Genomic DNA, 72,089 nt, shown 5'->3' on the forward strand with positions numbered 1-72,089 from the left:
ACCATGTGCTACATAACCCCTTAACCCCACATCTAATATTGGAATTTAAAAAAATTCTCCAATATTAAATAATTACATCAAATATTATCACAATGTTAAAATACAACTCATCAAGTATATCCCATGGGAACCTTTACATGTTGCACGTCTATCTAGGTATAACATTATATAATAAAATAAAATAAAATAATATAATATAACAATATTATGCAATGTGTGCAACACCAATTATCTCAACAATTAATGTAGTGGATCTTACTTTAAGAGCTACCTAAAGTAATCAAAGAGTTGAAACTACAAATCAGTCACAAGCACGGTGACAAAAGGAGAAACTGAAAAAGTTCATATGTGCATATTAAGATGACAAGTCTTTGGCATTGTTGTCAAAGAGGGAGATAGTAACTAATCAAAAGAGATATAGACATTGTTAACGAAACATAAATGAACTGAACAAAGAGGGAGAAACCTAACACAATGTATGAGGGAGAAATTTTGACTGCTAAGAAAGAAAGTGTATTTGTTGTCTACATCTACCTAGTAAGAGAAAGATAATGTAGAAGGAGATATAAGAAGTAATTCAGAGGGAGTCATAAGCATGAGTTGATTTTCTATTGAAAGTGGCTAATAGAGGGAGATATTTCAATACAAGGAATTATTTTCTTTTTGGTATTTTGTTGGTCTTACTGTTTAAACCGAGTCAGTTTGGTTGATCAGTTTAGTTTGCCATCAAAGCTAAAGAGGGAGATTGTTGAAAATAGATTGATACAAGTATGATAAATGTGTTTTAATAATTGTTTTTGTCACTAATGTCAAACTTGCTATTACTGGTAAGGCAAATACTTATATGATTTAAATATTATTAGTTATTTGATTGATGAAGAGGATTTGATCAAATGATGTAACAATAGCACCTAGAGTAAAGGTTGAGTTATGATATGAAAAGGAGTACAAGAATTAGCTAGGACAGTGATATCGTAGTGCATCAAGATAATCTACTTAAGGTTGTAAAGGTTGGTTACACTAAGAAATTTTAGAAGAACAAGTTAAACAAAGTTTGTCTGCCAAGCTTGACCAAGTGGACAGTAGGTGTCAAGAAAAGTTAGTGCAAGCCGAGAAAAAAATTAGTTGGAGCCAAGTAAATGTCTATTCTAGTGTAATTTGAGTAAAACAATTGATGCCAAGTAAATTTTAGTTGATTTCGAGCACCAGTAAACTTTAGTTCATGTCGAGTGTTTTTATAGTCAATGTTGAGCAATGCAATGTGTCGAGCATCAAAAGCTAGTTAATGTCAAGTGTTAGCATTATTAGAAAGATCATAAATTTGATGGATCTAAGCTGACAAGTTTGTTTTCTTGGATTGTGTGAACCATGTGGAAAATAAGATTGATGAGCTGGTGGCACATAATTCATGGTAAACCATTTTCAGGCAAATTCAAAGAGGATGAAAGGAGAAATTTCTAGAAGGGAATGAAATGAAATAAGGGGTAGATTCATTGAATCCTACGTAACCTGTCCTAAATTAGGCGATGGAGAATGAATGATAAAATATCTTAATTCTCTATTTATAGGGATAGCTAGTCAAAAGCAAAGGTTGCTATGTGTGAGAACCTAAGGAAGACAAGGAGTCTAGGGTATTGCTTCATTTAATGACCTAAGTGAAAAGTTTGCATGGCAAGTCAAGCAAGAAGGCTTAAGGGTATGGATGCTTGAAGAGTGAACAAGCTATCAAAGTTGAAGTGTGGGAAAGCCAAGTAGAATGGAGGACTGAAATAGAGATCTGTAATCTACAAATGGAGTTGTAATTTGTTATCATATCAAGCGTTACTGTTACTCTCTAATAATTGTATCAGTCTGGGGTAAATCCTTTGGATTAAGGTTGACCTAACAGTCATTTATAGATCTTTTAACTAGGTGACATTCCAAGTGAATGGTCTAAAGTCCTCTAACAAGGCTCACTCCTAACAAGGTGATTAAAATCCTTTAACCAGGTCATATTTAATAGTGTGCATTGTAACCTTTAATAAGGTTAGCCTTTCATAGGGCATCACTTCAGAAGAGTGAGAAAGAGTAGCATGTTTTTGGTAGTTTTTCCTAAATTGGGTTTCCACATAAATCATTGTGTCAATTGTGTTATTGAATCTATTATGTTTCATGTTTACATTTTTGCAAATTGGTTTGATAGTAACCTACACATTTTAAGTAATTGCATAATCTTATGGATGCATGCATAATGATAAATGTTTTATGGATTCACTAAGTTGTGAAAATTTTTATTTGTACTTCTGGACCTTGGATAACTAATTCACCCCCCCTGCTTAGTTATTTTAAAGAATTCCTACATTAATTTATAGGTTTCCATGATTACATATAATTTATTTAAAACTTTAGATGATTAAACATTAAATATATGTACACATGGTATGCATGTGATTAATGATTCTAGGCATTCAATTGTTTCAATTCTAGATTATATGTGTTCATTATAGTGCATAGTTAGTAATTAGATATGATTAGTTCAATTCTAGATAATCAAGCATTATATGTTCTATGACATTATATATATATAGTTTATGATTAGACATGATTGGTTCAATTTACATGATTCAACATATATAAGTCCTAAACAAGAAATAAACATACACATATAAGAGGAAAGTTAGAAATGAACATGTGTACATGTATGTGTATGAGTCCTAAATAGGGCATGATTTGTTCAATTTGTGTAATTCAACATATATAAGTCCCAAACATGAAATAAACATACATGTATAAGAGGAAACATGAAATAAATATGATGTATGTATATATAAGTCCCAAACATGAAATAAACATACACATGCAAGAGGAAAACATGAAATGAACATGTATACATATATAAGTCCTAAAAATGAAATGAACATGCACATATAAGAGGAAAATTAGAAATGAACATGTGTACATGCATGTGCATAAGTCCTAAACATGACATGGTTGGTTCAACTTACGTGATTCAACATATATAAGTCCTAAACATGAAATAAACATACACATAGAAGAGGAAACATGAAATGAACAAGTTGTATGTAAATATAAGTCCTAAATATGAAATAAACATACACATATAAGAGGAAAACATGAAATGAACATGTATATATATATATATAAGTCTTAAAAATGAAATGAACATACACATATACAATCAAAGTTAGAAATGAACATGACTACATGTATGTGTATAAGTCCAAAACATGGAATGGTTGGTTCAATTTATGTGATTCAACATGTTATAACTCACATGATTAATATAATTACATACTTGAATTAAATATAATATAAGACTAATTAATATCTAATGAAACCTTTTACGCCCTATTAAGAATCATTAGGACCAATTTGGTAAGTCATAACACACACAATGACCTAGTAGACTCCCTAGGTCCCCTTAATACAAACATGTATCCTAATTGCCTAGAATTGTACCAAAGAGGGTTATTTATGTAGAAAAGCCTAATATAAGACTCATTTTTACCTAATGAAACCTATTATGCCCTATTAAGACCAATTAGGACCTATTATGTAAGTTATGACATACATAATGACCTAGTAGACTCACTGAGTCCCTTTAAGTCAAACATGTATACTAATTACCTATATGTGTACCCCAAGGGGTCCCTATCTAGAAAAACCTAATAGATGACTCATTAATACCTACTAAAGTCTATTATGCCCTATTAAGACCCATTAGGACCCATTATGTAAGCTATCTCCATAAGTGCTTTGAGAGTTGCATTATAAGAATCCATATAAGACTCCCTACTACACCCTATTAATAACCATTAGGACCCATGATGCAACCTATCTCCATAAGGAGTCCAAATGAACACATTATCATTAAGGAGTTGCATTTCTATATTAGTGATGATAAGGTACATGATACGATCTATGTGGCTCATTGTTTTGGAATTTTTTTTATGATCTTGCACAATGTGGGACAAATGCTTCACAATATTGGATTTGGTCTAATGGTTGTGTAGGTAAGTTACATATGCATTAGATCTCTATCTTTCCAAATTTAATTTTAAATATTGTATGCCATTTAAATTTATAATTTATCTATCGGTTTATACATGTACATATACATGTTATTAACAATTTTTTTAATTGCAGGGAAATTTAAATATACAAAATGGGTCCTAATGGCTCTTAATGGGTCAAAAAGTGGTCATTATGTGTGTTATATCTTACATAATGGATCCTAATAGGGTGTAATAGGTTTTATTAGGTATTAATGATTCTTATATAATATTTTTCCACATAGGTACCCCTTATGGTACACATATAGGTAATTCAAATACATGTTTGACCCAAGGAGATCTAGTGAGTATACTAGATCATTATGTGTGTTATAGCTTACATGATGGGTATTAATAGAGATTAATAGTTATTATTAGGTAATAATGAGCCTTTTATTAAGTTTCACCACATAGGGACCCCTTTTGGTACACACAAAGGTAATTTGGATACATGTTTGTCTTAAGGGGGCCTAGTGAGTCTACTAGGTCATTATGTGTGTTATAGCTTACATAATGGGTCTTAATGGGTCTTAATTGGGAATAATATGTTTCATTAGGTAATAAGGAGTATTATATTAGGTTTCTCCACATAGGGACCCCTTTTGGTACACATATAGGTAATTAGGATACATGTTTAACTTAAGGGGACCTAGTTAGTCTACTAGGTCTTTATGTGTGTTATAGCTTACATAATGGGTCCTAGTAGATCTTAATAGGGTGTAATAGCTTTCATTAGGTACTAATGAGTCTTACATTAGGTTTCAATACATAGGGACCCCTTATGGTACACATATAGGTAATTAGGATACATGTTTGACTTAATGGGACCTAGTGAGGGTACTAGATCATTATGTGTGTTATAGTTGACATAATGGGTCCTGATGGGTCTTAATAGGGTTTAGTAGGTTTCATCAGGTAATAATGAGCTTTATATTAGGTTTTTCCACATAGAGACCCCTTATGATGCACTTCTAGGTACACATATAGGGTAATTAGGATACATGTTTGTCTTAAGGGGACCCAGGGAGTCATAATTAACATATTCACTCATTTACATGTATGTATAATATGTCTAGGTCTTAATATAACTTTCAAAACAATGTAAACTCCTTTCAAAACAAAAATATTTTGACAACAAATAATATACTTATTGAACCATCAAAGCCACATGCACTCACTCATGACATGTACATGTATATAATATATCTCTAGATATTAATATAGTTCAAAACAATGTAACTTTGTTTCAAAACAAATAACTCATCAAGAAATAATATAGTCATTGAACCATCAAAGCCACAATAATTCACTTTCAAATTTGAATGTAATATAGAGATCTACAAAAACAATTCTAGATAGTCTAAAGTTCTTCATACAAATAATTTGGATCCTCCCTATCTTTTATGATCTCCAAAATTCTTTCATGCTCCTCAATAGGCAACTTCCACTTTTTCTTTCCATGTCCTCTTCTTGGCATTGTATTAAATTTCAATTTTTTTGTTATGACCAAGTGAGTGCAATGTAATAGTTTTTTTCCACGCACGTATCAATAAATTGAACTCCATTTTTGTCAATCTTTTCTTGTTGATAATATGTGCCTTTGATAAGAACTAAATTGGTTGGATAAGATTGTTTGTCATCATCTATGGTTGGTTTTGGTAGCTTGTATTTTTCTTTAGTGCATCTAAGAATATAGTAGCCCACACCTTCTGTAATCTTAGGATCGACAACCACAACAAAAATCTCACATGTACATGCACACATGAATCTAGATTACATATAAATTAATTTAACTTCATTAATGTGCATGATAAATCACTTTATATTTTAATAGAAAAGTCTAATACATGTACAAATGCATGTATATATGTATATGTGTGTGTGTGTGTGTATATATACACATAGACATGTGCATGCACAAAAACACACACCTATAATAACTAAATTAGAGACACGTTAATCAGCTAAATATATATGATCATGAATATCTAGATTTTCATCATTTTCTCCAAAAATGAGTATTTATAACTAACTCTTTCAATTCCCATCCTGAAACATATCCATTTTCCATGGGGACTCGTTGGATTATTTTCAACATAGTCATTGCAAAGACATGATTCATCTCTTACTTGAATCAATGGAGGCTTATGTTGTGTTGTAGTCATTACTTGATGCATACTTCTTATTCCAACAATGGGTTGACAATTATATGGATTAGATCGATCAATACTTGTCAAGCATGAACATAAAAATATGATATTAAAATACATATCAACAATATAAAAGAAGAAATTTAAATATATACAAGTTAAAATTCATTAAAAAAATATAACTTTTAATTTAAATTATTTAAATGAATTCAACACTTTTTACCTCTCACTTTCCCAAAGTAATGTTTGTTGTATTTTGTGTCTTGACTAGCAAGATGAGATCAACACCATTCAACAATTTTATTTGAATTATCTATTACATTACCTACAAAAAAAAACACGCAAATGAGCTACATAGAACATTAAAAAATGAAAACAATGTTTTCTACCTTGAAGTTCATGTTGTCAGAGTGCATGCTTTACACATGCTCCTGCTCCATCGTGCTCTCCTTTTCCATGTCCACTTTAAAAAAGGTTCCAAATGAAATTACCATTGTGACTAGTACTATGTTGTATTGCTAACAAGTTAAATGCCTTTGTAGATTTAAATTGCGCTACAATTTACAAGTTTGTTAATATAATATGTACATGTACATATATAAATTGATAGATAAATTCCAAATTTAAATGACACACAATTTTTTAAATTATTTTTGAAAAGCTAGAGATCTAATACATATGTAACTTTCCCACACAACTGTCAGACCAAATCCAATGTTGTAAAGCATCTATCTTGTGTTGTGCAAGATTGTCAAAAAATTTCCAAAACAATGAGCCACATAGCTCCTATCATGTACCTTATCATCACTAATATAGAAATGCACCTCCTTGATGATAACACACTCATTTGGAGTACTTTCTACCCCATCCAAATCAAATTGTGGATGTCTATAAGTCACTTATACAAATATTACAACTTGGTCAAAATGAAGTTATTGTACTTGAAGTTGTAATTAAAGGGAAAATTTGTAGTTCTTAGAAAAATCTACAATTGAAAGAACGCAACTAGGTGGAAAAGAATTTTTAGATACATGAAATAGTTTGGCTTGCTATCGTGCACCATGACAATCTTGAATATGTGGATGAATCATAGTACGAAATCTGGTCATAAACTCAAGGTATGGCAATCCACTCTCCTTCAATACATTTTTTGAAAAGTTCCTCTCTAGTCTTTGTTTTGTATGTCTTGTATTCAAATATCTTCCACACAACTAACTTTGTAATATCAATATTCTCAATTTGAAATGGAATTTTTTATAAATGTCTAGAATGAATGCATTCACCTTTTATATATTACACATTGAACATGTCTGTATCATCTAATTTATCATATAGAATGGGCTTCACAACTTGTGTCATACTTGATCCAGCTCACAATAGGTGTATAATAATCATGCCCAAGGTCGTGATTAGGAATAGTATATTCAATCTAACAACTATTTTCCCCACCATGAGGTGCATTTAATTTGTCAATATAGGGATGTATACTTGAAATGGTTGGCACAATATGTGCACTAAGTTTCTTAATGAATCATTATGCTTATGTTGCAGGAAAGTAAAATGCAAGGAAAAAAACCTACACTAGTGCTGCAGGAAACTAACACACTTAAATCTTCACTAAAATGAATGGTGGAAATACAATTAAATACTAACTTATATTCCAACACAATTCATCTACTATAACTATTCTTACAAATGTTGTAGGAACACTCACAAAGTATGATGCTAAAGGAAGGAACTTATAACTTCTACCTGTAATACTAGAAATACTGAAAAAAAATCTATACTACTCTAATCTAATCCACCTCCCAAGTGGGCCCCCTTGGTCAACTTCTGCTAATCTACTAACACAGAGTGTAAACCAAGAGCTATTTCATTATGTTCCAAAAATTCCTTACATAAGAACAATACATAAAACTGTAAAAACAACTCACTATAAGAGTCAACAATTTCTTTTCATAAACTTTCTTCTAACCCCCTAACACCATTGATCTAATCCCTATAAATAGAGGATCGACACTTATTCAAAAATAGGAAAGCAAACTAACTAACTACAAATCCATCAGAGAAAAAGAAGGAAAGATAATAGTCACGATACAAGTAATAAAGTTTGGATAATTGATTTGACACAATAGTAAATGGAGAGAAAATATAGCAATTCTTCATAGCTCCTCCTTGATAGCAGCTATGTCTCTTGGTACCATTATGACTTCTTCCACTCCACCACGGTTGAACCTTAATGTTTTCTCCTTGAATGTCGTCGGCCATCTTCAACGTTCCTCTTGAATACTTCCAACCATCTTCAACTTCCTTTGCTAACAAGTTAGTTATAATGCAAAGATATTTGCAAATAAGCATAATCAAATTAAATCCAAATTTAGAACACACATTCTAATAGTTATATGAAATAATGCATTATATATATAATATTGGCAAAATACGACATACTATCTACCCATAGGTTAATGGTTCTATTCTGGACTTTAATCATCAGTTCAGATAAACATAAGTTCACAAATGTCTTGGTGGTATTAAAATAGAGTATTAAAATTATCATAAAATAGAGGCAATAATTAGCCTCATCATCTGGCCCCTTGTAAAACGATGCTTTTCCTCAAGCATTACATTTCCTAGTCAATAATCTTAATTCTCCAACATCAGTCCTCCCTTTCCTACTACTTTTGAAGGTATAGTAGAATCCTCGTGTTCTCTCCAAACTTCCCTTCTATTATCCTCCTACAGATTGCCAAGTCTATCAATATTAATATCATATAGGGGCCACATGAGCATTGGATGTTGCATTGTAAGTGGGCACCATAGTTCTAGCCTAGCTTATTTCCCCAATTGTATATGCTTTGGAACTTGGTGAAGGGCGGCCTCTAAATTGATTGGACTGTGTGGTTCTGATCTTTTGAGTGTCTTAGGTAATCTACCCCACTTGCCTTTAACACCAACCATGGCTCTCTAAAAGGTAAAGTAAGCTAGGTTATCATATTCTAAATAGACCTTGGTTCTAGCAATGAAGATTTTGTCCCTTATCTCCTTGTGCTTATCCCCATAAGTCAATCTAAACCAATCCCTAAGAATTTCCTCTAGTTTATTGCTCTCAGCTCTCAATAACAGGGGCTCTATTCTTTCCTCATCTCTGTAATTATTCAATTGTCTATCATAATTAGCTTCATTATGCATCTAGGACATTAAAGCCCTCATATGTATATCCATTATGTAGAGTAAAGGATTCCATTGAGTTTCTGTTGGGTTGATAAAATTGTGCACATATAACTCACAAAGCAAGTTTTGCTGCTAGGCAAGGTAAACTTTAAGAAAGCCACCTCCAAAAAAAGATATAAAATATTGGCGAATCCTTCATTATTTTGAAAAGAAAAATTATTTCTATTGGCGAATCTCTCAATTTTTTATTCTAAATATGAATAATATTGGCGATTATTTTTTAATCATAATTTTTTTGTATAAAATGTTGATGAATCTCAATAATAATAGGAAGTTCGTTAATCACCATGCAATATTACAAATCAAAATTGAACACTTTTTTACCTCGTGGAATATTATGAGGATCGTTACATATACTTTAAATCAATAGTGAAAACTAAATATTGGTGATATACCCTAAAGTAACTAATAATTATGATAGTTATTGGTTAGTTCAATTTAATATCTCCAATAATATATTATATTTAGGTGATTTAAATCTATTCATGAAATGAATATTGTGGCGAATATTTGAGTTTAAATTTTTCAATAAAATAAATTATTGGACGATTTTAAATATTCTAGAACTAAATTTTATAAAACTATGGCTATTTAGGTTGTATCAAATCTTAAATTATTAGCCAAATTACTAGCCAAAAAATTCTAAAATTAGCCAATTTACGAATATTAGCCACTAAATTATACCTTGCTGCTAGGATGGCAGAGTCTAGTATAAACCATAGAATTCTTGAGCTGATTTGAATTTTTCATTTATATTCTTGTGGGTTAACATAAGTTGGAATAAAAGGAATTATTCCTTTAAACACATAGCATAAATCTAAGGTGGTGGTCTGCAAGCAAGTGATTGATCAAACAATTTGAGGGCATGATCCATCCTTTGTTTTTGGTTTGCCAATTGCTCTTTCAAATCTATAATTTCCTCACCTTGGGACACTATGACTTTCTTCATCTTCTTCCTCTCCTCTTCCCATAGGACTGCAGCAAGCATATGTTTTCCATACAAGTGGAAAAGAGTTTTTGCAGGGTAATAGCACCACTGTCCTCTTCATAGTTATTTTTCTTTTTTCCTCTGTTCCATCCACGAATACTCTAAGAAATTTTTAAGCCATGTTATCTTGTAGGGAACTAGGTCAGTGTTTGAATAAACTACCATGTTGGCTTGTAGGGAACTAGGTTAGTGTTTGAATAAACTAACTCGTGCACTATGGGAACTGTTTCATCTTTACAACTTGGAATACCTTGTTTGCCTGTTGAGGAATCATTTTGATTTTCATTTACTTCAACCCTACATTCCTCATTAGGGTTTTTAGGAATGTTTGAAGTTTTAGGGTGAGGAGAAGAGTCATCCAGAACAATTTGTACTACGAATTTTTTAGTGGATGGTTTGGATGAAGTAGACTAAGCTTCTACTAACACTTTAGAATTTTTTCCCCTCATTCTAGGACTTCTTGTCACAAGCGTCTCCTTAGGTATCACATCCTTCTTCCTACTACTTCCTTTCGGTGTCTCTATTGTAGGAGTGACTATTGCAAGACCCATCCTAGTTTTCTTTTGCTTTGCGACTGCATGGTTTGGTTTTTCTACTACCGGAGCCAAGGTCCCTTCTTGTAATTTTTGTTTTCTCTTTGCTCAGGTAGAGATAGGTATTTTAGTCTCTTGAATAGGTAAGGGCATATTTTCTTGCACATTGCCAGCTTCAACATCTTGAGTGCTTTGCTCAGTAGGTTTATCAATGGGAGCTACATTTTCTTCACTAGGCTATTTATTAAGGACAACCTGGGGTTGTAGGGTTTTAACTTGGACAAATTATGCTCATGACATGGGAGAGGCATCCCTAAGTGATCTCTTTATGAGCAATTTGATTAAGACATAATGGGTAATAGAGTTGTCCTTCCCCTTTTGAGTTTCTTCAACACTAATGCATAACATGTTATACAGGAAATTGGGAACATTTACTGGATAATTGTGCCTTATGTAACTAAGAAATTTAAAATTATGTGCATGCAAATATGAAAATCTTCCTTCACAGGTGAGGTACCTAATAATATGCATAACCAACTCATTGTATGGCAATAGAAGAGACATCCTTTTGCAACCCTGCTTGGTTATATCTAGCTGAGGATTAGTTAGTGTGATAAATTGAGCCCTGGCTGATCTTGCATCATGCGTATGAGGTAATGTTCTCCTACTATTGGTAACCTAGTTACTTCTGTTATTCGCTCTTCTATAGCAATAACTGTTAATCCCTATACAATAGCTTCTCCCTCATTAAATATTCTTGTAAATTATGTGGTTGCTTCTTCATCAAATGTTGTTAGACTTAAGAAATACCCTAAGCAGCCACACACATTAAATCTTCTCACTGCCTCTACGTCCAAGAGTAAAACAATATGCTCCACCAGTTCTTGTCGCTACAATTGTCCACCCATTTCTACTTGACAATTTCACTCTCTACTCTGCTTGCACTATTTCCCTCTTCCCTCTTATGAATTCAGGCTTCTTCTTCTTCTTCTTTTTATAGACCTATTTTCACATTTCACACTCTTTTCAGCCAATTAATGTCATAACAATTCATTATGAGCAGTACTAATGTAGTTTAATAAGAGTAAATCATAGATATATGAAAATCATCCAAGAATTGAATTCAGATCACTTGAAAATTAAATTTAGGTCACATCATAGCCTAATAGTAAGGAATCATTCATGAATAAAGGTATGACACCTAGACACTTGCTTACTTATAGCAATTGAGTTTTAATCAATAAAGGAACTATAACAATTTGAAAAAATTTAATGAATAAATAGGAATGTCATTGGGTTTTAGTAACCTTCCCTGCCCCTTATGAAACATGGACAAGTGTCCACACTTGTCATACTTAACACAGGGTATGGAACTACCATAACACCACAATAATATAAATAATGTAGTATTAGATATAAGCAACAAAATCTATGTACTATAAATGAAAAAAGATTTGAAAAGTTTACACCTATTAGTTGATTGTTGCACGTACCAAAAGGTGGCAGAAAATACATCAGTAGTGACAACATATGTCAGCAAACTAGCTGTGTTTATTGAAAGCATTGTAAAATGATGACATGGAAGGTGGGTGGGTGGTAGGTAAAGAAATGAGATGAGTTGGAAAAGAAGAAATGAGAAAGTGGATGGAGAATTTTTGAACTTTATGTGGACATAAAGTTTTTATTATGGGCATGCATGAAGAAATTAGTATTGAAGAGCTACACGTAGGAGGTCAACACCTTCTACTGCAAGAAGGGTTACCTGTTGTTCATTTGAAGCTAGCCATTGAAATTGCTGCAGGAAGTCCTATTTTGTTTGGGGTTGGTTATATAATTTGAGTCTATGGTCATTGACTAAGAACATAAAAGGCACTAGATGAATGGTACTTATCTGGATGACTCCATTTGCAAATACATGGTTTATTTCATAGGGACCCATCCATTGTGTCTATAGCTTGCTTGACATATCTTTAAATTTGGAATCATATAGTAATGCCTAATCACCAATTTGAAATTGTTTATTCTTAATGTGGGAGTCATGCCATTGTTTACTTTGCTTCTGTATGATTTTGATGTGTTCCAGAGCAACCTTGCACATTTCATCCAAAGAATTAAGATGCAGAAGATGTTTTCTCTATACTGCAAGAAGTTTAATGTTCAACTCCAATGTTGTTCTTAAAGTTTTATGTTCAAATTCAATGGGGAGCATTGCTACTTTCCCATACAGTAGCTCAAATGGTGTGAACCCTGTAGTAGTCTTCCATGTTGTTTTGTAGGCCCAAACAACTTTTAGTAGTCTGCTATTCCAATCCCGTCAATGCAAATGAACTATTTTTGTTAAGATGGCCTCTATCTCCTGATTTGTGACTTCTACTTGTCCATTAGTTTGAGGGTGATAGGGGCTTGATTTTCGATGTCTAATATTATATTGTTTCATAAGTTCTGTGATCAGATTAGAAGTGAATTGAGCACCCTGGTCAGTGACAAGTTCTTTGGGTACACCATAGCGAGTAAAGATTTCCTCATACAAAAATTTTGCAACTTTATGATCACAAGCATGTTGCATTGCTTTGATTTCAACCCATTGTGTCAGATAGTTAGCACACATAAGGATATATGATTTCCCATTGGATGGAGGATCAATTGGACCAATGAAGTCCACGCCCCATTTATAAAATGGTTTAATGCTAGTTGTGGATTGAGAGGCTGTTCTTTTTACTGCAAAGTGTCCTCCACATGGTTCATTATGACATGCATGTAGAATGTCATATGTCTCATCCTCTCTCACACATCTCCTCATAACTTGATCAAGTCCAGTGTAAAATAAGATATTATCAATCCAAGAGAAATGGAAACTTTTCTCTACAAGCAGCTTCTTTTCCTTGTAAGAGAAATGTGCTGGCATTTTATTAGCTACAATGTAGTTAGCAATATTTGCATACCATGGAGTTTGGATAGCAATATGAAATAAATACTCATTTGGAAATGCATCATCTATCAAAGTAGTGTCATTCTCATCATGGTGGATTCTTGATAGATAATCAGCTACCACATTGGCTCTTCTATGTTTATCAATGATGGCGATATCAAATTCTCGCAACAACAGTAGCCATCTTGCTAATCTGCCTATAATAATAGGTTTTTTTATGAGGTATTTAATTGTTGCATGATCAGTATGAACAAATATGGGATAGCCAGTTATGTAATGTTAGAATTTTTTCAGAGCATAAACTACTGCTAACAGTTTTTTTTCAGTCACTGTGTAGTTTAATCCTGGTCCATGAAGGCTCTTGCTAATATAGTATATTGCATTTTCAAGATGTTGGGATTTTTGTCCTAGAACTGCACCTATGGCATAGTTAGAAGCATCTATATGTACGTGAAAAGGAAAAGTCCAATCAAGACCCCTAAGTATTAGTGCAATGGTCAACAATGATTTAAGCTTTTGAAAGGAGTTGTCACATTCCTTTGTCCAAGAAAATTCAACCTCTTTGGTAAGCAGGGTATAAAGAGGACTAGCTATCTGACTAAAATCCTTAATGAATCTTCTATAATAACCAGCATGTCCTAAAAAAGATCTGACTTCTTTCTATTTTTGTAGGAGTGGGGAGTGTGAGAATTACCTCTACTTTTGTAGGGTCTACTTGGATTTCAGCTTCAAAGATAAAATGTCCTAATACTATTCCTTCCTACATCATCAGGAAGCATTTCTCACTATTGAGAGACAGATTGTGCTCTTCACATCAGATGAGTACCTTCTCCAAGTTCTTCAAAGCTTCCTCAAATGTGACACCAAATGTAGTGAAGTCATCCATGCACATCTCCATGCAGTCATGTGATATATCAATGAAGATGCTAATTACAGCTCTTTGGAAAGTAGCTGGTGCATTACAGAAACCAAATGGTAATACAAAATAAGCATAAGTACCCCAAGGAAATGTAAATATGGTCTTCTCCTAATCTTTTGGAGCAATGCTTATTTGGTTGTATCCATTGTATCCATCTAGAAATGAAAAGTATTTATTTCCAACCAAATTATCCAAAACCTAATCAATAAAAGGTAAAGGAAAGTGATCCTTCTTTGTGGCATTATTTAATTCTCTGTAGTCTATACATATGTGCCACTTCCCTCCTTTCTTGGGTACAATAACTCAGGGTGATACCCATTTACTATCAGAGATTGGATAGATAAATCCAACATCCAACAATTTCTACAACTCTGTCTTAACTATTTCACGCAATGTTGGGTTTATTCTCCTTTGAGGCTATCAGAGTGGCAAGTTTTCTTGATTGATGTATATCCTATGGATGCAAAGTTTAGGACTCAATCCTACCATATCCGTATAATCCCAAGCAAAGGCTTTTTCATGTTGATTAAGGAGCTTGGTTAACAGTTCCAATTGGGATATGGACAATTTATTGTTTACATGAAGATTATGACCAGGGGAAAGTTCCATAGTAGTTGTTAATTCCACCATTGACACTTCTAGTATTGGTCTTGTAGATTCTTCTCTTGACAATAGCTGGTCAATTATTTTAGGATTTGTTGGGTAAACATAATCTTCATAGGTACATAGTTGTAAGACAGAACTTTCATCAATATCTTTGGCCACTATAGACTCCTTGGTGAGAATGTTTTGTACTATATCATCTTCTTCCTGTATTTTTAGAAAAGATTGTTTATGCAACATCATGAGCTAAGCTATATAATTTAGTTCTTCCTCTTCATCTCCTAAATCTGGCCAAATAGGTTCTCCCAAATTTGGTTGAGGTTGGGCAGGTGGATATAGCTCTAGCTTCCTTATGTTTTGACCATTTGAAATTGTCATATTGCCTGATCTAAAACTAATTTTGGCATTAGTAGTGGCTAACCAAGCTCTTCCTAATATGACAAGATAGCTAGCAAGTTTGACTTTGGGTGATAGGATAAGAAAATCAGCAAGGTACTCCCATGAATCTAAAGTCACTATCACATGTTCTATGAGACCATCTGGATTGACAATTGAATTGTCTACAAGTTGTAACACTGTGGGTGTTGTCTTTAAGCCCTCCATGTATAACCTATGCATTGTATCTTTGCTCATTACATTGATTGCTGCTCCAATATCAACTAAAGCATTTTTCACAGCCTGTCCATTTATGATCAAGTTAATCACTGGACTACCAGGGTTTGAATACTTTGGTGTTACTACCTTCCCTAACATGATATCTGCTAGTTTCTTGACAACATGAACTATTTTAGGGTCTTTCTGCTTCTGCCCTGGCTTCTTAAGACATGCTTCCTTAATAGCCTTTCCATAAAGAGGGACATCCTTGATAGCTTGAAATAGAGGAATTTAAACATGCATGCTTTTTAGTTGCTTAATAATGTCAAATGTCTCTTCCTTTTAGGGTATAGATTTCTCTTTATCCAGCCCGTGTGGAAAAGGAGGATTCACTATGGTATGGTCAGTAGTGTTGCCAGACACATCAGTTGGCAGGTTGATATTTGGCAGTACCACTTGTGGAAGGGGTGTTGCAAGAGTATCAGCCACTTCTGTTATAATAGGGTATTTTGGTGCAAGCAAAGTTTTACCTGACCTTAAATATATATCAGATACTTTTAAGGAATATGCAGGGGATTGTTGAGTATCTGTAGTGTACATTTGATGTTGTGGTTGCTTGTTGTTTGGATTTGGTTGAGGCTGAGCGGGCAACTACGTTGGCTTGGGGTTAACATTAGTTGCTACAAGAGGTGGCATTATTGTAGGTTGTTGAATTGGAAGCGGTAGTTGTGGGTTACCAAGTTTTTGGTTAGGCCATTTAGAAGCCCCCCTCCATTGATTATTTGGCTGCCAATTTCCTTGTGGTGGTTGCCAGTTGTTCTGTTGATTTCACCATTGATTTTTTTTCTAGTTTTGCCACTTATGATTGTACTAGTTTGACCACTAGTTATTTTACTAGTTTGGCCAAGAAGGTTGGTAGTATTAGGAGGGATTATGATAGGTTTGGTTTTGCCATTAATTAATATAAGGATTTTAAAATTATAGAGGATCTTGAGGCATACCTTTTCTCGAGGCCCATGGTCGACGTTGAGCAATGAATAAAACCTGATCATTTTCCCCGTCTATATTCATGTACTTAGTCGACAAATGTTGGTTCTCTAGGTTGGCTACTAGTTTACATGCAAAGTCTTGCTTCTATTTGCAACAATGAGGACAATACTCGGTCAATCGTGATTCAGCTTCTGCATGCTTCTTCTTTGGAGTCATTGTGTTGAGATGTGTAGCAACATCATTTATGATGTCCTACTTGAAATCTGTCAATAGGTTACATATCTTGAGCTTTGAAATACCCTAATTGGTTCCTTTAGTGACTGTGGAACAAGTTCCTCGACCTTTCTTTGTAGTTGACCTTGAATAGTTTTGACTAATTTTCTTGAGGTCATCCTAGGAAGATTGATATACATCACCACTAGCCATTAGGTCTAGTGCTTCTAGACAATTATCATGCACACCTCTCAAAAAGACTAGCTTTTGTGAATCCTCAGACAACACATGTTGAGTGTTCTTCTATAGTGTATACAAGAAACTTGAAACATAGTCTTCCAATGTTTCTTCCTCCTTTTGTGATATCTTGAAGATGTCGTCTCCTCTTGAACCAGATGCTTTGCAATACTCTTTGTATTTATCTAGAAATAGAGTTTTCATTTCATCCCAAGTTCCTACTGCATTGGCTCCTAAGCCCATGAACCATCATAGAGTTGATTCTTTTAGTGTTACTAGAAACAACTTGAGCTTATGGGCATCAATGTTGTAGTCAAAGCTACGCCAAAGTATGTCAAACTCAAAGAAGAAAGTATTAGGATCTTCAGTTGCAAGGCCATAGAACTTTGGAAGAGTAGTTGCAAGTATATTCTTGAGATTAGCGTTATTTATGAGGCTTGGAAGAGGAAATGGAAAAGTAGGTTGTGCTATTACTAGAGGTATTAGATTATGAGGTTGGTGCTAAAAAGGAACATTGGGTACTGGATTGTTAACAACTGGTGGATTTGGAGCAGTACTATTCGGGAAACTGGCCAAAATTTCAGCAAAAGTTTGAAGACCACTCGTATCTATAGGTTCTGCTCTTGAGGATGATTCTGTAGGAAAAATAGGGCTTGCATCCTCAAAAGGAAACTCAGCTTCTTCTTCTTCAATTTTTTCATTCAAATTAATAGACTCTTGTGGAAGAAATCTACCATATTCATCTCATCATCTTCCTCTTCGATGCATGCAATTGAATTCTTCAAACTGGTGAAGAAAGTTTTAGGACAACAAATTTCTAAAAAAACTTAACTAAGAACTATGACTCAAAAATGCTCCTAGCTTGACACCATTCTTGACAATGGTGCCAAAAATGATCTGCCTCACAATAGGTGTATAATAATCATGCCCAAGGTCGTACTTAGGAATAGTATATTCAATCTAAGGACTATTTTTTCCACCATGAGGTGCATTTAATTTGTCAACCTATGGACGTATACTTGAAATGGTCAGCACGATATGTGCACTAGGTTTCTTAACGAGTCATTATGCTTATGCTGCAGGAAAGTAAAATGCAAGGAAAGAACCAACACTAGTGCTGCAGGAAACTAACACACTTAACTCTTCACTAAAATTAATGCTAGAAATACAATTAAATATTAACTTATATTCCAACTCAATTCATCTACTATAACTATTCTTACAAATGCTACCGAAACACTCACAAAGTATGATGCTACAAGAAGGAACTTATGACTTCTACCTGCAATACTAGAAATATTGAAAACAAATCTATACTACTCTAATCTAATCCACCTCCCAAGTGGGCCCCCTTGGCCAGCTTCTACTAATCTACTAACATAGAGTGTAAACCATGAGCTATTTCATTATGTTCCAAAAATTCCTTACATGAGAACAATACATAAAAATGTAAAAACAACTCACTACAAGAGTCAACAGTTTCTTTTCATAAACTTTCTTCTACCCTCTAACACCATTGATTTGATCCCTATAAATAGAGGATTGACACTTATTCAAAAATAGGAAAGCAAACTAACTAACTACAAATCTGGCAGAGAAAAAGAAGGAAAGATAATAGTCACAGTACGAGTAATAAAGTTTGGACAACTGATTTGACACAATAGTAAATGCAAAAAAAATAGCAATTCTTCATAGCTCCTCCTGGTCATGGTCTTGTCTCTTAGTACCGTTATGACTTCTTCCACTCCACTGGGGGTGAACCTTAACATTTTCTTATTGAATGTTGTCAACCATCTTCAACATTCCTCTTGAATGCTTCTGACCATCTTCAGCTTCCTCTGCTAACAAGTTAGTTATAATGTAGAGATATTTTCAAATAAGCATAATCAAATTAAATCCAAATATTAGAACACACATTCTGATGGTTATATGAAATGTTGCAATATATATATATATATATATATATATATTGGAAAAATATGACATACTATCTACCCATAGGTTAATGGTTCTATTTTGGACTTTAATCATCAATTTAGGTAAACATAAGTTCACAAATGTCTTGGTGGTATTAAAATAAAGTATTAAAATTATCATAAAATAGAGGCAGTAATTAGCCTCGTCAATACTTTCAAGGACAACCACATCTTTATTAAATTATGCCATGAAATTTTATATAATTGCAAATATAGATGAAACTCAACATGATTTCATCAACAATTTTTACAAACCTTATTTATTCATATAAAGGAAGGATGCAACATCTCAATCTTTCTTTGACCTATTTTCACATCTAAAAATTCTTGTTTTAATGCATCAAAAAACTCACTTTGTGTTGTATCAAGACAACATGTTTTGGATGTGAAATTTTTCTAATCGTCTCTTCATCTCTTATTTGTATAACATCCCTTCTATTAGATGAAACATAAGAGTGACTGGTCTAATATTCAATGACACGTCTTCTTACATCTTTGACAATTTCATTTTTTGGAGGAAGTCTACAAATATTGACCCGTTTGTTTTAAATATTTTCATCTAACATGCTTCTCCTTCGAATATACCTTTGAACATTCTTCTCGAAACATTTAGTAAACTAAAAAATGCTTGAAGTTGTCATTTACATGTCAACCTCTTGCTAGAAATCATAGTCATCAATGCTATATGTGTATTACTTGAATTGACTCCTTGACATTTACTCTTGATAGCATTCAAAGCAGTAAGAAAAAATTCAAGTACTTTTTTCTTTTACTTGACCCCTCAAGGTTTTCTTATTGTTGACACCCAACAATTCCAGAGCTCGTGTCATTTCTCTTTTTCTAAATAATTCGACAAATGAATGTGCTTTTCCTATCAAAGATTTATTCTCAAAATATTCTTCCCACAATTTTTTGAGATGCAATTTGATTGTACTATCAAGTACCATGTCTTCAGATGAAATTTGATTAAAAAGAGAATCTTCATTCAATTCTCTCAAATGCTCCATGAAAATATTTTAATTACTAGTACCAACATCTTCCCTATCTTGATTTGTATTCTCTTCAACATTAATAGGTACCTCTTCATCTTCAACAACTTATCAAACATGTTTTGTATGTCCTTTCATTTTGTCATCCCTGTTTAGATCTTATTTCTTTCCTTGTTTTCTTTGACTTCCCATTACACTTGAAATATAAAAATAAATCACTTCAATACTTCTCAATAAAAAAATTGATTTTCCACTATCTTGTCCCAAAGTGTCAATTAAGTAGCCAAACAATAAGTAGAAGCAAATTACTTGATTAATTTGCTTTCAAAATGAATATTTTCATCCCTCCTTTAGATGAGCCGCTAGAACCCCCGTGACCGTATAGTGTTGGGCCAACCCATACATTGGCTTGATTAAGGGGTACTCAGCCAAGTCCCCTAATGTAGCTTGCCATGTGGCAACCACATCAACCAAATGTGTGTTTTATTGAAATTAGGAAATTTAAGGTCCAATTCGCCCATTAAAAATTAACAAACATAAAAAATCAAAATTTCTTTTTTTGTAGCTATCTCAACCACAAATTTGAGCATATAATTTATATAGAATTTGGAGTAGAAAAATAATGTTAATTTATTAAATAATGAAAGTAGGTATATTAAGTTTTCAAAAGAGGTAGATTCAAAAATAAAAGAAAAATAGTAAATTGTATCCAAAATAAAATAAAATTTATATGTTGTACTAAAAGAAAGAGTCCTCTCCCCATATATATATATATATATATATATATATATATATATATGTATGTGTATGTATGTATATATATATGTGTATATGTATATATATGTAAATGTATGTATGTATATCTATATATATGTATATATATGTACATATATATACACATACATATACATATATGTATATATATATGTATATGTATGTATATATGTGTATATGTATGTATATATATACACACACATATACATATATGTATGTACATATATATACACATACATATATGTATATATATGTATGTATGTACATATATACACACATACATATATGTATATATGTATATGTATATGTATATACATATACATATATACATGTATATATGTATGTATATATGTATATACATATACATATATACATGTATATATGTATGTATATATGTATATACATATACATATATACATGTATATATGTATGTATATATGTATGTATATGTATATATATGTATGTACATATATATACACATACATATATATACATATCTATATATACATATATGTATGTGTATATATGTACATACATATACATATATATATACATACATACATATACATATGTATGTGTATGTATATATATGTATATGTATGTGTATATATATACACATACATATACATATATATACATACACATACATATGTATATGTATGTATATGTATATATATATATATATATGTATATGTATATGTATATGTGTATACTTATACATATACATATACATACATATACATATGTATGTATATGTACATATGTATGTGTATATATGTATGTATATATGTATGTATATATATGTATCTATATGTATATGTATGTGTATATATATATATGTATATACATATATACACATACAAATGTAGGATTTGAGCAAAAGTGCATAACAAATTCACGAAGTCAAAGAAAATTTGCATGTAAAAAATTTGTCACGGAGAAGAAAAAGACAAGAAGAGGCAACGATTTGATCAAAAAATCAGATGAAGAAGAAAAATATTATTCAACAGATTCTTGATAAAAAATACAAAGAGATCAATCCTTATAAAAGGAGATCAAAACCCAAAAAGGGTAACCTAAAAGCCTAAAAAAGTTAGGTTGCACAATATAATTAATAAAATATTAATTATATGTACTTACAAGATAGCTTAAGAAAACTAGAGTAATAGGCAACTTAATTAATTAAATCAAAGTGATTTAATTAATAAGTGAAAATAACTAATTACTCTAACACCCCCCCTTAAGTGAAGCTCAGGAGGTAAGCTAACCTAGCATAGTTATAAAAACAAAAAAGTGGGTCCCAGCAACAAGGCCTGATCAGGTACCCAATATAAGGAAATCTCTGTAAACTAGAGAAATAGAAAAAATCACATGGGAAAAACCCTACTCCAGAAAGAGATAGCAAAGAATGTTCTAGAAGAAGAAACAAAGAGAGATCATGAAGAGAACCACTGAAGCATGAAAAGCTGCAAAACTTTGTCAAAAGGTGTTGATCTGTAGAACCTCAATGGAAATAGAAGGCATGAACTGAGCATGTCTATATGATAGATAATCCATCTCACCGAAATGCATAGGTAGCCAGCCACTGCAATTGCCTAGTATGTAGGATCAGGTACTAAATACATAGCTCACACTAACGAACCATCGAACCAAGGAAGCATAGAACAAAAATATAACCCCCCCTTAATGCAGACAGGGTGAGGTGATAGGCAACTGAAAAGATGGGTCAAAAATCTCCTACAACACAGGAACCAAACACATCAAGAGTGAGGTACAGACACCTATAAAGGCATGTGTCATTGACACATCATGGGGCTAATGTTGTGGAAGAGACACTCACTTGACAAAGGAAGAGAGCCAAAACGATAATCAACATCCCCCCATGACACTTTATAAAATAGTGCGAGTACAACAAATCACAATGATGAAAAGGATCCCGAAACGCAAGAAGTGACACTTTATCTCAGTGTGTTCGCATTAAGATGCTTACAATGAATATCAAAAATGATTAGAAAAAATATAAGACTGACAAAATAGAAGGTACAACCCAAAACGAAGCATCTGAAGCAACAAAATCGATCCCCGGACCTGAAACAACTAAGATATCCACCAGCATGCAAAAACATAGATGGCTAAATAAAAAGTTCTTAGAGTAGAATCTGGAACAAAAAACAACATCACTAAAAAGAGCACAAAAAGAGCTTTCTAGCGATATAAAGAAGTCCAAAATCTGAGGTCAGATGCTCAAGATACGCCTCCTGGAGTGCAAAACAAAATATTTAGTTTTGACTACCAAAATAGGCAATCAATCAGCATCAAAACTCAAAAAAAGCCACAAAAATATCTCCATCTTAGAACCATCTTTCTAGTACATTTTTTGGATTGAAAAAATATGTCTGTATGCTCAAGTTATAGAGAAAAAACCACCAGGCCCTTTGAAATGCAAGACATTTTTTTTATAATAAAAAATTAATTTAAAAAACAACAAAAAGGCGCCACCCTCGCACCATCGGTGGAGTGGTGGCTGGGGTGGTAGGAGGGCAGAGGGCCGCCTTGGGTAGAGCTGCGGCAGGAGTCACCAACGGAGCCGCTACGGGCTGTTGGCAGACTGCCAATGGTGGTTGCCAGCGGTGACCGTAGCAGTAACTACTAGTGGTTTTGCCGTGGCTAAAAATCATGCAAAAATAATTTTTTTTATGATTTTTAAAAAAAAAATTGTGCCTCAGAGTGCGTGCAAAGGCAATATGGCCCTGGGCGAAATTTTTTTTTTGCCTCCTAGATCAACGTTGTCTAAATCGAACAAATTTTATATGGAAATGGGGGTTTTGATGCCTTCTGAATCCATCTATAAGGTCTGTTTGGCCTCAAACTACTCCAAAAATTAGTGACTCCCTATTTTCTTAGAAAAAACAAAAAAAAAAATACCAGATCTAATCCGCCAAACCCTTGTTCTCCCTCTTTCTTGAAACACCAAACAAGCTACAATAGATCTGGCTCTGATACCATGTAGGATTTGAGCAAAAGCACATAACAAATCCACGAAGCTAAAGAAAACCTGCATACAAAAAACTGTCACGGAGAAGAAAAAGACAAGAAGAGGCAAGGGTTTGATCTAAAAAACTCTGATGAAGAAGAAAAATATTATTCAATGGATTCTTGATAAAAAAATACAAAGAGATCAATTCTTATAAAAGGAGATCGAAACCCAAAAAGGGTAACCTAAAAGCCTAAAAAAGCTAGGTTGCACAATATAATTAATAAAATATTAATTATATGTACCTACAAGATAGCTTAAGCAAACTAGAGTAATAGGCAACTTAATTAATTAAATCAAAGTGATTTAATTAATAAGTGAAAACAACTAATTACTCTAACAACATATGTGTGTGTGTGTGTGTGTGTGTGTGTGTGTGTACACATAAATACACACACACACACACACACACACACACACACACACACACACACACACACACATATCTATCTATCTATCTATATGTGTGTGTGTGTGTGTGTGGGTGGTATAGATTTCATATGGGAATGATGGTGGGAGATGAAAACTGTCAAATTCTGAAAAGTTGGACTTTGAAAAGCTACAAATCACAAAATATAGATCGAAAATGAATCTTTCTTTTTTCCTGCACTAGCTATACATGCCTTCTAATATATATTTTAAATTTAGACCAAAAAAGTATTTTCAACATATAATTTTTTGGTAGGAAGTAAAACCCCTAATTTTTCAGCAATAAAAAAATTATTTTTAAATTTTTAAAAAACATGTCAATTTTTATTCATACATACATACATACATACATACATACATACATACATACATACATACATACATACATACATACATACATACATACATATATATATATATATATATATATATAAATACATATACATACATACACACACACACACACACACACACACACACACACACACACACACACACACACATAACGTTCATGTTGCTTTACACATTTCATCAGTTTACATCATCTTCAAGTTCCCAACAAATTTATGACATTTTGGTCATTGAAGTTTATCTAATTTAGTATTGTTAACATTTTCCTTTATAAAAGTGTGATAGTTGATTGTGCTTTTACCTATATAAGTATTAGAGGGTTGATAGTGTCATTAGGGAAGTGCACCAAAATTTAAAAAGATTGTATAATGTTTACAACTTTTTGGTTGTACCAAAGAAGTCTCTAAGGCCTCTAGAAGATGACCTAAAACATCATATGAACTCAAGGGATATTGATTTGACAAAGAATATTCTCTCACTAATTTAGAGTTTTCTTTCATTTTAGGTTCCTCTCAATAACATGTTGTCTTTCTCATTCTTAAATATATTTTATGCTCAATTCTAGTTGATACAAGCTTCCTTCTATTGTTAAACCACAACAAATACTAGTAGATTATTTTAACATAAAGGAAAAACACCAAAACACCAATTATTTACAAAGAGAACTTAGCTACTAGACTTAAAAACACTCTTGGCACACCAATTCCAAAAAATTCTAAAATTCTAAATGGAACACACAATGCTAGAATTCATAAACAAGGACTATATATCTATAATTGTAAGTATAGAACAATAATTTTATGAGTTGTTGTATACTATGTGAATCATCCATTGAATGTGATTCTTTTTGGTATATTACATAGTGGATTATCCACGTGATTTACAAAATTATAACCAACTAAAGACCATCTTTTATACTAAAGAAACATAGTTTACAAAGTATGTGGATCTAGATCTCAAACATTAAAAGAAAAATGCCAACAACAAAAACCCAAAAATATAATATCAATAATGTATCTTCTAAAGAGTACATAAAGTCAATCATAATGTCTTGCTAACATAATTATAATCACATAAGAAAAAAAATATTATTCTCAAAACTTTTATCCTCTCAATTGAGAATCATTAGCATCCAAGGTCCTAAGGTCACTAAGATGTTCATGTGAGTGATCTCTACTAACACTAATACCAACGTAGCAATAATTTTGAAAGAGACAGATAACTACCACTCTCAAAACCTTTCATTCATCAATTAAGAAGCTCACTAGTACCATCCAAAGTGTCAAGATCAACAAAAAGTTCACCAATTGATCATTTTTATTAACTTTGATTTACCAAAAGCATGGAAGAAATTAAAAAAATTTCCCTAGGTAAAAATCACTTGCACCTAAAGTACAAAGGTTGACATTTTCAATCAACACTAGTAATTGCAAAAATTACAATGCTTAAATCAACAAGAAATTCATAAACTCCAAAAATGACTCTCTACTAACACCAACCTATAAACATGATTACAAATGTAAAAGAAATAAGTTGGCTAATTATCAAATCTTTGGACTCATTGAATAAAAATCACGACCACCCTCTAAACTAATAATGTAGGTTAAAAAACAAGCGAGAGAATAACCATCTCTATTTAGCACCACTTCTACATAAATCACATTGTTGAGAAAAAAACATATATTAAGTAAAAGAAATAATAGATAATTTTTAATAAATCCATGAGGCCAAAGTAGCCAATGGTACCCAAGAGCAATGTACAAGCCCCTAGGTACCAAAGCCTTTAAAAGGTTTCAATCTCCTCTCAAAATCAAATCTTTTGCAATGAATACATTGATAACAAAGTTTGTAGTTTTTTCCAACCTTACCTCCTCAAACAAGATGCTTAAATAGCCAATTTTCAAGGTATTTTTATGAAGAAGTAAATGCCTTTAAAAAAATATCCTTAAAACTAGCCAAAGTAGCCCATGGGACCCAAGAGTGGCATGCAACCCCCAAACACTAAAGCCTTAAAGATTTTGTAATCTCATCTCAAAATCATATCTTTTGCAATTTACATATTGATAATGAAGTTTGTAGTTTTGTCCTACCTCACCTCGTCAAATAAGCTATTTAAATTATCAATTTTAAAAGTGTCTTCATAAGTGGTATGAATGCCAATATATGCCAAAAACTCCATGAAGAAGTGTCATTCTATCTCCAACACTCCCTTGTTACAAAATCCACATATTCATGAAATTTTTCATAGAGTACATAGTACAAACCACAAAATCATATCTTCTCCAATAAATATTAATAAAACAAGGTTTAAAATTTGCCTGAACCTTGACCTCTTTAAATGAGGTACATTAATTATTAATTTTGAAGGTGTCTTTGTACCTACTATGAATGTCAATGTACACTAAGCACTCCATGAAAAAGTGTCATTCTATCTCCACCACTCCTTGTAAAATTTACATATTCTTGAATTTATACATTGAATTTACAATACAAATTAAAATCAAAGAATCTTCATAGCTAAGGGTCTGTTTGGATCGTGGATTTGACTAGGAACTAGAATTCAAAATTCTCAAAAGTTCCTAATGCATTGTTTGGGTTTGCAAAATGGAAATTAGAATTCAGGAAATGTGGATTTGGTATCCCCATTTGACCCCTAAAACAAGAATTCCATCTCCCCTCAAAATACTTGTTATTTGGAATCCACTTCTTAAATCCCATTTTTTGAAAATGAGGATTCTAAACAAAGTAAAATTTAATTGGGTTTGATATCTGAATGATTACATTATATTTCAGTTTATGCCTCATATTCCATATAGTTTGATATGCCTAATAATCAATAACAATAATCTCTGCGACAAGGTGCTTGATGGTGTTTGGGGTCTGGCGCATGTGAAAGTTATTTTTAAACCAAGAAACCTTTATCCTGTATTGTTAATAGTTTAGCTTATCTCACAACATTGAGCTCTCTCCCCCTCTTCACAACTAGTTCGATTTGTGTAGGCATCCTACAAAAGTGGTCCGATTTGCCCCTCTAGTTTGACCTAAAGAGGTCATTATCGTTATCATCAATATTTGATACAAGAATCCTCCTCTTTCAACATTATTTTCCTCTTTGGACAATGCATTTGTGGGGTTGATTAATAGTAAATATTATGGCTCACCAAAGTCCAAAATGGTAATGCATTGATATTTGGGCTGAAATTGATGAAGATTGGTAGACCAATATCATATGTCGTGATTCAATACATTGGAAGGTTCAAATCTGATGACTTTGGGATCCATTCAAGGCTTGAATTATCTGAATTTTTCCAATAACGAGCTCTCCAATTCGATTCTTGCAAGCCTCGCTTTGTTGGCTTTGAGTTCGATTGACTTCTCCAATAATCAATGGGCTAGTCTAGGGTCTGTAAAATTTAAAATATGCTTATTTAAGTGATATTCCAATTCTATAAATGTCCAACCAAATGGACAAAATGTCTTTTGACATCATGAGTTCTTGCAGAATCAAACAATCCCAAATCAAATTCACAAAACTATAATATGGATTTCAAGTTCCAAAATCTTAAATTCAAAATTTCAAATGCCAATTCTCATTCTCAAACCACATTCCAACAACCAAACATGCCCTATTAGAAATGTCATTATAGATTGAAGAACTCCATGACAAAATGTCATTCTCTCTCCACCCTTACATTTCTTTAAAAAAAATAAATTACATATTCTAGACCACAATATATTCAATATACAATACATTGCAAAAATGAGATAAATCTAGCTAACATATTCTAAAGCATTGATATACAATGTGTGATACAAATAACAAAATAACAAAATTTATATTCATAACTAATATAGATACTTCACATGCCAATACAATTGGAGTGTGTGTGTCATTCTATCTCCACAAAATGAGGATATGCTTGGTCTAGTGGTTCAAATTACATCACACGAGTAGGGTGAAATTTGGTCACATATAAAGTGGGAAGTAGATAGAAAATTCCCTATGTGGCGGAGTTAAGTTGGAAGGTGATGCACGCTCACAAGAAAGTAGAACACATAGATTCTTTGAGTCACAAGGTCAGCTAACCGTTGAAACATATTTCAAACCAAACCTTGGATCCTCGTGCGCAGGGATGGTTGACCCAAGCGCTTTTTACAGCCCAGCCCACGGTCACATGGGACCCTCGACTTCCCGCCTACTCCACCGGCACCTCTGCCGGTTCAAATTCCCCGCATGGCCTCGCGTCACTAGACGTCAAACCGGAAAAGGAGCGAGCAAAATTCCTGTCGACAGACAGAAACACAGATCCGTTGGGAATAGAGCCAAACGCTTCAAATTTGTACTGTGGCCCCCCTGCTCAAAATTTGAATGATTATTTACACCTTTTAATGGCTTCATACAGACAAAACACAACGCCACCACTATCCCGTTTCACTGACACGCATTACCAGCTCCACGAGGCCATCAGTACGAGCTTTAGCTGTCAAGCTTCCATGGACGACTAACTTCCTCACAGTAAGCTAAACTCATTTATAAAGCACCTTTAGGTCGTCAGTTCGAGTCCCCTTGGCCTTTTTCATGGCGGATGTTCATGTTCTTCCTTCTGACACTGGGAATCCATCCCAGTCGTTTGATGACGGCAAACTTACTGTCTCCGTCGCCTTGAGCTCTGCTCCGAAGAGTCGCAGAGACAGGGCTTCTCTGCACGATGAGCAGGGCAATAATAATGGGGACGGTAGCGGTAACAGCAATAGTGACCAGTTGTCCGTTTTAGCGCTGCTCTTAACGACATTTAGGCGGTCTCTGGTTGCATGTCGTGCAAACCGTGATGAATGTACGAACATGGAGATTAGCTGGCCTACAAATGTCAGGCATGTGGCACATGTAACGTTTGATCGCTACAATGGCTTCCTAGGGCTGCCGGTCGAGTTCGAAATGGAGGTTCCTAGGAGAGTTCCCAGTGCCAGGTTAGGCTTCTTGCTTTTCTATTCAAGATTTCTATTTTTTGGTACTATTGCTTCTGTTTAATATAAGTTGGAACACGCCCTCCCTGATTTGGCTAAAAATTATAGATTTGAGTTTTTCTCGGTGTTTCCTGCAAGCCGTTTGATTTTGAGAGTTTCAATAGTTTGTTCCACAAGGATTCACCAAGAATTTTGATAGTTTTGAAATACATTACATTAGCTGATTTCTTTGTTAGTATTCAAATATACATTTGACAGAAACTTTTTCTTGGCTTTTGAGGCGTGTTTGTAAGCTCTTTTGGTCCTAAAGTCAGGTACCGAGGGCCCTCTGAAATTAAATATCAGAGATTTAGCAAATTTGGAGTGTTTTTCTAAAAAGTTGACAGGTGAATTTCTATGATGGATGATGTCTGATGTTGCTGGCGATTGAGGACTGTTTGCTAAAATATTTGAGGACATCTTTTTTAGGCATCTCTTGGTTTTCCTGTTCTCTGGATTTGCTGTTTTGCATATAATTGGGGACTGGAAGTTCAATTAACTGTAGGAGATCCGAAGGCTTTTTTTTTCCTTAGCAACCAGTTCGCTGAAGTTTTCTCTACAATGCTTGCTGAGAAAAATAAGAATATCTCCTTGATGAAATCACTATGTGAGCACCTGTTTTTCTAGTTTGGCTTTATTTCGGCAAAATAGTTTTCGTATCTGCAACATTTAAGGACCCATCACACACATTTACCCATTAACGTTTGTGACATGTTATCCAGCAAGCAATTCAAACCTAGTTTTCCCTCGTTTAAAAAATCTTCTTGCATTCTTATTTGCAGTGATAAATTTTGATTTTCTCTTTGTAAGTGAATTTTTGAGTCTTATTTGTATGTTTCTTCAATATTTCTAGATAAATGTATACTCTTCAGGCTGGTTTTTAAATGATTGGTGGTTTAATTTTAACAGTACAATTACACTTTAAACTTGTGTTATAAAGAATCATTTGCATTTTTTTCCGACATTTTTGCTCAAGGTCTGGCACTTAGACAGTTCATTAATGCAGCGTGGTGCGATCTCATTGGCATATGATGCTATTTTGTTTTCAATACTTCGCAATCTCAGTTATCCATAGCTAAATGTTCCACAACTTCTATGGTATGTTCATGGTTATATGGAGGAATGAACCCAGGCCACTTTCATATGATTGCACCGCCTTACTTCTCGGCAGTATTGCGATGTTGTGTTCATGGTTTTGCAAGACAGTTTTTTTCTTACTATGTTTGTCTTTTATTTGGTGATTGTCACATGCTCCAGATGAATACTGCATTTGTTTAATTTATGTTGAAGCATGCAGTTTGTCTGGCAAAATCTTAGATAAAGTTCTGCAAGTTGTTCTGTCATAATCAGCGATTCAGCAGTAAATTTTTAAAAATATATTACCATAGATATTTTTGTATTCTGAATTCTTTTCTTATGATCTTCACATTTGTTATGCCAATAGACCAGCATTGGCACTATGATCTTGTTCAACAGCCTTATCATGATTGGGCTGCTATTTTGAAATGTGGTATTATCTTAATTTAAATACCTCGCGCCCTCACTTTCATGTATTCTAAATCATCCGAAAAACTATGAGATATGTTATCTGCAATATGCAGATTGAAATCTGGGCTCTTCTCATATAGAAAAGCTTTCCTTGCATTCTTATTTTCCGTGCCACCTTTATTTTTCTCTCTTTACATGATAAATTTTACTGCATGCAAGGGAGATTTGTTTTTACTGCATTGTACTTAAAGCGTTGACTTGCTGCGTAATTTTTTATATCTAGAACAAGGTGATTTTACATGAACTCTGTTAGAGGGTTCAAAATTAAAGAGATGAAAACTAAACTGTAATTTTTAAAATTCTCATTTTTTTATCAGGAAATTTCGTATATCCATGCATTTCTTTTGCTCTCCCAAGTTTTAGCTCTTTGTATTTCTCTGTTGCTTGGGTAGTATTGCTCAATGTGTTCTAACTTCTACGCAATGCTCTTGTGCACCAATTTCTCTGTCTGAGCTGCTTTTTTAAATTATTTTTTAAAGCCGAATCCAGTTTGTAAATTTAATTATCTTCTGCTGAGTTATTTTCAATTGTGGGTTACGTTGTTTTGTTTTATTTAAAAAAAAGTTATCATAGATATTTTGTCGACCTTTCTTCCTAGACAATTTATTATTTATTTTTATGCTATTCTAACCTTCTTTGTTGTCATTATATATTTTACCTTTGCCTTTGAATTTACAGTACTTGTCTTATATAGTTTTCTTTCAAACTGGCTTCCTAAGCATCCCTCTATAATTTACTTTCAGGATTTTATCTGTATTTTATACATCATACAAAAAACCTTTTATTGCCTTTATATTGTTTTGCTTTTTCATATCCCGTGTTATTATTTAATTCTTCTTTCCTTCCATGTGTTTTTTTATAAATTTTTGTTGGGTTAAATATCCTCTGGATTCTCCAGAGAATTTTTAATGTATTTTACCAACAAATATCCTCTGGTTTCTCTGGAAAAAATTCAAGCAGTATGTGGTACCAAGAATCAGTCCTGGGTATTTGGTGACTGTCTCATGCTCCAGATAAGTACTGCATTTGTTTGTACCATGCACTGCCTGATTTTTTCTCCAGAGAATCCAGAGGATATTTAACCCAACATAAAATTGTTGGTAGTATTTTATGTATTTTACTGTCACATACTCCAGATGAATTCTGGGAGGCCAAACTTCTACATATTTCTCACATATGTAGAACCCTAACCTAAAAGGTCAATCATTTTCTTTAGCGGAACCTTTTGATAGACCTCTGATACCTTTTGCGCAAATATTGGTACCACATACTGCTTGGATTCTCTCTATCTTTTCCTACTCAAAAAATTAAGAATTAAAATTTTTTTGCTTAAAGAAGAGGAAAGGCAAAAGGAAATTGGAAAAAAGTAGCTAACTACACAAAAATTGCCTCTAGGTAAGATTGATTAAGTAGTTGCAGAAAGTTTCCATTCTGTCTTTTCATGGCTTGCTTAAAGTCCTATAGTCACATCTACTGGCTGACTGGTGCAGCTAGAAGCTGTAATTTTCTCCATGGGACCGACCGAGCCATTAGACTTTGGTCTGCTCCAATGTTACTTAAATTTACTTTTAGTGGTTGTGTTCTAGAATAGAATAACTATATATATTATACCTTTATCATGTGAGAGCATATTTCACGTCCATCACATGATTATTTCAGATTCAAGGCTATGATTTGGAATCAAAACTATAATAATATAGATCATAATTCATGGGCATGGGCTAATATAAAATTTATGAAACATTTTTTATCATTCTCTGTTGAAAGTGTGCATGAAAGCATCATGATTATTTATAATTTTAGCAGCTTGCACAACAATGTTAATAAGGTCCATGATGTGTGGCTACAAGTTCCTTAAAAATTGGGAACAATGGGGTTTACACTGTGCAGTGACAAAAGTGTGGTTATATCTTTGGAGGAGCAGTTTAAGGGTCCCCACCAGAAGATGAATGTAATGTCTCCAACTAGGACGTTACTTGATTTACCCTAAAAGACCAGCTAGGGTTTGGATAATATTTGGAAATGGCAGTTTAACTTACTCTCTGTAATTTCCCTTACTAGGATATTGCCAATTTCCCAATAATTAACATACATCACCATGCAGAAACAAGTGATTCATATACATTTGACAGTTAACATACTTCAGTCACTTTCTTATTTCTCTCCCAAACTCAACCTAATGAGGACAGAAAGTACTTGTCATAGGGCACTCAGAAACCAATCTCCCAGTAGTCTCCCCCAAGGTTTCAGGAACACGTATGCCATTCCCTACAAACAACCTTTCCTCATGAGGGGTTATAGCAAGTGACTAAGGAATAGGCTACGCCTGTATTAACATCTCATATATCATGAATATGTGTGTGGGTTGTGTTACAACATAGCTGTTATGTAATTCTGATTTCACTATTCTTAACAGATATATATGATATGTATACACCAGACCATGTTAGGGTTCCTTATCCCTAACAGAACTCAGATATAATCTTCTACAAAATAGTATTTAAGTTTTTAACTCATACATGCTTGCTCTCTTTTGATGAACATTAATTATAAACAATAATTCTTATCATTCCTTTCTGATCCTTTTCCCTCTTGATCAATATCCGATATATTTCCAGTATACTCCCCTCCAAAGGAGTGGTTGTGATTGCCTGTTTGAGGTTCAAAGGATTTGACTCTTCCCAATCAGATTTTATCTCCATATAACAAATTGGTCTATTCATGTGTAATGACTATTTAACTAATCGCTGTTGCAAATTACTCAAATCACATATGTTAACTTTGGTCTTAATTGATGACATTAATTGTTTTATTCAAGTCACTGCCGTTGACTTGATTAATCATTGTTTGATATCTCCATGTCTTCATTGATATTCTTTAGTTGTTTCTTAGTCCTCCTTGGTCGATCTTGATATCCTGCAATGCTCACTTGTCCAGTAATCAGAGACCCTTGTTATTCTGTGCTTTGCTGAGAGGTATATGATATGTTTTTCTGTCTTTTGCTACATTGATATTGATATTGTGTTGATTGTTACTTTCAGATTCTGCCCGACTATTGTTCATGTGACTGTGATAATGCTAATGTTTCTTTCCATGTCTTCATTACACTTGATGATGGATTTTATAGGAATTCACCTCACCATGTAATTTGTTCTGTGTGTGCTGTACAACAAAGCCTGACACTAAAGATATACGAGCATGATCCTTAATATGCATTAAAAATATGTCTTGATTGATCCAAGCAATTGGAAATACATAAATAGGCTTTTCTGGTAATAACATAACTATTTATTGTAGCAGTCCATGGTAGACAATGCTTCACTATTTGATTTCTGTTATCAGCTTATAATATCCTCCTAAGAAAAATTATTTTATTCATCCTTTTGTGACATTGTAATTATAGCCGTGTTAGAAGCTCTAAGGAACTGGCTAGTAATTATATTCTGACATGGTCATGTAAGGTTTGATATAATATCAAAGCCTGAGTCATTTCCTAATCTATATCGGTCATTGATCGTCTGTTTACCAGTTGATTCCATTGCTTGTAACATTCAATGATATTGGGCAGCTGTCAGAAATTGCGAAGTTGTACCATTGTGAGACAATCTCTAGAGTAATAATTACATTGTAATTAAATTTAAATTATAGTATATATTATTATCATTTCTTTTTTTATTTATTTTTATATTTTCTTTATTATTGTTCATTATTAAATGCTATTTTATAAAGGGGACATTACAATGAAGCTTCTATGGTATGTTCCTTACATCATCTTGTTCATAGTTGGTGAAAATGCCTTTGTTCTCATTCTCCCTTAATAGTTGGGTTTATATCTAGTATTTGATGTGGACTTCCACAAACCATGCTCTCCTTTTCTTCTTTGTCTGGTTACATCATGATTACATCATTCTTCAGACTTTGATCTTGACCGCTTGTGCCCAATTATTTCAGATAAGATCATATAGGCAACCACCATTTGCACTCGCCAAGGTATGCACCACCTGTTAAACGTTGTCAGGGCAGGGTGGTATGTAGATCAAGCAAAATGGTGCAGTCTTCAGCCACTTTATGTTTAGTTCCACAATTTATAGAAGATGTATTGGGAGCTATTGCTTCTGATTCTGAAGAAAGGGCGAATGATTTGGGTTCAGACACCCAACCTTTAGGAGATTATGTGTAATCCTACTGAACTTTGCACAAATATTTATAGTGATTTGCATTAGTGCGCAAGTTTTTGTGACATCTTGTGCATTAACTTTGATTATATTATGTGCTACTGTGGTAGCTTTGCCAGTTCTTTGTTCCCACTTGGCAGTAACCTGATAGCATGGCAAGTGCTCAATTTCACCTGCAGTCCATAGAATAAGGGCAGTAAATGACAATAACAAACTGTCAGTATTTGGAAGGTCAAGTGACTTTGGGGTGCTAGTAATGGAAAGTGATGTGTTTTATAACCACATGTAACTATGCTGTACATATAGACATATCCTTCATGTTGGAGAACAGTTAGAAGACTTGTCTGATGTGATAAGCCCTTTCTGGTCACAGTAATCATTATCATCCTTCCATATGTGACATATGTTGTAACCTATTCATTTCTGTCTTGGAAAGAAGTAGGTGGTTTTGAATGCATTCTTGTTTGCCTTGTCGTATTCTATGAATTTGACTTTCACTAAGACAGGATTGCTCCCTGAAGGTATATTTGATTGTTTATTGGTTAACTGTGTATTTGCTTTTCTTGGCACATTCTATAAATTTTCCTTTCACTAAGAGAGGATTCTCCTCCAGACTACCTGGGGTCTGGATCACCTTCATAATTGAAAAAAACATGTATAATGCAAATTAGACTATTACATATAATGAGACTAGGCTGAGAACCGCTTTGTAAAAGGAACCCTATATCGAGATTCTGTCAAGTAGAGGATGGACAATTCTGAGATATTCACATTCAAAATGAACAGATTCAAACAATTTAGTAATATACTATAGCCAGATTCTTAGATTAGAATTTCTATACATAAACACAAATCATCCACAATAGTGAATGATAAAATATGATCACAAGTGGTTGTGCTATGATTTTTTTTTTTTCTTTACCTGCAAGTTTTGCTGCCAATGTTTACAAACTTATTTCTTTCCTCTTATTTCAGAATGATGTGTAAATTGTTCAATTAATTAAGACACTTGGGCATATGGAATGCAATCTTAGACTTTTAATGTCAGATCAGCTCAACACACACCGATTCCTCCTTAAACATGAACATGCTATGTACGAGTTATATTGTTAATTATTTTATTCACTGCCTTTGAAGTACATACAACTTAAAGCTCTGAAGTGAAAATATCTTTTCATGTCTGGAAGAATTGTCAGCGAGGAAAGAAGCATACATAAAAGGTTTACTCCATTGAATTCAACCTCTAAGTCTTGATGTTATTGAATGCTTCTATTCACTTTCTTGTTATTCCAGCCCTTCAACATATCTTGATTTTCCTCATTAGTAGTGTGGCACTCCCTTTGTGTACCCATTCAAACCACTTTGCCAAAGCCAAAGCCACCTGCCTATTTTGGGCTGAAACTTGCTCAACCTGAGGGGTGTAAAAGAGTTCAGATTGAAGAGGATTCTTTGAATGTTATTAATAGTATGAAAAGAATTCAAAATTTGAGTTGGACGATCCAAGGATAATATTTCATTGCCTAGCTATTATCAACTCTTTTGAAGAGTGCCACATCATCCACATCCTAATGAAAGGGAATGTGGTGGCAGACTTTTTTGCTAAGCAAGGAGGCAGGTCTAGTTTGATCCTCTTCTCCTTAATGTCTGAATCATCATTAATGATGAAAGGATTAGAAGTTAATACAATGCCTTGTTGCTTGTTCATAAGGACTCTCAGTCATTTTGGTATAATACTCCCACAGATATTGGGCAGCATTGCCATCTCATTTTTTTTTCTCTGGTTTATGCCTTGTTCCATTCTGCAGTGGTGTGCCTTCTCCATTCTCATTTTGTCAGAGTCCTCCCTTTCTATGAACAAGGTGGGGGGAGAAAGGAGCTGCGTAGAGCCTTCTACATGTGACAGATGGAGGAGCAAAACTGAGGTTTGGGATAAGTTGAAGGAGAGTGGAGCTTCTCAATATTTGGAGTGACTTTGGGGTGTTAATTCTCAGGTTGCCGAGTGTTTTGTTGCTGGTTGGAATGATGGAACAATCCATATTTTCAACATGGATTTGGTGATAACTGAAGACTTAAGTTCCCAATTTATGAGCCTTTTAATCAGGGGCAAGAAATCATACAGAGACTAGAAGGCCCTAGTTGCTTCATTGGATAGGCGTCTCAAAATAGGGAGCATGATAAGCTTGGCAGAACCACTATTATGACCACAACTCCATCAAGTTGTGTTGGGTGAAGATTGCCGAGATAATTATGAGATACTTCATTTCAGATGGGCATTTTACGAGTCTGTTTAGTCATTGTTTTATTCTTTAGAATAGCTTTCACCATAAACTATTGATATCTTTGACTTCCTACTTGTTGTTTTTCCTTGAATCTGGGATTAAGGACCATGTTAAAAAACCTTAATCTACCTGTCCTTCATGAAGGTCTGATTCTGCTTATTATGGAACATGCTAAAGTCTTGTCTATCCTGATCAACCCTAACAAGCTGAAACTAAAGCAAACAATATAAGCTTGTTTGTGTACATTACCCAAACATGCTCATTGGCTTTGAGGATAAAGCTTTTGGAGATAAAGATTTCTCTAGGAAAAAAGAGGAGAAATCCACAAACTGGTAAAAGTGATCATAAGGAGAACATTGAAATTGAGGGGAAAGGGAAAGGTCTACTTGTGGAAGAGGAGTTGGGGAAGGTTAGGATTGAAGAAGATGAGGAGGAAGAGCTTGAAGCAGATGTATTTGAAGTTAACTCCCCTTTGCTTCATATTGAAGGGCATGATGTGTTGTTTGAAGAATAGGTTGGACAGGATCAATGCCATGAGGGTGATGTTTTTGGGTAAAATGAAGATTGGGTTGAGGACATAATTGCTTTGATCAAGGATGGGGCTTTAGGGAAAGCAAGACCCTCTTATTGGTTCCTCTCAGAATCTAACATTATCCATGAGAAGATGCATGATTTTCAACTTGGTGGAAAATGCGGAAGTGGGGGCTGTTCTCTAGAGGAATAAGGAGGGTAACTCTAAGATGTTATCCATCTTGGAAAAGGTGGCCTTGGATATTAAGGTCCTTAGAAATGACATTGAAGCTAGGATAAAAAAATAGGAGGAAGCTATCAACAATGTGTAATGTCTCCTTTGTGAAATGGGATTTATAATAAATAATATTAATCAAACTAAGATATAAATATAGTATAGTATAATATGCAATCAAGAGTTGTGACTCCCTCAACATAAGATAGAAAAGGGAAACGAGTTCATTTGAAAGGGGATAGGGAGGAAAGAATAAAGAGGAGAGCATAGGAACTAAAGAAGGATTAATGGAAGAAGAAAGAAATGGGAAGAAAATAAAGAAGCGACTCTTTCCAAGGGCAGCAACGATGAAGGGTTGCTCTTTCAAAGTTTTGTAATAATGAAAGGCTGCGACTCTGTCGAAAGGTAGAAATGATGAAAGGTTGTGACTCTTCCAAGGGTTGTTAATTTTGAAAGGTTGTGACCTGTGCTAAATGGCAGACATGATGAAGAGGTGTGACTATCCCTGACATTAGAATATATAAAGGGGAGAAGGCAATCAATCAGCAGGGGGATACACAAAGAGGATTAATCAGATTAAAAGACGTATAGATCAATCAAACAGCAGCAGATATTAAGAGCAGATCAATCCAATCAGCAGGACAAATGAGAGCACTAATAAGTATTGATAAAAGCAATGATGACAACATAATGAGTAGGCTAAGGGTTTAGACAGCAGTGGCAACAGAATGAGCAGAGATAAAAAGGAAGGGAGTGATGAAATTAATTAAGCAAAGACAGTGATTATTATGCTTAATGTGCAGTGATAACGAAAGCTCAACGATTATAATGAAATGGGGTCATTAACACAGGATGTGTCCATCCAAAGAGTTATTTCCATTCAAAGAGACATCCCTCTTCAACGAGATATGAAGATATATAAAGGAGAAGACTTCCTTGGAGGGAGGTATCAATGAAATGGTTACAAGCGCTGATCCACATGAGCAGATCTTCATCAGACATCAATAATCAGGCACATAGGCGGATTAGACCAGAGATTACTATTTATTACAGGTTCTATCATTCCTCTTCAATGGTGTTATGCGTGATGAAGATGCAGTATAATGAATTTTCTCTTATTTGAATTGCCAACCTTTCTAGATTCTTAATTTATTCATTCATTCTCCTAAGAGTACTTTACCAAGCACACCCCTCATCTTGATGGCAAGAGTAGAGATTAATGAATGATGGACTCCTCAGGAGGTGCACCGACTCATATGGATGGCAAGAGCCACATGAGGCTAAAAGGTATGGTTATCAGCTCTTGCTCCTAGGCTATAGGATTAATGGATTATGGACTCCTCCCTAGGTACACCCCCTCGTATGGATGGCTAGAGCCACATGATGCCTAGAGGGATGATATTTAGCTTTTGGGGCTAGGGTAGAGGATTAATGGATTGTGGAGTCCTCACTAGGTACAACCTCTCATATGGATGGCAAGAGCCATGTAAGGTCAAGTGGGATGGTTATCGACTCTTGGGCCTAGGGTAGAGGATTGTGATTGGATATGAATTCCTCACTATGGAAGCCCCCTAATATCGATGGGAAAAGCCACATGATGGCCAAGAGGGATGCAATCCACTCTTAGACCTATGGTAGAGGATCATAAACGACTATGGGATTCCTTATTGGGCACCCCCACATATGAATCGCAAGGAGCCACATGATGACCAAGAGGGATGATATTCACTCTTGGGCCCTTGGTAGAGGATTGTATAAGGCACCCTAATATGCACTTTATCTGAGCTCTCCTATTGATTAACTCCATCAATAAATTAAATATACAAAGCCACATAAGGCCAAGAGGTATAATTATTGGCCCTTGGGCCTAGTGTAGAGGTTGTGATTGGATATGGATTCCTCACTAGGTAAACCCCCTCATATGGCTGGCAAGAGTCACATGATCGCCAAGAGGGATGATATCCACACTTGGGTCAAGGTTAGAGGATTATAAATGACTATGGAGTTTCTCACTGGGTAACCCTTCATATAGATGGCAGGGAGCCAAATGATGGCCAAGAAGGATTACTGCATGTTCTAGCAAAGAGTTCTGCAAGTTCTGGCAAGGAGCCACATGAACATCGATACTGTGGTTTGTGCTTTTGCATTATTCTCTAGATACTTCTCCATTCTTTCAACAATTTCCTAATAAACACAATTTTAATTTTGCATCTCTTAATTGTATGATTCTTTTTGTGAAGATGTACTCAAGCCAGTGAAAAAGTACTTTATTAATTCACCTTGATTTACCCAAATCTTACATAGAATAACACCTCCATTTTCAGTAGAACAAACTGTTGACATCTAGAAAAGGGCAGTTTTCCCAGAACCCGTCATAGACCAACTAGCTTGAATTTAAAAAAGGGTTCCAATTGTGTAAATTGCTTCTATCCTTTCATGGTTTTCAGAAAATGTGATCACCTTCTCATGGGAGACAATAGACTAGTTTGGACTTATCTGCTAGCTTCATGGGGAGGTAAGGAATGCCTGTGGTTTTTCAGTTCAACAGGAAGGATCATTACAAGTTCTATGATTCATTCTAATCTCCTTTTTAAGTTTTTTTATTGGTTGCTATGTCATATTTTTTGCAGTTGCATCCAATCAACAAAGGCATGCACAACATCCTCTTGTTTTTATTGAAGTCAACAAGGTCTAGGATTTTATAAATACATGTCGTGTTAGATGATTCTACAAGGACCTCTTCAACACTTTTGTATGCTTAGAGATGTTACAAACAGAGAGTAATGGAATGATGGCAAAATGATTGTGATGCTGCCAGTCATCATGCATTTTGAAACCACTTTTCATTTTGTTCAAATTTGCTTATAAGATGAAAGATGACTGGCAAAGCTTTCATGTCAAACACCATGACGTGTAAACTAGAAAAACACCCATTAGCTGGCTTTATTAACAATAGATATTGTAAGAGTTAGAAATTGAGAACAACATGACTTAAAATTTAAGCAAATGAATTAGACAATAAGAGATCAGATTTGAGAGATTGAAGCAGCCATCAAAATGAGACCAATATTTTTTGGAAAAATTTCTTATGGGTAAAAAGTCTGGAAAATATTTGTGTACACTCGTTAAAGTACTCTAATGGCAGATACAACTGACATTCTACTATTAGGTAATCAGATGAAAACACTGAAATGCTCCCAGAAGACCAATTACAGAGTTCTAAATTAAAACAATTGAAATTTTAACAAGAGAGCAATATACATGGGATAACTCCTCGTGGGTAAAAAGTCAAGAAAATATGTATATCACTCATTTATGCTCTCCAATGGAAAATACTACTAATGTCCCATCCCGAGGTTACCATAAGAGCTCTCAAAACAACTGAAATGCTCCCAAAAGACTCCCCTGACTCTGCTCTTTACAACAATCCGAAACTATGAGAATACAAGAAGACTTTTCATTACAGCAACTCCCAATCCAGCTTTGCATCAACCCTTCATGCTAAATTTGAGCTTAAGTTGCATTATATATATATATATATAGATAGACACACACTTTTAAGGCTGTGTGAAACCCTTGAAAGTCACAAGGAATGAAGAAATTGAAAATACACAAATTTTAAATGTTATGGGTTGTTCTAGGTACAATCAAAACTACCAGCTTCAGCAGAGATGTGGCTTCAAAAGTGCTTCACTGATACCAAACCCCCACTGTCACTTTGAAACTGGCTCTGTTGGCATCTTTTTGCTCTTCAATCTTTCACAAGCCTTAACTTTTGCATTTGGACTAGAAAAAAGTGGCTGTTTTCTGAACATTCAATGAGTTTTTGTGAGAAATTCAAGTATGTAGTCATATTTAACTTTTGATGCCATATTGGACCTGTTTTGGGTCCGGCAAGTGTCTTTACTTTTCAAGAGAAGCCAGATTCTTCTTGGAGCACATGGATTGCTTCTTCATCTGTGTTATAGAGTGATGAACTGTGAAAATATTTAACAATATTATAAATTACCTCCACCAAATGATGTGTTGCATTTTTGATAATGTGCAAATAATTTTTCGTGTACACTATCTCCTCACACTGTCATTAACCTTAGATATTGCAAATAACAAATATTTATGAATTCATACTGATCAGACATTTGAAATATGTAGTTGAATACATGCCAAGTTGTCCTCACATGCCTTCTCTAGGTCTAGTTTCCCTACTATATAAGTGTCTCCAAAATGTATATTACTTATCCTATCAAACAGACTTTGACATAACCAATATTGTGTACTCATTGATGACTCCATCTGTGCCTTTATGGGGCATGGCCAAGATTCAACTTGTAATTCAACTTATCACATGGCTGAGCTTGTCTGTTTTCTTCTTGGATGATTACATCTGTGCCTTCATGGGATATGTCAGGATTTCAGTTGGAATTAAACTTAGTATGTGGCCGAGCTTGTCTGTTTTCTTCAACTGTGTGAAAGGATGGAGTGTGACATTATTTTGAAGATCAAAGGGATACAAATATTTAGATTGGTGACTGAAAAGATCTCTCATGGTCAAACAGAAAAAAGTTGGGATTAAATGACCAAGGCAAAAAACAGATAGATTTGTTAGTGTGTCAAGGCAACTGGGGAAAGCTGGAAGGATCATATCTTTTATTTTGGGTTTCCTTAGGCAGATTTAATTCCAGCTCTGTTATTTCTTCTTCCATAGTTACCTTTCAGCTGCTTTTTAATTGTTTGGTCACGTTTCATACCCTTCAAGTTCAATAGCCAGTGGATTATATATTTTCTTTTGGTGGATTCTAAGAATGTGCATCTTATTACCTTTTTAAAATATTTTGCAGTGCAAGTGTATTTGGAGTCTCAGCAGAATCAATGCAGTGTTGTTATGATTCAAGAGGCAACAGTGTACCCACTATTCTTTTGCTTATGCAGGAACGATTGTATGCCCAAGGAGGTCTTAAGGTCTGTAATTGCATTCTTACCATATTAAATAAATTTCAATGCATCTGAACAGTGGCCGAGGAGATCACAATTGGCTATTGGTCTCACTGTCATATTTGTTTATGTGAGCCTGCAGATGGAAGGTATATTCCGCATAAATGCAGAGAATACACAAGAGGAGCATGTACGAGATCAGCTCAATAAAGGGATTGTCCCCGATGACATAGATGTTCATTGTTTGGCAGGTTTAATAAAGGTATGCCTAATATGGATTTGTTTTAATATTAATTAGTTTTACCCAACAATAGTTAAGATTGAATTCGTCCTTTTTTTGGCCATAATTTTGGTCAATGCAATTTTCCCTGCCAACATTTTGCATAAGAATTTTTCTGTATCACTTGAATTTATGTGTTTAAAATAGGTTGTCTGACTATGTGAAAATTTCCTGTTTATACTATATATCCTCTGGTTGGAATTACCTGAACTTCTATGCAGTTTGGTCTTTATAAGCTTGGTTATCAGGAGACTTGGGTACTTGGAGACACCAAAGTGGCAAAGGCTGATACAGGTTCCAGTGTGGCGAATTTTCAAAAATAGGGGATGGCATGGCATAGAACTTTGAAAGGAACAATAGTAAATCAGCTATACAAGAACAGAAAAAAGCAAAGGCAATCTTTTTAGATCATTAGAATGACAGGAAATTAGTCATTCAACTATTTATGTCCCTCTCAAAGTCTACAATGTCAGGATCTGATCACTATAACTTCACATGGATTTTTGTATCATCCAAAGCATCAGCATGAGATATTATCCAGACTTCTTTATGTGCCTTTTCTTTTAACCTTTAATGTGTTTTGCCCTAAATGTTTTGGCAAGAGACAAAAATTTGTGTTCAGAAAACTTCGAAAACGGCAGGAGATGGCAGCGAAAGAATCCCATGCATTGGGAAATTTCTGGAGACATCTCTGGTAGTGGATATGAATCTCCTTTTCCAAGACATTTTTCCATCTCCAAGATGGGTATCAGGGAGTTGGGTAGATGTCTCTGGGTAACAATTTCTCTTTGGACAGTGGCTTGAAACCTGAAATCTTTTTCCATTTCTTCAATTTAAGTTTCATGATTATGCTTGCATAAACTTTCAGATGAAGAAGCAGATGGTTCTCTGAGTCCTGAGCGAATGAAGAAACTCATTCAGGCATTCCTCGATTTGGGTCGTTGCTTTTTGTTTATTTTGGCAGCCTTTTCCCACCTTAGATCTTATCAGCTTGGGAGCATTTGAAAGTACACAATATAGTGGGAGTATTTGATAATATAATTTGTGTGTATAATAATATGCCACATTGCATACAGTATCATACAGTTGCTTCTGTATAATATTTACTGTGAATTGCAAATAATTTCGCATGGTCACAGGCTTATTTTATAACTCTGATTATCTTTTAGATGCTCAAGGACAGAAATGAAAAACAATATCTTTTGTGTTGTTGTTTTGCTTAGATCTTTTTACGTTTCTTTTGGTCACCATCGGTGATCATAAATGTGGAAGTGTTGCAGGCTGATGGGAGCAAGAAAGATAACTACATGCTGATTATGTGCCTTTGTAGGCGGTGATTGTTAATAGCAATTCTTGTTTTGCAGGTGGAGGGGGTTATAATATTATCTTATAGTAAATATTGTTACTGTTGTGCTATCCATGCTTCTTGACAGTGTTGATTGATGATAATGAAATTTGTGAATTCAGAATAGTAGTTAGCTTTAAATTTTTTTTCTCTGCTAAAGGTAGCACTAAATTATCTGCATGCTGTGAAATACAGGCATGGTTCAGGGAGCTTCCTTCAGGTGTGCTGGACTCCCTCACACCTGATCAAGTATTACAGTGTAATGCAGAGGAACAATGTGTGGAACTAGTGAAGCTTCTACCTCCAACACAAGTAGCCCTCTTGGACTGGGCTATCAATCTGATGACAGATGTTGTGCAAGAAGAACAGAGCAACAAAATGAATGCACGGAATATCGCAATGGTCTTTGCACCTAATATGACACAGGTAATTAATGTATCTCTGAAGTCAATTTCATAACCTTTCTCCTTTTGGTGGTGTTATTGGTAATGTGTTCGAGAATTTATAATACTGCCTTTTGTCCTTCCAACAGATGTCTGATCCCTTGACAGCTCTTATGCATGCTGTTCAAGTAATGAATTTTCTTAAGACCTTAATCCTCAAAACATTGAGAGAACGGGAGGAGGCAGCCTTACGTGTTTTGACCACTCATTGTTGCACAGATCGTCCTGATGAAGATGGCTATGAGAGCACAGGGCAGATACTGGGAACTTGTGATGTAATGGAAAACACTGATGACGATGAACAAAATAGTGGGAGTGTTGAATTCACAGTGGAATATTATTGCCGCAGCACTGATGGTGATTCAGTTGATGAGATTGAGGAAGATTTTTTGAATCACTTTGGCAATAAGGATACCACAGATGAAGAGGATCTCTCTGGTGGAAGTAGAGCTGACAATCTCAGTCCAACCAGCAGTGCAAATGATGAAGTGAGAGAAACCATTGGAGCAATGATGGTGGAAAATTTTAATGAGGTTGATGTTTATCAATTTAGGAAGCAGCCTAACATGTTTCTCTCCGAAAGTGACCAGGACAGGGTAGAATCAAGTGACGAGGACTCTGATAGCACTTCCGAATTTGTTGACAGTGAAAATATGAAGAACAATGCAGAAGGCCTTGGAGGCAATAAGGATCATGCACAATATATGGTTCAGATTAGCCAGGCTGGAGTAAAGGCCAAAGGAGTTAGTGTTATAAATTCTATTGATCAGCAAACTGAAAGGGTGGAAGCATGGTGATAAATGCCATTTTGATTTTTGTTATTTTGTGAGATATCTGCTGTTTCTCTAACCATTGGATTTTTAGGTGATTATTGGTTACAGAAGGTTTTCAAGACTTTTGAATTTTCTTTTTGTGCTCTAACTTGGTTATTTGGGCGAATCTTGGTTATAGAAGCTTTTCAAGACTATTGACTTCATGGGTGATTTGTTGACTTTAACTTCTACGTTGGTTCAGTGTAGTTGTTCATGGCCAAGGATCAACTGTGTAAACTTTGTAAATTATTCAAAAGCATTGCAAGTTTGGACCCATTGGCTTCATGTGGGTGCAAAACGTTTTAGTTCTGTAATGATTTTTAGTCAGACATCTTGTTTGGCTTAGTTATGACATGTCAATGTTATGATCTGCTTGGTTGAAAATTCTAACAATTTGAGATTGTAAGACAAACAGTTCTTTGAGAAATTATAATTTGATTTGCCTTTTTCCAAAGAATGTATTTAATATTTGGCCTATATTTATTAATTTTGAATGGCCTGATGGAACAGGTTCTTGGTTGCTAGAAGAATTAGCCTTCTTTAAAATTTGTATAATTTCTGTTCAGACTGTACCATACAGGTGAACTTCTGCAATGTTTATCAAATTAACTATGTTCAATTTAGAAATCTGGAATCGCATGACACATTGCAGAAGTTGCATTTCTGCCTTTTCTTGTATGTAAGGGCCATGGATTTTTCACGTTGAAGACAATCTTAGCATGGCATGTGTATTTGTTATAACAGACGTTTTGTGTGTACTTGGACTTCCCTTGGTGTAATCCAATAATTCCTTTAATCCAACTATTGGAAATGTAGATTTATATTTGCAAAGCTCAAGTGAAATTAAGTGCAAGTTCATTTTGAATTTACTTCTTTTTTACCAGGCTGGATTGTGTTTAGTGGAGGTCTTGCGAATCCATCAATATCTGGAAGCATTCTCTGTTTTAAGACCATTCTTATGGCATTCAAATAACAGGTGCAATTTAAGGTTAATTTTAGCGTGGTGGAATCTGGGAACAGTCTAATTTGGCTGATGCCATTTTCATCATAACCGGGCCAAGCGATGAAGAGAATGCAGCAACTTTGGTAAGTTTCAAAGCTTTAAATATTAATCATTAAGAGCAGCTTTCTGAAATTTGTTATGGAGGCTGCACCCTGTTGAGTAGATTAATTTTAAATTAATGACAGATGATACTAAACCTCGCTTACAAGCATCTTCAATAACCTCAGTTCTCTGTAATTACTAATAACAAGCTTACGAAAGCGGCCATTGAAGAATTGGTTCTGTTTTCGTAGTCATTTCACTGTTTTTAACTGTCATGCAACCTCTTGAAAAATTGCTGACAATAATTTAGATGTGGATAAGATGATTATCTCGAGCGAGAATAATAGATGGTTAACTCAGTAGAACGTTTATAAACAATATAACAGGAAGACCAAATCAAACTAGGACGTGTTTAAGGTGAAAAAATGTCAGAGCATCTAATCTGCAGACCATGAAGTTAATACAAAATATGGGCGTCTTATCATTTACTCGTTTTATTGTCATAAAGTTTACAACGCAAAAATATATCTCATGGTTGGAAGTGACCGATATACGTAGGGGTTAAATCTTTGACAGCTTAAATTCATACTTCGAGTCATCTTGACCCTAAGAACTTTTAAAGATTAATTTTCTAATCTTGTTCATTGTGGGATTTCACTGGTGCATTTCTAAGTTTTTCACTAGTAGTTATTGACACTTGAAAGGAAAACGCGCACTTTTTTCTACATTGATCTTTCTGCCGATGCCAATATCCAACTAAATGTTCAAACAACAATAACCTATACAACGCTGATGTCATTTTACTTTCAAATTAGGAAAGGGGAGAAATACGCAAATTTGATTATTATGCAAGAGAAAACCTTCCCGCTTCCTGCGACTTACAAAAGCACACACAGCCAGAACTTTCTGCCCACAATTTAAGACTTGAAACAATACTAAGGTTGCAATAAACAACTTTTATTTTATTAAATCCTGAACCGATTTTAATTTTCATCTCCACATAACTATAGATTTACAAATACTCGATTATGAAATATGAATTAATATCCGCAACTAAGGAACAAACAGTTTCACATGCTCATTTTTCTTTATGAATACTTTTCCAATACTTCAATTTGGAAAAAAACAACTTCTTGTTCCTCCCCGTACTCAACCATCCATTGTTATACACGGGCTCTCTTGAGTCACTACCACTCTCTACGCAGCCTCAATGCCCCACACTTCCTCTTCTACGCGCCACTCCTTCAAATCTGTATGCGTCTTCCACCTTGCGCAAAGATACTTTGTCCTCGCTGCCTGTTAATTTTCCTGCAGCCCTTTATTACTTCTACTCCACCTGATCTGTAATGTGCACCTCCTTTTCTCTTCTGTGCACTTCACCCTTATTATTATTATTATTTTCTAAATAATATGCAACGGTTGGTCTCTTTCGTTGTTTACCTCTGCAAATTCTTCTTGACCATGTTGGTCATTCTTTGCTGAGGAATATGAAATATCTTGTCCATGGTGGGAAAGGCTTTAACATCATACATTAAAGTATGGATTATTAGATTGAAAGTGTTAAATAGTCAAAATTGATTTATGTCTAAAGTATGGATTCCTAGATTGAAAGTGTTAAATAGTCAAAATTGATTCATGTCCAAGCTTAGATTTTTTCCTTTGTTCACTTTGACAAAATATTTTCCCTCCCTTCTACAGCATATTACAACTCCCCTTTCAGTATATATTTTCCATACAAAATTATTAAAATAACATGCAACTTTTAATCCTTTACATCTATATTTTCATCATTTTCATTCAATAATTTTGTTTTAAAATTTTGCCAAATTGTAAGAGTATTCAAATGATAAGTAGGAGATAATTTTCACAGCAAGTCAAATTGTGATATTACCATTAGGATTTAATTGTGTGATTTTTGAGTCAAACTCATTGACCCATGTTTCATGAGTAGTGATTCAACATGAATCCATCTCTCATGAGAATAAATGGAACACTTAGCACTCATTGGACCTAGGTGATGCTCACAGGGGTGAAGCACCGGAACTTCTCGGGCCATTCCAGTACTACTCTAGCCTGAGCGCGCTTAACTACAGAGTTTCCTCCATGGTTAAACCCAAAGCTTGCAACCCCACTTGCAAAACCTTCACCAAGTGTTGTGCTTTATGAACCATTCATTAGAAAGCCCCTTAAGCTCATCAATTGATAAGTAGGAGATAATTTCCACAGCAAGTCAAATTGTGATATTACTATCAAGATTTAACTATGTGATTTTTGAGTCAAACTCATTGACCCATGTTTCATGAGTAGTGATTCAACATGAATCCATCTCTCATGAGAATAAATGGAACACTTAGCACTCATTGGATCTAGGTGATGTTCACAGGGGTGCAACACCAGGACTTCTCGAGAGGTCATCCATCCCAGTACTACTCCAGCTTGAGCGTGCTTAACTATGGAAGTTTCAGGATGGGTCACCTCCTGAGAAGTCTAGGTGTTGCACCCCTGTGAGCATCACCTAGATCCAATGAGTGCTAAGTGTTTCATTTATTCTCATGAGAGATGGATTCATGTTGAATCACTACTCATGAAACATGGGTCAATGAGTTTGACTCAAAAATCACACAGCGAAATCCTGATAGTAATATCACAATTTGACTTGCTGTGGAAATTATCTCCTACTTATCAATTGATGAGCTTAAGTGGCTTTCTAATGAATGGTTCATAAGGCACAACACTTGGTGAAGGTTTTGCAAATGGGGTTGCAAGCTTTGGGTTTAACCATGAAGGAAACTCTGTAGTTAAGCGCGCTCACGCTGGAGTAGTACTGGGATGGGTGACCTCTCGAGAAGTCCCTATGCTTCACCGCTGTGAGCATCACCTAGATCCAATGAGTGCTAAGTGTTCCATTTATTCTCATGAGAGATGGATTCATGTTGAATCACTACTCATGAAACATGGGTCAATGAGTTTGACTCAAAAATGACACAGTCAAACCTTGATAGTAATATCACAATTTGACTTGCTGTGGAAATTATCTCCTACTTATCAATTGATGAGCTTAAGGGGCTTTCTAATGAATGGTTCATAAGGCACAACACTTGGTGAAGGTTTTGCAAATGGGGTTGCAAGCTTTGGGTTTAACCATGGAGGAAACTCTGTAGTTAAGCGTGCTCAGGCTGGAGTAGTACTGGGATGGGTGACCTCCTGGGAAGTCTTGGTGCTTCATCCCTGTGAGCATCACCTAGATCCAATGAGTGCTAAGTGTTCCATTTATTCTCATGAGAGATGGTTTCATGTTGAATCACTACTTATGAAACATGGGTCAGTGAGTTTGACTCAAAAATCACACAGTTAAATCCTGATAGTAATATCACAGAGTATTCAAATTAAAACTTCAACTTTTATATAAAAAATATTTTGTGATGTTAGTTTCTTACATGTTAGAACCAGAATTGGAGCAACATAGAAACTTCGTAAATCTAATCATCCACCACCTTACCCAACCAAAATTGGAGCAACATAGAAACTTTGAAAATCTAATTATCCACCACCTTCCCCAAGCAAGGAAATACTAATTGAAATTCAAAACAAGTAAAAATTACACAATGAACTAAAAACAAGTCAAAACTAGACAATTGAGTTATAAAAAATTGAGTAGTATTAGCTATATGTTCATTGTTGTCATGATGTCAATTAATGGTTGCATTAATGTTAATTTACTATGGTTGAGAAGTTGGTAAAATATTGTATATTGATTGCATCTTATGAAGAGTCGAGCTATGTAGGAAAGAGTCTCTCGGGTTTCATATGTAAGAAATAATACTCGAGGATAATAGCTGTTTGACATTAATACTATAAGTCAATATGAGGTATATTTAGAAGATAAAATCATGACAAGTTAGAATATGTAGGAAATATTATTCAAAGACCTTTTGCATGAGATGTTGGTGCAGTTTTGGTTACAATGACTATGTATTGTGGATATTGCTATCATGTTTCCATGTCTTGAACAATTCTTTTGAAGAAGTTATGTGTAATTTTTTAACAATAAGGCTAGCTCTTAGGAATGATAGGACAAACTCAAATAATGCTTCACATTGGTATCTTAGGTTGTATGATTTGGTGCACATGCTTAGATGGTTCATTCAATGTTTCAGTCTAGATTTTTTTAAATCTTGAATCCTTTGCAAGTAAATATATGTTGCCCCAAGTGCAATATCGTTGTTTGCATTAGTTTTTGGTTGACTCAACTATTTGCAGTGACTAAACTAGAGTCATATTAGTTTGGGTATAGAATGAGGGAAGAGTTAAGAGGCTAGGAGTGATTGTGCTATGGTGTGCTATGCTTTGCATGGTGTTATATGCTTGAGAGAGTCTTATTGAGTCAGATGGTGACATGTTTTTAATGCCTATCTACACATTAATTTGGAGTTGGCTTTGGAGAATGTTGTGATGTGTATGCCTTGATCATGTCATTTGAGGAACACTTATTGTGATGCATTTATTTGTCAAAATAAATTCTAATGCCTACCCCTAGTTGACTTTTCACGTTATACTGCCGAATTCTTTTAGGCCACTTTTATTATTATTTTTTATGATTTAGTGGTACTCGGTTACCTAATTTGATTGGATGTTATTTCATACTCAGTTGATATATTTGATGAGCTACTTGATACTCGGTCATTTCATGTGTTCATGACTATTCTTTTGATGATGATGCTTGTATGCCATATAGTGATTCCAGTTATTTCATAATGATAGTTAAATGAATGATTTATATGTAGTTCCTGTGCATACTTAACCCATTCTTGCATGTGTGTGGTGCACATGTACATTTTACTTTATATTTGACGTTTTTGATGTGGTTGAAGGAGGGAGTTGTAGTCACTTGCTAGTTGGGATCTACACGAGCACCACTCCCCACCATTGCCTGTTTAGTTTAGATTTATATGTATATGTACATGCTCGACTTTTATGCGGATTACAGGTACCGAATGTTGACTTCCCTGAATTGCCAAGATGAGCATGCCCTATTGTAGTATCTCAATGGTAAAGAGGGGAGATAGTTCTTGAGTCCAAATTCTAAACCTAAACCAATTGTCCTAGAAAATCAAACAAGTATCTGAGTTATCTACCCTTCTGAATTCGTCAAGTGACGTGAATTCAAGATTTTGACCCTTGAGTTTGATTTAGTACTTTGTCTTTAAAATGAGTTTCCTTATTTAGTTTTGTGGGTTTGTTGTGCTTCTTAGTTATAATTAAATCAAATTAAAAGAGTATTAAGTGATTTAATTTAACGAATTTTTTATAAAGAAAAACAAATTTTCATTATATTTAATTAATTATGAAATTAATTAAATAGAAGAATTAAATTTAAAAGATTTAATTGAAGTTCCAAATTTGGTGTAATAATGTTTATTTAATTTAATAACAATTAATTTAGGAGTTTAACTTTAATTAACCAACTCTAAAATTATTATTAGTTAAATTAATAAATAAACTATTAAAGACGTCTTGTGATTTAATATAAGAGAGAGAAAATAAATTTAATAAAGTTTATTTTTAATTAAAATGTAAAAAGTTGCATATGAAATTAAAATAAATTAAAATAATAAAGAAAAGGGTTTGTGTGATTGTAAAACCGAAAACCTAAAGTGGCATTGATTTATTTGTTTTATTAATTTTTTAAAAAAGAAATGTTAAATAAGGTTTGAAGGTAGGGGGGGCGGGTGCGGGGTGATTGGGGGGTGGTGGGGGCCACCATATCCCCAACCCCACCCTGTGGCTTCGTATAACAGATCACACAACAACCTGTTGCTGCTGTAAGGCAGTACACTACTTCTGTGGCTTATTAAAGCCAACCTACGAACCTTAAAAGAAACATGTGATTTTTTTATTTATTAAAAATTATTAAAATTTTTAATATAGTTTTTAAAATATATATAATAATTAATAATATTAATTATTAATAACAATCTTATATATATATATATATATATATATATATATATATATATATATATATATATATATATATATATATATATATATATATATATATATATATAATTTTATTAATAAGTTAATAAATATTATAATTAATAATTAGTAATTATTAAATTATGATAATAATATTTAATTACATGAATTTGATTAATAATATATCATTTTTTATTTTTATTTATTTTTATAAATAATTATATATTAAAATAAATAAATAGATGAATTTCAGTCGTAATTAAGAATAATTTTTTATCTAGAATGTTATTCTAGAAATGGTTCAACTTTTATGAAATATTTGTATACTAAGGAATTTTTGTTATAATTTTTTGGAAGCATGAATGCTGATGATACTTCTATGGGGGAGTATTGTAGAAACATGATTAGATCATTATCATGATGATATGTTACATTCATGATTGTGTTTGTCATTGATATCAACATAGCAGTTTTCTATGGTATCTGATAGAAGAACATCGGTAAAGATCAAGTTGGTACAGACATACCGTTGAGTATTTTCACTAGTGAGGTTAATGGGAGATACTAACCTCAAGAGCATAAGATATTAAGTCTAGAATAAGTTATGCAAGTTATGGTGAAGACAGTTCTAAGATAGAATTTGCAAAAGCTTGTTTTGGTAAACTTGTTATATTTCTTAGCAGAGTTGTTATTCTGAGAAGCAAGGTTAAAGGCATGTAGAAGACATGTTGACGATGACGTGGCTAAGCTCACTCGTCATAATATTACACGTATAGAAACTTATTCAAGTTACAAGGCGACATATTAATGTCATCGCTAAGTATAATGTGTTCTTAATGAGGTCCTATAATAATTAATTGAGAAGGTGTAATAGCCAACTCAGGGAATTGTTTTATGGATTTGGTATAAAGGAAGGACATTTTCCTTTGTTATGTATGAATGATTGCATGAAGCACAAAGAGCATAATAGAAGAGAAACAAGTTGATATGCGAGGATAAGTAGAGTAGAGTGAAGTTGGAGAGGTTTTATTCTGAGATCTAAGGTTTGATATTTGGATCCGACGTTCATGACCTAGTCTACAAGGTATGACAGTAATTGGTCTGGTTGACAAGACAGAGGAAAGAGGTTAAAACACAATACAAATAATTATTCTGCTAGGAATAGTTGAGAGATTAGTTGGACAGTGATGTTTACTGGTCTTGCCCCAGAAGCTATTTGGACAATGGGTCTTTCCGCCTTCTACAACTCCTAATAGGTTTAGAATCTCCTAATAGGGATTCAAAGTCTCCTAACGGGGAATCTTATGTACTAAATGTGTTTATAGAATCCTAACAAGGTCCATCCTCTAACAAGGAATATATATCAGTATATCTTTGTGGGCATCATTCCCACCGGGGTTTTCCCTCTGATCAAGGGTTTCCCTAGTTAACAAATCTAGTGTAATTATGTATGTGCATCTTGTTATGGTTTCTATTTACTTTGATTGAATAGTTAAGATTAACTAAGGTTGATAAATGTTTTAATTGGATAACTGATTCACCCCCCCACCCTCTCAGTTATCTTGGTGGACTATTACTTCTAACATACTTGTGAACTTGAGAAAACTTTGTCAATTATGACACTTGAAGAAACAAAAACTCTAACCTTGTTTGTAAATCATAACTTTTATGTTTTCAAACCAAATTAATTATGAAAACTACATTTAATGTGATGTATGGTTTACTTTGTGTTGGGTTTGGGTTTGACTTAGTATGATGACCAATTAGGATGTTTACTAAAGGCTTGAGAGATTTTGTTCTATGATGATGTTATGGTTATTATTTAGTCAGGATCTTTTATTCCCAACCATTGAGATGTATGCATGTATTTCTGTGATGAGTTTTGATCAGTTGCTATTGCTTTCTAGTTGCTTGTATATGATTAAGATGAATGGTGTATTTTTTTTGGTGTCCTATGAGTTTTTGATCAGTTATCTTTTGGCACTTTCTAGTTTCTTGTATAGGATTGAGGTGAATTTTGTGATTTTCAGGGTGTAACCTTTGAGTTTCGATCAGTTAGCTTTTGATGCTTTCTAGTTTCTTGTATAAGACTGAGATGAAAATTGTGGTGTATGCTGGGAAGTGGCTTGCAATGGAGGTCGGATCTCTAAAGACGCTTCCTGGGTAACCCATTATAGGTTGTATTAATAAGTGATAACATTTCATTAAATGGGTTTAAAATGAATTAATAAGAGTTAGTGTTTTACCTCGCCCATGCCTCGAGTGCTAGTACAGGCTAGGATGAGAGTAGAGAGGATTCTTGGTTGTGACCTTACCTTAATAGTATGCCTTGTCTATACGAAAGGATATTGATGTCGCTATTAAAGGTGACGAGGGCTATGACTAGGACCTAGAAAACATTATTGATCACAATTCAATAGAGTCATGATATGAAACAATATAGTTTGGAAGAGCTCATGGTGTTGCATTGCTTTTGAGTTCTTTGAACTTGAAGAGAATTAGTACGATAAGAAAAATATTATTTTCAATGTAATTTAGAATGTTGAACATAGATTTAATTTGGATGAGGGAGAAAATTGTGTTAGAAGATTGAAGAAAAGATATAAGAAAATATAAAGATAAGTTACCCTTCAAACATTCTACTTGTGAAAGAGTAACACTATGACAACATAAATGTTGGAATTGATAATAGTGGTAAGAGTAAGAAAACCTTTTCTTGTTTCCTCTATGGAGACTTGTTCTTAAGAGGATGAAGATGGAAATGATTCAAATGATGAACTACTATTTTGATATATTAAATAAAATGATAATAATAGATTTGGAAGTTAGCATACTATAAAAGAAACTATTAAGACTGATCTACATAAAAAAGAAGAATCCAAATCTAGGATTATTCATTTTCTTTTTTCAAACCATACAATAGACAACATAAGTACACTTAGAGAGCTTGAAAAATATGATGGAGGATCAATCACATTTGGTGGTGAAGGCTCTTCACCTATATGGAATAAGGGAACTATTTATATTAATAAAGAAAATAAGACTAGTGATGTGTATTATTCCAAGGGCTCAATGCAAAGTTTTTAATGTGTAAGTTGGTTATGTAGTAAAGTATGACATTAATTTTCATAGAGGAGACGCAGAATCAAAAAAGGTTTTGGAAGACCTATTGCATAAGGTATGAGAAATCATAATGTCTACCATCTAAAGGAGAACAATAGAGACAATTGCTCATTGTCATTATTAAATGAATGTTGGCTATGGCACAAAAGAATGGGACACATTAACTTTGACAATTTGACATAAATTAGTTCCTCTAAATTTGTAAGAGACATGTCTAAGATTATCTAGGCTATTGGCAATGCATTTAGGAAATACTAAACATGGAAGCAAACTAGGAACATGTTCAAGAGCATAGAATATTAAACCACAAGGCCTTTGGAGTTGATACAGACTAATCTATGTGGACTCATAAAAACAAAATGACCCAATGGTGAAAGGTAACTCATGATACTTATTATTGACTATTTTAGAATGACATGGGTGACATTTTAAAGAGAAAAAACTCAAGCATTAGATAGATGTACAATTTTCAAGAATTTGGTAGAGAATCAAATGGATCCTAGAATTAAATGTTTGAGATCTACTAGATGATTGTAGACACCCAAAATTTGGCAAAGATTTATATCATACCATCCCGATCAATTAAGACCAAATTAAAGAGAAAATCAGAAGAAATGCCACAAACTTTTAAACCAAAAATCACATCAGGTCATTAATCACTTATCAAATCAACAAGACCTAAATCAACTTTAAAAGAGGAAGAAAATAATTAAAATTCATAAAATAAAATTCAAAAAGGGAGGAAGGAAAAAGAAAAAGTGTTGAAAATAAATCATTTAGTAAATCAATAAAATCACTTTATCCTCACAAGACGAAAATCTCCCTTTTACCATTTAAAAGAATTTGAAAAATCCTCATATTATCCCCAAAACCAAGTCTGTCGGACTCTTCCTCTTGGCCTTTTATGAGATATTTTGAGTTTCACTTTCACCCCTAGTCAAAAGCGAAAATCCTGGTTCTTACCCCAACCCCTTTGGAAATCCTATAAATAGGAGGGAAATCTAAGAGACAAGGGACCCAAGTTTTTATGCATCTATACTATAGGCATATTTAGACTCATTGTTTTAGCATTTTCATTATAGTGATTTTATAGCATTATTAGTACCATTTTATGTCATTTAGCATCATTTTGTATCATTTAGCTTCATTTATTGCATATCTAGCTCATGGCATGATCATTTCAAGAGCATTTCTAGGAGTTGCATTTCACATATAATCCACATTATAGTGATAGATCTTGCATTTTTCATCATAGATCTGCATTTTTAACAATATCCCATTCTATAACTATCACTAAAAGGCTGGTCTGAGAGCTATTTTAGCGGTTGTAGTTAGGGAGACATGAGACATTTGTAGAGATTACTTGTTGCTGATGATGTCTTGAGCCTAGTATAGTTTGTCATCAGTCCATTTGCTTTCTATGTTAAAGTTTCATGAATATGCATTTTTTTACCGTGTACAAAATGGCGCCCATAGTGGGGTTGATCTAAAAACCTCTCTACATTCAAGTTTTTCAATCTAATCCTTCTTTTTTTAGTATAGATCTATGTTTTTCTTGCTATCTTTTATGCAGATTTGATCAAATATAGGTTCTATTGTGTCCAGGAGGCCTCATATTAGCAAGAACAACATTCCAAAGTCTTTCCTAAGCATAGAAGAGCCGGATCTGGGTCTTCTGACGCTTCTGCACTTTGTTTCAATGCTTCTGAGCAATATTCTAATGCTTATGAACTCTATTTTTGCACATTTAATCTTATTGTTGCGCTTATACATCATTCTGTAACACATTTTTTTTATTCTGTAACACATCTACATATTATTATAACGCTCTTAAGAGTACTGCAAACATTTAACCATTTCTGTAGAGCATCAAAAGCATCTCATAGCGCTTTTAGCTTTCTTATAGCACATCTGCATAATAGAATAACGCATTTGAGGTTTTCTAAAATGCATTTAACCATTTCTCTAGAGCATTTGAAGCATTCCATAGCGCATTTAACTTTATTATGGTGCATTTTCATGATAGAATAGTGCATTTGAAGTTTCGTGTAATGCATATGAGCATTTTTGTAGCATATTTGATGAAAGTTGCAATTTCCTGAATCTATCTCCCAGATCCGAACATTTTTTTCTTACAAGTCCCTTCTGCATCAACAAACAAGCTTTCAAACTGCAGACAATGAGCAACTAGAATGAAGACCCTCATAAGTGCGCCTAGCCCTTGCTAGCTCCGAATCAGGTAGGTGGACCACTGCTCTTGTCAATTAAAAGTGTGGCATTTCAAGCTGTTAAAAATAGATTAATTAGAACATTCAAGCTCGCTGATCTGATAAAGAAGTAGGCTTATGCTCTCAACTCCTTTGAGTTGACCAAAATGCCCAACCTTCTATAAAGATTGGTTATAGTTGAACGAGGAAAAGAACCCACACATAGTCTAGTTAGGAGCCCCCTATTTTCAGTAGTATAAGGGCTGGAAATAAATCCCTTGTGTCTGATGTGTTTAGGGAGCCAAATTAGCAGAGATGTGCTCTCACTCTTTTGAGTGATCAGATTCTCAGACCTATCTATTGACTTCCATTTCTTGCTTTTCACTAGGTAGAATAATCTAGCCGTAGAAGGGTTACCTCTCGAGTTGCCTTAGCAGGACTAGTGAGAGGGATTACCACCAATCTTGTATTCTTAATTGAATGCAAGTCACCTGTGTTCGGTACATAGCCTTACTCTATTAGTCTCATAAGGAATTGTGCCAAACCTCCCTGGCATTGGTGGGAAGCTCTCTGTTATAGGAGAGGTAAATTTGAACACAGTTGGAACACTAAGATCTACTAGTCACCGACCTTAGATAACAACATCGCAATCCAATCATCAAATCAACAACAATCAAATCATCAAATCAACAACAATCAAATCATCAAATCAACGACAATAAAAACATCAAATCATCAACGATCAGACATCAAACCATCAATAGACAGACACCATGACAATGACGAAATATCAGAATATCATCGAATAGACATCCAATCATTGGAATTTGACCTAAAATTAGAAAATCAAGATAGTCTTTGAACTAATATGCTTTGCATATTAGCTCAAAGAGGGGCATTTGTAAACACCCATCAAATGATGAATTATTGGCTCCAAATCCAAGGGCCTAAAGATTTTAAAACCACTTTAGAAAATGTATCTAAGGTGGAAGAAACCTTGGTAAACAATGACATAATCAAATTATCTAAAGATGGTAAAGGCTTTTCTAACAACTTCACACAAACACACAATTCCTTTGATCGGTCCACAGAAAAATAGAAATCATGGTGGAGAAACAATAATAAAAACTTCATGAATGAGGGGGTAGTTGAAGCCAATCATGTCAAAACTCAAACCCAATCCCCTTTAAATCAACCAGGTCCTAGTGTCGCACCTCAACAAAACAATATCGACCTATTTTATCGATGTAACACAAAGACTCCCTCTACGTCCAACCAACATATTTCTTACAATCAAGCTCCTCCACCACAGAGATATCAGTCTTCTGATATACCTAAGGAGTATACACCCATAGGGGTGTCCTATGAGAGTGATTTACAAACACTCTTGGCCGATGACCTCATTGTATCACCTGAGGCTAAACCATATGAACTCCAAGTCAAGCTGAAATGGTGGAACGAGAAACACACTTGTGCCTATCATCGCAACCAGGGGCACCTAACAAACAATTGACTCATCCTTAAGGGAATCATCCAAAAATTAATAAACGATGGAACCATTGAAGTAAATGATCTCAGTAATAATGAAGATCATATAGCCTTCTAGAACCCCTTCGTGAGTCATGAAAAGGGGGAGTCCTCTAAGGCTAATCAAAATGCGCCTTTGCAAACCAAGGTTAATTATGCGCACCACTACGATAATACCATTAGCATTATTTCCAGATTTGATGACATCGTAGATGTCATCATAATCAAAGATTAAAATAAAAAATAATCCTCAACTGCTATCACTCGAGGTCAAACCTCCAAAATTATTCTACCAGGACCAGTGACAAATCCTAACCGAGTAGCTCCAAGTTCCTCCCTACCCAAATATAACTTGGTTAACCAATTGCTTAAGACTCCAACCCACATCTCGATCTTTGAACTACTACAAATCTCCTTAGAGCATAAAGAGATACTCACTAAAGCCTTAGTGCCAAATGACCTAGATGTGAATAGATTCCAAAACATGGTCAGTAATCTAGTCGCTCCTCACTGTGTGTCTTTCTTAACTCAAGATGAGATGTCTGTCATACAACCAAAAAACTCTCCTTTTCACATAGAAGTATTCATCCATAGGAACCAAGTTAAAAGAGCATTGGTCGATGGTGGGGCTAGTTTGAATATTTGCACACTTAGTTTAATGAAAGCCCTCGGGTACGTAGAGGATGTTGTTGACCCAAGAAAAAATATTACTATCAAGGCCTATGATGATGAATAAAGGTCCTCTAAAGGCATGGTCATATTACCAATCAGAGTAGGACCGGTCATAAAAGAAACTGTCTGCCAAGTCTTAGATCTACAATTAACTTACAACATTCTACTGGGAAGACCATGGATCCATGAAATGCAAGCCATTCCCTCCACCTACCACCAGTGCCTCAAATTTCCATACATGGGTCAAGAGATAACCATACCCAGAGATCAACACTTTTCATAGTATTGTAACTCACTTGTCCTTCATAACAGAGAAGAAGCCGATACACCAACAGATGCCAACAGTCAACCCATAGTTATAGACACTTCACACTCAACTAACCAAACAAAAAACCACTTATCAACATTAGCTAAGGGTAAAGAGAAAGTGGCTTGTTTGGGTCCTTTCGCTCCTTCACCACCACCATCATCAAAAGATCCCAAACAACTACACTATGAAGAAATGGATAAATTGATGAAGGAATTTGATAGAAAATGTATGTTGCATCGTAAAGGGGTAGGTGAGTATTCAGTCTCCCTATTTGATCCCCCACTTTCTCCGAGCTCTCATGGAAAATTGACTTCCACCAAACCATATCATGCACATTTTGTCAAAGCAAGTGACATATCTCCAAACTTAGTGGAAGACATTAGTCAACAGAACATTAACATCTCCTCCCACCTACATGGTAAAGGCTTTGATCTAATGAAAAAGATGGGATATATGGGAGATGGTCCCTTAGGGAAAGGGAAAGGAATCATAGAACCTTTGATGGCACAATTTAGGTCCAATAAATCTAAAACAGGGGTAAGGTATGATGGACAAGAAAAGGCACAAACCTCTTCTACCTTGGTGTGGGTACCCAAACCAAAGGACAATTATACCTTGGTAACAACTGATGACATAAATAAGAATTTCATCCTCTCGAGTTCACATTCTGTAGAAGAACCACCCATAAATACCTCCAATAATTAAGATTATGATGATTCCATTAAATGGGAATTTGAGTCACTATCTGAGGAATCTCTCCATGACAAAGAATGTCATGTTGTCCATATACCCACCCCTGATAGTTTGGCTACACAAAGAACAACTCAAAGTTCAAGAACCACTTCCCCAAGAAACAAAATACATCAGGGCGGCTTAGAAGATGATGAACACATTGAAGGGTTTCACTTTCAAACTTTATTCCTTGCCTTCTTTCCAGTAGAAGTCAAAAATGATTACTATGAGCATCTCGCAAGCTCTACTTTCCCCGACACTCTAGAAGAAGCCCATGTCATAGATTTGACAGATACAGCGTATGAGCCATCTCATGAAATTATGTCTTTAAACCCCATCGAACCCTTCCCACACTATGAATCTCTTTCCCTTGTCCATCTTGAGCTCATTAACTAGGATACAATCGAAGCTCATCACCTCCCTCGTTTCGACATTGTCCATGAAGTTTTCATCTACCTTAAGGTGGTTGAACCATCTCATCGACAAAGAATGGAAGAAGAACATATGGTCGGGTTGGGCATCAATCACCTCAGTCACACTAGAGTAGGGCAAGCATCCCACAACCTTATTGACTACCACCAAGTTGTGGCTAATCTTGATAAAAAATGGAAACAAATAGAAGTGACATATCTCAAGGTGAAAACCCAATTTTGGCACCTGCGGATGGGGTAATTGATACCTTACTTGAACATTCCAAGGAGCGATCTTCTATTTTGATTGAGCCTACAGAACCGGTCAACATTGGCATAGAACAAGAACCAAAGGTCATTTATTTAGCACAATCTTTGAGTCTAGGAGAAAGGAAGGCATTCATTGAATTCTTCAAAGAAAGACAGATAAAATTTGCATGGTTTTATGTGGACATGCCCATCTTAGACCAAACCTTAATCCTCCACCATCTTAACATCTCTCCAGAGGTTAAACTATTAAAACAAAAACTTTGAAAGATGCATTTGCATATAGCCCTGTTAGTGAAAGCAGAATTGGAAAAATTAACCAGTACCAATTTCATTCGGCCTCTAGCATATGCATCATGGATCTCCAACATTGTCCCAATATCAAAGAAGAATGGTAACATGCACATCTGTATCAACTTTTGGGATTTAAACAAAGCATGCCCTAAAGATGACTTTCCTCTCCCTAATATCAACACCATAGTCAATCTCACCACAGGCCATTCCATGTTTTCACTCATGGATGGGTTTTCAGGATATAATCAAATTAGAATAGCAGCAGAAGATCAAGAGAATATAGCTTTTACTTGTGCATGGGGCACATTTTGTTGGAATTTAATGCCCTTTGGGTTAAAGAACACTAGGGCAACCTATCAACGGGCCATGACCACTATTTTTCTTAATATGATGCATATCTTCATGGAAGATTATGTGGATGACATTCTTGCCAAATTCGATAGTTGGGAAGAACATCTTCCCATATTGGCCAAAATATTCACCTGCCTAGAAGTATTTAAGGTCAGGCTCAATCTCAAGAAATGCACTTTTGGCATCAAATCAGGCAAGCTCCTAGGATATATTGTCTCAGCTAAAGTGATAGAAGTTGACCTCGAGAAGGTACAAGCCATAGTTAGTATGCAACCTCCAAAGAACTTGAATTAGTTATGCTCTCTTCAAGGTAGGCTTCAATCATTGCGCCGGTTCATTTCTCAATTGGTAGAAAAGTGTATACCTTTCACACACTTGCTACATAAAGACATAAATTTTAAGTGGGATGATCAATGTCACGGGGCCTTTGAAACACTTAAAGCCTATTTGATGAATCCACCTATGTTGGTACCTCTGGTATCACACAAACCATTACTATTGTATATTTTTGTAATAGATAAGTCAATTGGAGCCCTCTTGGCACAAGAAAATGACCAAGGAAAAGAACAAGCCATTTACTACATTAGTCGCACCTTAGTTAACTATGAGCTTAATTATTCTTTCATCGAAAAGGCTTGCTTGGCCATAGTTTTTGCTTCCCAAAAACTATGTCATTATCTCTTGATGCAAAAAGTCAAGCTCATATCCAAGATTGATCCTCTCAAATTCCTCCTTAGCAAGACAACATTAACGGGTAAACTGGCTAAATGGGTAATGATGCTAAGTGAGTTTGACATTGAGTATGTGGATAGGAAGGCAATAAAAGGATAGGTCATTGCCAATCAATTGGCATATGCACCTATAGAAAGTTCCAATCCTATCTTAGTTGACTTCCCTGATATGCACATCCTTCAAGCAGAGCTAGTCATGTGGAAATTTTATTTTGATGGTTCCTACACATACCATGGGTTGGGCACCGGTATTTTGTTCATCATGCCACTTGATGTTACCATCCCCAAATCATACAAATTGCTCTTCCCTTGCACCAACAACATGGCCGAATATAAAGCTTTCATCTTGGGTCTCAAGCTGGCTTTGGAATGGAAATTGATAGCCTTAGAAGTTTAAGAGACTCCCAGTTAATCATCAACCAAGTTAATGATACTTATTAGACAAAAGATGAAAAATTGTTGCCTTATAAAAATATCGTCGATGCACTCAAGGCATGTTTTGTTCACATTACTTTTGAACAAATTCCTAGAGAAAGGAATAGAGTAGCAGATGCTATGGCCACCTTGGCCTCTTTACTTCAGCTCTTGGAATAGCACGAGTGGTATGAATTCCTAGTGGAAGAGGTGGTTCAACCCACATTTACTCAACCCGATTCCCTTATGATTTTCCATCTAAACACCCCTGATTCCCTTTGGTATGATCCCATTATCACTTACCTTTGTGACAACACCCTTCCATCTGACCTCTCATGTAATCAAGAATGAAATTTCATTCGCCAAGCCTCCCGTTACACCTTGGTGGCTAATACGCTGTTTAAGAAAGGTCTTGACGGTACTTTATTTAGATGTCTCGAAAAGGATGAGTCTAGAGTCACTCTACAAGAAGTCCACGCAGGGATTTGTGGGTCACACTCCAGTGGGTTCACATTAGCCAAGAATATTCTGAGAATGGGCTACTTTTGGCCAACCATGGAAAAGGATTCTATTGATTTTGTCAAAACCTGTAAAAAATGCCAAATCCATGGCAGTCTTGTTTACACACTAGCCCAAGAGCTAAATCCTTTGGCCACACCATGACCTTTTTATTAGTGGGGTTTTGATTTGATTGGAGCCATCCATCCACCCTCCTCTAGTGGGCATAAGTGGATTATCACCGCCTTTGAATACTTCACCAAGTGGGTCAAAGTGGCGGCACTTGCGAACTCTGCGGGAAAACAAATCTCCTCTTTCATTCTCAACCATATCATTTGTCAATTTGGCATACCTCATGCAATTCTCACAGATAATGCCTTCTATTTTAAAAACCAAATAATTGATGAATTATGTGAAAAATTTCATATTATACAACATTCTTCATCAGTTTACTATCCCCAAGGCAATGGTCAAGCATAAGCTACCAACAAAACTATCATCAACATCCTCAAGAAAAGAATCAATGATACTAGAAGGGATTGACATTTATAGTTAAATCTTACCCTTTGGACCTATAGGACAAGTGTTAGGATGCCTACCAACATGACACCCTTCTCTTTGGTTTATGGCTGTGAGGCTATTCTCCCTTTAGAAGTTGAGATCCCATCCTTGAGAGTTACTCTTCAAGATGTCCTATCAGATGAGGATTATAGAGTGGCCCATCTATAATAGCTAGAGTTGTTAGAGGAACATCAATGTACAACCCATGAACATCTCAAAGGGTACCAGAACAGATTATCAAGGCATTATAACAAAAAGGTCAAACCTCGTGTTTTTCAGACTGGTGACCTAGTGCTTAGAGAAAACCCCAAGAACCAAGCAACAAAAGAAATGAAAGGGAAATGGGAGGCCAATTAGATTGGTCCTTACCTTATCATAGAATCCTTTTGGAGTGGTACTTATCGACTTTCAGATTGTGATGGTACAAAATTAGCAAAACCAATCAACAACATCCATCTCAAACGGTTTTATGTCTAAAAGCTTTGAGAAAAACACCAAAAAATACCAAACAAATTGAAAAACATCAAAAATAGGAAAAAAATAAAAATAAAAAATTGGTACAAAAGAAGTGAGAACGTCACTTTTGGTTTGAAAAGGGGCAAGAGATAGCACTTTTAGACTTCTCTAAGCAACACAAGGTCTTCAATGCTGAAAAGGGCTACAATTGAATGGTTGATTTATTGTCTCTGGGACAAATTTTGGTTCTTTGTGGCTTCCCATTGCAATTAATAGAAGATGGGAATAAGAGAAAGAGGTAGCATTTACTTTCGAATTATTTGGAGGTATTTGGTAGAATTTTTTTTTTTAAAAAAAAAAATCGAGGGTTGAGAAGCTAGCATAGTCTATCAGGCTGGTATTCGATCTAGAATTAATTTCATACGTACCCCCTTGAGAAACATTTGTGGGTTACAGTTCTAAGACCTTTTGGCATCAAGAGTGGATTCATAGCAACAAAAATAATCAGCATGGTAGCAATAGTAAGGCAAGGGAAACAGAGCTCATCACAACAATAATAATAAAAATAACAAGAGCAAATCAAAGACCTTTTCCTTGGGTGAATGTACATAGCAACGAAAATAGCTAGTATGATAGCAACAACAGAAAGCACCACCAATTTCGTAACACAAAGAGTCTGATTAAGTATTGAGATACCATAGACATGAATTGCAAGAAAATCAATGCACATCTTTGCCATCCACCTAGCCCAATGATCCCCCATACTTGTCATAGCGCTTAGTCAACCCATTCAGTGTCATAAACTCCTTCATTGCCTCGTTAGGTACCTCACATGGTCCTGGTCGCCCCCATATTCCACCAAATCTCACTCACATCCTCCATTTCACCCCCGCAAACCCAAAAATCATCCAAGAACACCAAAAAAATTCAAAAAGATCCCAAAAATGCCAAAAAAATCCAAAAATAGCTTAAAAATACCAAAAAAATCCAAAAAATAGCTCAAAACTACCAAAAAAATTTAAAAATTATCCAAAAATGTCCAAAAATAAAAAATAAAAAATCACCTAAAAATTCACAACTAGCCCAAAGCATTCAAAATGGGGGCAATTTATTGTCAACAATACCCCAAAATTCCTGTCAATTTCTCAATCTAGCTATACAACAAGGCATCAGCTCCTAAAATGCCCCATTAATATTAAGAAGAAGCATCGTAATGTCCTGAAACATTTTGTAGGACTTAAATTTTTTTGGCACAACTTAGATAGTGCAAGAGGTGCCCTTGTTTCCCTCCTATCAAGAGCAACAATTCCCTCATGGATCATTAGTCTTAATTAAGTTGCAGTGGCCATGATTAGTCTAGCCTTCTTTAACAAATATGTCAATGCTATCTTGAAAGCCTAGATATTTGTAAGACTCTTTCATCCTCACTCAACCAGAGGCACAGAATAAGTAGGCATAAGCATGCGAGCTTGGCCTTCCCCTTTAGCACCTTTTTCAAGGCCTAAAGCACCTTTTTTAGGCCCCTCTAGTGCCTTTTTCATTGCCCATGCATCCGTTTTGGACCCCTCCGATGTCTTTTTATGCTCAAAGCACCTTTTTAAAGCCCCTCTAGCACCCTTTTCAAGGCCCATGCATCCTTTTTAGACCCCTACAGTGACTTTTTAGGCCCCAAGCACCTTTTTTAGGCCCTTCTAGTACCTTTTTAGGTCCCAAGTGCCTTTTTTAGGCCCCTCTAGTGCCTTTTTAGGCCTCGAGCACCTTTTTTAGGCCCCTCTAGCGCCTTTTCCGAGGCTCAAGCATCCATTTATACCTCTCTAGCACCTTTTGAGGCCCAAAACGCCTTTTTAGGCCCCTCAAATGCCTTTTTTGGCCCGAACACCTTTTTTTAGGCCCTGTTTCATCATTTTTTGAGACCCTCGATGTCTTTTGAGCCCCAACATGCCTTTCTCGCGTTAAAAATGTCTTTTCAAGGCCCTATTTTGCATACTTGAGAGCCACGCGTCCTCTTTTGGGCCCCATACACCTTTTCATAGTTGTCAAGAATGCTTGTCTTGTCACACCTCTAGAGAAACATCCTTCTATTGGCATTATTATTGTCTGTACTAGTTATTCATATGCACACAGACATTCTTGCTAACCCATCATGGTTATCTTCATTCTATGAATGGTATTGTTCCCATTTTCACGAAGGTTAAACTGTTCTAACATTTATCACCAAAACACAAAAACATCCAAATATTTGCCAAACAATCACAAAAATATTAAATATTTGAGAAAATCACAAAAACATCCAAATATTTGCTAAACAATCACATTAAATATTTGAAAGAATCACAAAAAAATCCAAATATTTTCCAAACAATTACAAAAACATTTACCTATTCGAGAAAATCACAAAAACATCCAAATATATTTTGAAAATACCAAAATAACACATGACAATGCATTACAATCAACATCAGTTGCCACAACAACAAGCACCGACTTTTTATTCCCCTATGACAACATTAACTATGTTACATCACAACAATGTCTAGTGGATTATTTATTCTGGCCTCCCGGGGGAGGTGGCATAACTAGGTGTCTGATCAATGGTGTCTCTTTTGGCCTAGCTCCAGATGAAGAGGCTCCCAGTGTCAACCCTCGACGTGTCCATACCACTTCCATAGGAATTGGAAACCTTCTGCCATGTAATTGTGCATTTAATAGAGCTATACATTATTTATCTATAAATTGTGTCTCTTGCTGGTGCTCATGTGGGAATGCCTGATAATAACGTCCCATCCAATAAGCAGCTTCCCGATGTACCTTGGCCGTACATTTCCACAAACACATTTTCCACCAACTTTCTTACCCCCTGTGCAGTGATAGCTCATTGAGATGCATCCTGCTCCTATTGCATTTGATCAGTCATCATTCGCCAATGCTCCATGTTTGCTTTTGCCTCGCCCAAACGCAGTTGCAGTTGCCTCACCTTCCCCTCACTTAATGCTAACCATTCCTGCAGCTTCAATGCCAAGGTGTTCGCCTTTGCAATTGCTTCCCTAAATGACTTAGACTGTGAATACAATAACACTAGCTCATTTTATGTGCTCTCCAAACCTACTTGCACCATCTTCATTGATTCTTACAATTGTAGTGACTTTGATCGTTCGGCTCGTATTCCTGCATCACTTCCCTTCGCTCGTTCATGTTCCATGCACAACTCCATCTCTAGTGATTGCACCGATGCATACTTTGCATCTATCATTACCTACAGTTGCTTTGCCTCTGTTTGTGCTCCATTCTCCTGAGCCTTCTCCATCAATCCTAGCAAAAATGTGACCTCCTGTTCTGTGTTCTCCGTTCACACTCTCTCTATCGCCAATAGTTTTCGTAATCCTTCTATGTCCTATGCTGCTTGATTACTATCTCCCACCTCTAGCTCAAGCTCCCCCATGTTTACAATGCTCACTCCCCCTTCTGTTGAACCTCGTCCTGACATCCCAAGGCTAATCCACTGTCGCATTCCACTCAGTACTTCACCACCACTAACACCCCCCACATCCTTCACAGTTTCTCCTACAGACTCTTCAAAAGACTTTATTTCCCCCACTTCCTCCTCCACTCTCGACAAACTCTTCATCTTTTCAGATGGACTATCCTCCACCTGTGTCATTGGCCCTTCATTTGCTGCCTCCTATAGTGCTTGTTGTGCTACAGTCTTGGATAACATCATTAAAGCCAACAAGGGCATTTCTTCCACCTCCATTCCCACCTCTTTGGGTTGCGTTGACCTTTTTCTTGGTTGGCTTGTCTCACCCAGACTTGAAAGTAACACTTGGAGTTTCAGTTGATCCACCCACTCCTTAGAATTTCACCTAACACATTTTGCTCTCAGCCCTTGCCTCCTCCACCTTCCCTAGTTAGCATCACCCTCTTGTTGTGATTGATCTAGTGAGCCCGACATACTTTCACTTGCACGATTCCCACTTCTCACTGTCTCCAATAATCACATTCTACTCTCCACTTTACCTTGATTCATTATCATACTATCCACCTCCTTATAGCCATCATTCACTTGAGCCTCATACTGCACCAATATTTTTCGTATCCACTCTTTGCACCCTACTACACTGGTACCTGGTACATTTGACCTTCAGCTTTGACATTCTATCACCCAAATTTCCACCGATGCACATCAACCATCGAATTCTACTGCTAAATCACCACTGACACATCCCATGTCTTCTCATCCACTTGATACAATAAGTTACTCCCTGGCATACCTAAACGCAACAAAAAAAATGATGTGATACTATTGCACACAACTGGAAGCACGCTTGGTTCACACATAATGGTTTTCTATGCTATCATGCACTTTTAGTATCTCAATGATGTGTTTTCCTAGAGGTACCGAGATAAAGTCATGATATCTTGTTGGTTTTTCATTGCTTAATTCCTATGATCCTTTGGTTTTGCACATTACTGGTGTCCACTTATAAGAGCCTCCTCTTGGATGGAATGCCATGTGTACCTCGACCAATGTTTTGCGTTACCTTAGGTGAGGTCTTTTCTCTAACATGTGACTCCTTGGTGTGCTTGTTTTTATTATTCTGTGGCTATAGCTTCTTTCTCTTAGTGATTGTCATATTTTTTTGTACATTGTTCCTCTTTGTTGGTACTTCTCAACATGAAAAAGTATTCATATCACTATAGCTAAGCTAGTGGTGGTTGTACTCAATCACTTTTATCACATGCTCTATGATGATAATTAGTTTGCCTCTCTTTGAAAAAGTGACAGTTAGTTGCATTCATCTAGTTTGCATTTTTCATCTTGGGTTCCTTGTGAAACAAATAGTTGGTACACAATTAGGTTACAATTCACCAACATTACTTAGCAATTTCACGACTAGTTATAAACAACACATGCAACACCATCAACATCACTCTCAAAGAAAGCTTATGAGCACTCATGGACTTTGTTTGTTCACATCATCCATGCCAACATTACATGTCATAAATTCACCATCAGATTGCACCACCTCATTTGCTGCCTTGTGTGGCTTTTGAATCTCAAACAATCTCATTTAGCCACCTTCTATTTTCATCTAATTCATTGCATCACATTTTATCATTCTCCATCTCTTTCATTTCACCATTTCATCCATTAATTTAGTGGATTTTGAATCGCAAATATTGACATACCAACTCAAAGCCTTTGAATCTCAAACAATTTCATTTCATATTCCATTTCATTTTCATTTCATGACTCCTCTTACTGCATTTCATAACATATTGCTCATCGTTTCATTTCATGCCATTTCTTCTCATCCCCTCCTCCATATCATTTCATTTCCATAATCAACATCCTTTATTTTTATTTCATATTTCATATCATTTCATTTCATATTTCATTACTCATTGGATTTCATTATATGTCCCATTGCATTTTCATTTTCATTATCATTTCTTTCTCATTTCATTTCATAATCCATTCCATTTCCATTTCATAATCCATTTCATCATTCGTTTCATTTTCACTTCCTATCTCATATCATTTCATTTCATTCCATCTTCCATCTCATTATCTATCTTATTTCCTTTCATTCCATATCCCAGTGCATTTTCATTTTCATTGCATTTTCATCTCATTTCATTACATTATCCTTACTTGTTCCATTGCATTATCATTGCTCATTTTTTTGCATTTTCATTACATTCCATTTCATTACCCATTTTATGGAATTTTCATCATTAAAATTCATTTCTCATTTCATTCCATTATATTGCATTCCAAATCATTTTCATCATCTCGTATTATTTTTCATTATATCCCATCCTATTATTTCATTTCATTGCATTTTCATTACTCATGTCATTGCATTACATTACATGTCATATTATCACTTCTCATTTCATTTTAGGTTATTTCATTTCATATTTCATTTGATTTCATATTTCATTTCATTTTATTA

At 34.9% G+C, this 72,089-nt stretch overlaps 1 protein-coding gene across 1 annotated transcript; it reads left to right on the forward strand.

Moving 5' to 3' along the window:
- Positions 1 to 29,178: 29,178 nt before the first annotated feature.
- Positions 29,179 to 47,012, forward strand: LOC149539091 (rho GTPase-activating protein 1-like). The gene is made up of 5 exons (XM_089800442.1): positions 29,179 to 29,960; positions 43,582 to 43,702; positions 43,818 to 43,937; positions 45,496 to 45,726; positions 45,833 to 47,012. Exons 1-5 carry the CDS (start codon positions 29,572 to 29,574, stop codon positions 46,538 to 46,540), a joined length of 1,569 nt encoding a protein of 522 aa, XP_089656568.1. The 5' UTR covers positions 29,179 to 29,571; the 3' UTR covers positions 46,541 to 47,012.
- The last annotated feature ends 25,077 nt before the right edge of the window (positions 47,013 to 72,089 follow it).

Source organism: Cupressus sempervirens, chromosome 9 (genome assembly GCF_028749045.1).
Source record: "Cupressus sempervirens isolate cs-2001-9-10 chromosome 9, ASM2874904v1, whole genome shotgun sequence".
NCBI lineage: Eukaryota > Viridiplantae > Streptophyta > Pinopsida > Cupressales > Cupressaceae > Cupressus > Cupressus sempervirens.

What these genes read in the sequence shown, in the direction of transcription:
- LOC149539091 (XM_089800442.1), top strand. Translation starts at nt 29,572, where the DNA reads ATGGCGGATGTTCATGTTCTTCCTTCTGACACTGGGAATCCATCCCAG. An exon ending in AGGAGAGTTCCCAGTGCCAG is followed by an intron (nt 29,961 to 43,581) that starts GTTAGGCTTCTT and finishes AATATTTTGCAG; the next exon opens with TGCAAGTGTATTTGGAGTCT. An exon ending in GTTTGGCAGGTTTAATAAAG is followed by an intron (nt 43,938 to 45,495) that starts GTATGCCTAATA and finishes TGTGAAATACAG; the next exon opens with GCATGGTTCAGGGAGCTTCC.